The sequence below is a fragment of the Electrona antarctica genome, assembly GCF_951216825.1.
Source record: "Electrona antarctica genome assembly, chromosome: 3".
Taxonomy (NCBI): domain Eukaryota; kingdom Metazoa; phylum Chordata; class Actinopteri; order Myctophiformes; family Myctophidae; genus Electrona; species Electrona antarctica.
This window is the reverse complement of record NC_136808.1, coordinates 54,302,720-54,374,808: the sequence shown is the minus strand read 5'-3', so window position 1 is coordinate 54,374,808 and position 72,089 is coordinate 54,302,720. Positions and strand designations below refer to the sequence as shown.

The window sequence follows — 72,089 nt, the reverse complement described above, 5'->3', positions numbered from 1 at the left end:
TCAATGGATTAAACATTTCTCATGTAGGTGTCAGTGGGAAATCATTTGGCCCTGCATGTGTCATTAGGGCTTCTGTTCATTAGCACGGTCCATTGGGTCCAACACCTCCTGCGATGTACCACTACTTTTTGTCTATCACTCAATGCACAATTTGTAAACAGCCTTCATAGGATTTGCACTTGTAAACACGTTCCCGATTATTACCCCCTCCAAAGATGTTGAATTGGCAAATAAAATAATTGGAGTTGCTCCCATTAGTTTTAGTGTTATATAAAGCAGGTGCACAGAGAACGCCAGATCACTGGCAATATCGTATAGGCTATATGACTCCTCATGTAAGAGCTTTGTGCACGTAATATTCTCCTTTCTGCCATTGTTTTCCTAATATTGTGTCAGGATCTGCTTTCCGTGTGTTGTTTTTGTAGTGTTCTTGAATCTTATATTTAAGTAATCCGTTGGTGTTCTTGGATCTTATTTTGAAGTGATGCTATTGTGTTTCCTGTATTCCTTTGTAGTTGTTACCTGCCTTGTCTCATCTTCCATCTACCAGCCCCCTTTCCACGCCCACTTCTGGTAGATAGTGGTGTCATTTAACATTAGGCATTACCACTTTTTTTCTCTGGAGAATCTAAGTACATTTCCTAATGTTAAAATGTCAAAGACCGATAATAATATGAAGAAAACACAATGGTATAACAACTCAAATAAGTAGAATTAACCTTACCTTTACAAAACGGTAGTTTGTGGCTTGTGAAAATACCTCTTTTAACATGGAAGCCTATGGACCGCAAAAAAAAGAACACCACTATCTCTAAAAGGGGGCGTAAAAAGGGGGCGGGGAAATGCTGTGAGAAAGGTTTCACCTGTTTTCCCCAGCCAATCGACGTGTTGAGTGAAAGACGGGGTGGAGTCCTGACACCAGTGAGTTTTCGGCCCCCTCTGCTGTAGTACGTCTTATCGCGCCGTCAGTGATCATATATAACCGTCGTGCATCAGTGAAAGGGGTTTAAAGGTTGAGCTCTGAAGATATGAAGCATGTGCTCATGACTCACAGGTCACTGGTGCAAATACCTGGCCAAGAAAATCCCACAAGCCATAAAAGAGTTATTAGTATTAGTATCCCTCTCGCCCTCTCCCTCAGCAACTATTGTCAACAACCCCTGTTGTTCCAGTGGCTCTTGTTGTGGCCGACAACAGTATAGTCTTATAGTGAGCAGTATATCCGGTCGTCGGTGTGTGCTGCAAAAGTTAATATGTTCTGAGCCTTTCCCTTGGTACATAAAGGTTAAAGCAACATGTTGAGACTATTGTTAACAGTTGTTATTATCTACCAGGGTGCACAACATGTCAGCCTTTACAATGAAAGCAGCAGCCTTTCCTTGAACAGCTGCTGCTGGAGAGGAGGAGACAGCACAGTGCATGTACTCCAAATCCGCAGACAATCGCTTGGGATTCTGGGAGTTCTCTGAGATTCAGTGAACAGCCCGTGTGTTCCATATATCCCTCAGAAAGGCCTGCAATTCTCCGGGGAGCCTCCTAGCTCCGTTCCTTCTCCGGGGAGCCTCCTAGCTCCGTTCCTGAGAAAGATGAACCCCAATGGGTGCCGCAGGGAGCTTGTTACACCGTCACTCTACTAGCCATGCAGCAAAATCCCCCACATACCGTATACAGCTATAATAGAGCTTATATGTGGGGGATATACAGCTATAATATAGCTTATATGTGGGGGATATACAGCTATAATATAGCTTATATGTGGGGGGTTTTGCTGCATGGCTAGTCTTAGTCTTGGTCTGTTTGAGATATACAATAATATGGTTGTATATCTGTTCTCAAACAGATCAGGTCTTGGAAGGGAAAAAAAAGATAAAGCCCTCTCTGCAGGATGCAAGTTTTGAGTTGTTGCTATGTTGTTGAGTTGATGCATGGATCAAAGCATTTGTATGATGAACAAACGCAATAGCATTTCTATCAATCCTTCTCTCCTTTTGATTCTTGATAACAAATCTTTAATCAATTACTCATTGTTCAGCTTCCAGCTATAGAGGGTGGGCCTATGGGCAGATAGGGAAAAAGAAGAAAAAAACAACATAATGTGAATGAATGAATGAATGAATGAATGAATGAATGAATGAATGAATGATATCAATTTATTTTTGAACAGACATAATGGCTTTTTCTTCACATTGTGTAAGTTATGTCACTCACTCACGTTAATCAATTTTGCTTCCATGACCGACCATCGTGTGCTATCCAGCAGTTTTATTTCTATGGCATAGTATCTGCTCATTAGATGCTGTGCAGTGTGACGAGAGAGAGAGAGAGAGAGAGAGAGAGAGAGAGAGAGAGAGAGAGAGAGAGAGAGAGAGAGAGAGAGAGAGAGAGAGAGAGAGAGAGAGAGAGAGAGAGAGAGAGAGAGAGAGAGAGAGAGAGAGAGAGAGAGAGAGAGAGAGAGAGAGAGAGAGAGAGAGAGAGAGAGAGAGAGAGAGAGAGAGAAGGGAACAAAATCACAATGTCATTCGGAGTATACGAACATTCGCTTGCCATTGTTTGTTAGGTAATTCAACCTAGAATAGCAGAGCAAAAAGGTTTTTCTGGTACAGAATTCTGCTCTGATGTTATCCACTATCAACTTAAGAGAGATATCTTTACAGTGTCATCACGCATTCTCCACATCCCTGGTAATAACATTTGTGGTTTATCTCCCAATAAATCAGATTCACTCTGAGTTGACGTATGGCGTGCATGTCTTCAATATTAGGTTTGACATGCAGTACTTACTGAACCTCCATTCTATGCTACAACATAAGCCATATTCTCTTTTTATCCCAGCAGTAAAATAGGAAGTAACGCATGTTGAATAACACATGACGACATTTCACTTTAATCCATTCTGGGCGGGAACCCCTTTTGGTGTTAGCATTATGCTATGCTTTAGCTATTGAAAAAAAGCAGATCTACAAGCTCATAGCGCGCCACCGAGTGGCGTGCTACGAGCTTGTAGGTCTGCTATTTTTTGAAAAATCGTTAAAATGTGGCGCAAATCATTGAATATATATTTCAGAGCGGACATTTTTAACTAAAATATTGGCTTCTGGGGGATCCCTAGAACTACATATTTTGAGATGGGGGTCCGTGGCCCAATAGAAATAATTCTGGGGGTCCTTGACATGAAAAAGGTTGAGCACAACTGACATAGAAACATGGGTTTTTCAGAAAACTGTCAGGATTTAGAAGACATTTATAGAATCGTTCCCAGGTCAAAATGGGTTAATGTCTATGGAGCTCATGTATTTCTTTTATATTATGGTCAAATGTGCCGATTCTTGTGTAATGAATGGTGGCGTTAGTGGAATACAGGGAGGGGGATGGGGGTTCGTTCTGAACAGGGTTGTCATCACTGGAGCCATGAAGGCAACCAAAGAGTGAACTTATATATGCAGAGGATTTGAGGGCAACAGACACGTAATTATCGCCTGGCACATAAATGCTTCCACACATCAGGCAGCGTGTTACGTGATAAGTCAGCGCCTAGCCGTTGCAGTCGCATCTCATCAGGGAGAGCCAGAGGAAAGCACTGCTGCTATGTGTTCCTACTTCCTTCTATTTTTCTTCTGCCTGGAAAGAGAAATGCCTCAAGATAAATGCCTCTCTGAAGTATGTCAGCCTCTAGTCCTACAGTGCTGAAGCGTTAACCATAGTATTTAAATATAACAACAACAACAACAACAACAACAACAACAACAATAATAATAATAATAATAATAATAATAATAATAATAATAATAATAATAAATAATCTTTTCTTCTTTTTTTTCAATGACAGAAGTCTTAGGGGCAGGCAAATAATGAAAAGACTGCTGCTGAGCACCCAACTCCCCTCCCGACAAAAGAAAAAAGAAACATTGTCTCCCCTTCATATCCCAAGTCCCAGTTCAGAAAAGATCATATTAATATTATACAGTACACAAGCGTTGCAACCAAATGTAGGTTCGACCTAAATTGTATATCTGACCCTATACCTCTCTTGGTTCAGTTCATCTGCCCTCAACCGGCAGACCAGTACAGAGGGACAGCTCAACCGGCAGACCAGTACAGAGGGACAGCTCAACCACAGACCAGTACAGAGGGACAGTTCAACCACAGACCAGTACAGAGGGACAGCTCAGCCGCAGACCAGTACAGAGGGACAGCTCAACCGGCAGACCAGTACAGAGGGACAGCTCAACCACAGACCAGTACAGAGGGACAGCTCAGCCGCAGACCAGTACAGAGGGACAGCTCAACCGGCAGACCAGTACAGAGGGACAGCTCAACCGCAGACCAGTACAGAGGGACAGCTCAACCGGCAGACCAGTACAGAGGGACAGCTCAACCACAGACCAGTACAGAGGGACAGCTCAACCACAGACCAGTACAGAGGGACAGCTCAACCGCAGACCAGTACAGAGGGACAGCTCAACCACAGACCAGTACAGAGGGACAGCTCAACCACAGACCAGTACAGAGGGACAGCTCAACCGCAGACCAGTACAAAGGGACAGCTCAACCACAGACCAGTACAGAGGGACAGCTCAACCGCAGACCAGTACAGAGGGACAGCTCAACCGGCAGACCAGTACAGAGGGACAGCTTAACCACAGACCAGTACAGAGGGACAGCTCAACCACAGACCAGTACAGAGGGACAGCTCAACCGCAGACCAGTACAGAGGGACAGCTCAACCACAGACCAGTACAGAGGGACAGCTCAACCGGCAGACCAGTACAGAGGGACAGCTCAACCGCAGACCAGTACAGAGGGACAGCTCAACCGCAGACCAGTACAGAGGGACAGCTCAACCACAGACCAGTACAGAGGGACAGCTCAACCGCAGACCAGTACAGAGGGACAGCTCAACCGCAGACCAGTACAGAGGGACAGCTCAACCGCAGACCAGTACAGAGGGACAGCTCAACCACAGACCAGTACAGAGGGACAGCTCAACCACAGACCAGTACAGAGGGACAGCTCAACCGCAGACCAGTACAGAGGGACAGCTCAACCACAGACCAGTACAGAGGGACAGCTCAACCACAGACCAGTACAGAGGGACAGCTCAACCACAGACCAGTACAGAGGGACAGCTCAGTGACATGCATGAGCTTTCCTCCATGCAGGACACAATGGACATAATCCATGCTGAGTAACCTGTACTCCTCGTTTGACTCTGAAGCTGAGCCCTGCCAGATGTAGTAATAATATCCTGGGTCATGACTATAGGGTCGCACACGTATAGCCTGGCTAATAAGCCAGACTCAAAACATACTGTCGTGTGGTATTTGAGTCTGGAGATGCTGTGTATGGATCTTGTTTCCCGGGGGGCGGGTTCAAACATTTTCTCTTTGACGCAATTGGTTAGAGCTACTGTCAGTCAAAGGTCTCAAGCATTGAACGTCACTGTACCAAAGCCCGCCCATATTGCATACCGTGTCCCGATTGGCCACACCAGTTCTCTGGTGTAGGAAATGGGTGTACAATTGAGCCTCTCCAGACCGTAATCCGCCGGCAGGCAATTTTCTTTTTGCCAACGGCTGATTCGGTCTGGCTTATTAGCCAGGCTACATGACTATAGGGTCGCACACGTACTGTACTCTAGGTCCGATAAATATTAACCCCTGTTGCAATAAACCCAGGACTTTTCCTGGTCGCTGCTTCAATGTGAAAGAAAGGGCTATTGGACTGCCAACTTAAAGAACAATAATATCCTCTTTTCTTACTCATGGAATATAATAATTGTTCTGTCACTTGGCTTGGAGTTAAGGCTCACAGGCCTCGGCCTATTAGCTGTCGGCATTCATTTCATGCATTCATTGAGTAAAAGAAAGCGATATGACATTCAGTATTCGTATGACTGCCCTTATTTAACCCATTTTGGGCGGGAACCCCTTTTGGTGTTTTAACTTATGTTATGCTTTAGCTATTGAAAAATAGCCGAAAATCGTGAAAATGTGCCTGAAATCTTTGAATATATATTCTTTCAGAGTTTCAGTTTTTAACTCAAATCTTTGCTTCTGGGGTGTCCCTGGAACAACATATTTTGAAATATTGAGAACCACTGATATAGAAACATGAGGTTTTTAAGAAAAAAATAAAATTTAAAAAAGATTTTTTTTACATTTTGACGTCAGGCCTAAATGGTTTAACACACAATCATACAACGGCACACTTACTGTGAACGCTCGCCTTGTTCTGGCTGCAGCAGCTCTCTCTCGTATCCATTGTTCTGGCTGCAGCAGCTCTCTCTCGTATCCATTGTTCTGGCTGCAGCAGCTCTCTCTCGTATCCATTGTTCTGGCTGCAGCAGCTCTCTCTCGTATCTATTGTTCTGGCTGCAGCAGCTCTCTCTCGTATCCATTGTTCTGGCTGCAGCAGCTCTCTCTCGTATCCATTGTTCTGGCTGCAGCAGCTCTCTCTCGTATCCATTGTTCTGGCTGCAGCAGCTCTCTCTCGTATCCATTGTTCTGGCTGCAGCAGCTCTCTCTTGTATCTATTGTTCTGGCTGCAGCAGCTCTCTCTCGTATCCATTGTTCTGGCTGCAGCAGCTCTCTCTCGTATCCATTGTTCTGGCTGCAGCAGCTCTCTCTCGTATCCATTGTTCTGGCTGCAGCAGCTCTCTCTCGTATCCAGTGTTCTGGCTGCAGCAGCTCTCTCTCGTATCCATTGTTCTGGCTGCAGCAGCTCTCTCTCGTATCCATTGTTCTGGCTGCAGCAGCTCTCTCTCGTATCCATTGTTCTGGCTGCAGCAGCTCTCTCTCGTATCCATTGTTCTGGCTGCAGCAGCTCTCTCTCGTATCCATTGTTCTGGCTGCAGCAGCTCTCTCTCATATCCATTGTTCTGGCTGCAGCAGCTCTCTCTCGTATCCATTGTTCTGGCTGCAGCAGCTCTCTCTCTCGTATCCATTGTTCTGGCTGCAGCAGCTCTCTCTCGTATCCATTGTTCTGGCTGCAGCAGCTCTCTCGTATCCATTGTTCTGGCTGCAGCAGCTCTCTCTCGTATCCATTGTTCTGGCTGCAGCAGCTCTCTCTCGTATCCATTGTTCTGGCTGCAGCAGCTCTCTCTCGTATCCATTGTTCTGGCTGCAGCAGCTCTCTCTCGTATCCATTGTTCTGGCTGCAGCAGCTCTCTCTCGTATAAATTGTTCTGGCTGCAGCAGCTCTCTCTCGTATCCATTTTCAACAGGTCAATATTTGAAGACATGCAAAAGGCTTTAACGAGTCCTGACCTCTGAGTCATCAGTGAGCACAGCTGTCAAAGTCCAGTAAAAAAGGAGGAGAAATAAAAATGAAGATTGAACCTGAGATATAAATGTTAAATGACCTGAATTTTATTTCCCTCCTGCTCCTCACAGGGTGTGTGTGTGTGTGTGTGTGTGTGTGTGTGTGTGTGTGTGTGTGTGTGTGTGTGTGTGTGTGTGTGTGTGTGTGTGTGTGTGTGTGTGTGTGTGTGTGTGTGTGTGTGTGTGCGCGCATGCGTGTGTTTCCAGCCAGGCTAAACAAATTGCTTCCTCCACACCACACACATTCCTGTACCATCCTCCTCCCTAGCCCACGTGCACAGGGGGACTATTATTATTACTATTATTATTATTATTATTATTATTATTATTATTATTATTATTATTATTATTATTATTTTATCAAACAACTTGAATATTGTAAACAGGTTTGCCCGTCTTTGTTTGCAGCACTCAGCGGAACCAATCATTATCTTTTAATTACCACTAGCGGTATTGTGGGCCCCATTATGACAGGCATGGTATAATTAATCTTACACCTCTGCAAACCATGGGACTATGGTGAGTAGGGGCGGGGAATCGGCTGTACAAACAGTGAGTTTATGGTGAGTAGGGGCGGGGAATCGGCTGTACAAACAGTGAGTTTATGGTGAGTAGGGGCGGGGAATCGGCTGTACAAACAGTGAGTGTATGGTGAGTAGGGGCGGGGAATCGGCTGTACAAACACTGAGTTTATGGTGAGTAGGGGCGGGGAATCGGCTGTACAAACAGTGTTTATGGTGAGTAGGGGCGGGGAATCGGCTGTACAAACAGTGAGTTTATGGTGAGAGGGGCGGGGAATCGGCTGTACAAACAGTGAGTTTATGGTGAGAGGGGCAGGGAATCGGCTGTACAAACAGTGAGTTTATGGTGAGTAGGGGCGGGGAATCGGCTGTACAAACAGTGAGTTTATGGTGAGAGGGGCGGGGAATCGGCTGTACAAACAGTGAGTTTATGGTGAGAGGGGCGGGGAATCCGCTGTACAAACAGAGAGTTTATGGTGAGAGGGGCGGGGAATCCGCTGTACAAACAGAGAGTTTATGGTGAGTAGGGGCGGGGAATCCGCTGTACAAACAGTGAGTTTATGGTGAGTAGGGGCGGGGAATCCGCTGTACAAACAGAGAGTTTATGGTGAGAGGGGCGGGGAATCCGCTGTACAAACAGAGAGTTTATGGTGAGTAGGGGCGGGGAATCGGCTGTACAAACAGTGAGTTTATGGAAAATGCCGTTGAGTTACAATATGTACACGAGAACAAACACTGAATAATGAATGAACTAATGGTGCGAGCCAACAGATAAAGAGAGGCAGTGCAGAGAGTATTCATGACATGCACGCCCATTAGAACGCTCGCATCAAGCATGGATGCTTCATGCTTTTCATAATCAGTGGTAGAAAGTGCATTTTCTCTAGTACGCTACTTTTGTTGTGTTAGTTAGAGGAAACAATTGGCATATTAACGACTAAATTGGGGAGAAAACGGGCTAAAAAAGAAAGAATGAAAAAAGAAAGGAGAGAAAATAAATCACCAAAGAGAGGATTTTTGTCTCCACCAGGCCGAAGGTATTTGGGCAGAGTATGTTTTGCACTCCGTCCGTGTGTGTGTGTCCGTCCATGTGTCCGTCTGTGGACAGCTTATCTCTGGCACCATTGGCTCGATTCCAGCCCACAGCTGTAGGCCGGAGCTGCCTGTAGGCAGACAGACTCTTCTTTTGGTACCGATTTTGTCCAAACATAACACAAGTTGGTACACAATGCAGTCTCTCTAGAGCCATTAAACAAAACGGCTCTTTCAGATTTGTCATACTCTATCCTGATTGGCCAAGATTGGCTTCCAAAGTTTGCAGGAGTGCTCCGGTTTGGAACAAAATGCCTCAAATCATGAACGCTGTGTTTTCATGATTGCCTGGGTGTGCAACATTTCAGAGGTAGGTGGGAGGGGTTTAATGAATCACTGTATGCATGGTTCACCCTAGCTTTCCACAGCAACAAAGAAACCTCCCCCTCCCTCAATCAAACAATGCCAATGTCCAATCTCACAGTCAGCATAATATGAGATACTGATTCTCCCGCATTGATATTGAAGCCCACATTATCAAATATCGTTGCTGTCATCGACTCATTTGAGCATCCAGAGCATACATGCGGCCCCCACCTTCACTTAATGCGGCCCGCAGGTTAATATCGGAATACTGATATATTATTGATTCAGGCGGTACAATTCCAAACATGACACGCTTTTAATTACTTCAGTCTATATTAGTAGCTGAATGACTAGTATTAGAATTGTATTATCTTTGTGTTATGTCCATGTTTGAGGATTCCAATTCAAAAATAGCAAAAAAAAAAAATTCAGGATTTAAATTAAAATATAGCAAAAATAGCTGATCTACAAGTTCAAAACGCGTCGCACTGCGACGCGTTTTGAACTTGTAGATCGGCTATTTTCTTTACATGTCCGAAATATGCTTATGTGGCCATCTGGAGTGAGTGTGGAAATGTAGTGGCTCTCTCCATCTTCAAAGTTGCCCACCCCTGATCCAGAGTATCAAAGTTGCCCACACCCTGATCCAGAGTATCAAAGTTGCCCACACCCTGATCCAGAGTATCAAAGTTGCCCACACCCTGATCCAGAGTATCAAAGTTGCCCACACCCTGATCCAGAGTATCAAAGTTGCCCACACCCTGATCCAGAGTATCAAAGTTGCCCACACCCTGATCCAGAGTATCAAAGTTGCCCACACCCTGATCCAGAGTATCAAAGTTGCCCACACCCTGATCCAGAGTATTCTTCTTTAGCATTGATGGAAGGAAAAACTCCCTTCCCTGCAGGGCAAATCACCTTGGAGCCACACCACTCCAAGGTGCTTTGCCCAGGGATATGGTCTTATTCACCTTGGAGCCACACCACTCCAAGGTGCTTTGCCCAGGGATATGGTCTTATTCACCTTGGAGCCACACCACTCCAAGGTGCTTTGCCCAGGGATATGGTCTTATTCACCTTGGAGCCACACCACTCCAAGGTGCTTTGCCCAGGGATATGGTCTTATTCACCTTGGAGCCACACCACTCCAAGGTGCTTTGCCCAGGGATATGGTCTTATTCACCTTGGAGCCACACCACTCCAAGGTGCTTTGCCCAGGGATATGGTCTTATTCACCTTGGAGACACACCACTCCAAGGTGCTTTGCCCAGGGATATGGTCTTATTCACCTTGGAGCCACACCACTCCAAGGTGCTTTGCCCAGGGATATGGTCTTATTCACCTTGGAGCCACACCACTCCAAGGTGCTTTGCCCAGGGATATGGTCTTATTCACCTTGGAGCCACACCACTCCAAGGTGCTTTGCCCAGGGATATGGTCTTATTCACCTTGGAGCCACACCACTCCAAGGTGCTTTGCCCAGGGATATGGTCTTATTCACCTTGGAGCCACACCACTCCAAGGTGCTTTGCCCAGGGATATGGTCTTATTCACCTTGGAGCCACACCACTCCAATGTGCTTTGCCCAGGGATATGGTCTTATTCACCTTGGAGCCACACCACTCCAATGTGCTTTGCCCAGGGATATGGTCTTATTCACCTTGGAGCCCCACCACTCCAATGTGCTTTGCCCAGGGATATGGTCTTATTCTTGCATATCCTGGCAATCTCTGTTTTGGCCAAAAAGCAATAAACAAAAATGTGCATCTCTATCTCTATAAGCCAGTGGTTCCCAAACTTTTTCGTGTCAAGGACCCCCAAATCAACATTTATTAGGCCACGTACCCCCCATTTGAAAACATAAAAATCCTCCCTTATCGGGGACACTGGCATAATATGCCGGTGACCCCGATAAGGGAGTATTTTTACGGCTCTAGCAGTGATTCCGAAACATATTAATTTCATGGACCCCCAGTTTCACATGCATTAGTCTACAGACCCCCGATTTAATGGAATTTCTATCTCTGGTACCCCAATTTATATTGTAAAACCACTGTTAATTTAACTCTGAGAGTGTACAAATGGAACCAAATGGGCCTGTTAGGGTCCATTTGGTCCCATTTGTACACTCTCTGAGTTACAGGCCCATAAGGGTCCATTTGGTTCCTAACTATCTCTAATTGAGCTATAGGTACCCCCTGGAACTCCCTCAAGTACCCCTAGGGGTCCCCGGACCCCACTTTGGGAACCCATGCTATAAGCAACTATTGTGATTATCCACAATGTGTGTGGTGCTACATCTTTGCCTGTATGCAAATGCTATTTATATCCCTTAACATATTAGTCTCTGTTCTGGCTGTGCCCATGATTGATTAACAAGTCAAATTAAATCACTGTCAATTGTGTAACTATGCTAATATTCTAAACAGTGCAATTAGAGCCATTAACCCATTAGGTCCTGAAAAATGTTTTCTAAATCATGAGAATTTTCTGAAAACCTCATGTTTCTATATCAGTGGTTCTCAATATTTCATGTCAAGGACCCCAAAAATTATATGTAATTGCAGGTCACCGACGCCCATCTGAAAATATGTTGTTCCAGGGAAGCATAGATTTGAGTTAAAAACGTTCTGAAAGAAAGAATATATTCAAACATTTGGGCCACATTTTCACGATTTAAAAAAAATTGCAGACCTACAAGCTCGTAGCGCGCCACTCGGTGGCGCGCTATGAGCTTGTAGATCTGCTATTTTTAAATAGCTAAAGTATAACATAATGCTTAGTTAAAACACCAAAAGGGGTTCCCGTCCAGAATGGGTTAATTAAAACAAGACTACCTAAGTCTCAAGGACAGCAGTAGAGTTATGATGGCCACAGAGATCTCATTTCATTGCTCATAACTGGTGCCGTTTCCAAACGAGGCTCTGTTCTACAGTGGTAAAAACACATTATTGCCGCTGCATGTCGGGTGAAAAGCTTGTAGGCCTATGCTCCTTTTTCAGGGGAAAGAAATTAGATCAATTATTTTCACTACTTTTGTGCGACACTCTTATATGATGAAGTATAGGGCATTCATTTACAAGAATCCCATGAAAAGTTAAAATATGGAGATTGGGGGGTGGGAAATGTGTTCCTTTGATCTAATGTAGAAAGGTTTTAGTCACAAGCTCTTGTCTTTATTAGTTAAAACATATTTTTATTATTCTTATAATTCTTATTATGATTCTTTACATGATCTGTGGGAGAAACACACGCACGCACGCACGCACGCACGCACGCACGCACGCACGCACGCACGCACGCACGCACGCACGCACACACACACACACACACACACACACACACACACACACACACACACACACACACACACACACACACACACACACACGCACGCACGCACACACACACACAGGCCCTGGGCCAGGCCAAAGGGGCTGTGACAACTCACAGACTTGACCACTTTCACCTTTTTCAAAGGTAGCACAAATAGCCTATGTACAAGCAGGCATCGCAAGGCTTTGTGAGCCTGTAGAACTGCTGTTTCTCTACCCGACACTCTTGTACGATGAAGTAGGGCGTTCATTTTACACACAAAAACAACAGAATAAGTTGAAATACGGAGATAAGAGGTTTCTGATATGAGTAGAGATGCAGACGTCATAATGTGACAGAATCATTCCATTGTAGCAAACATTCTGCTATTCAGCTACTGTAGCAACATCTATGTCAGTGACAAAATAATAATATCAGGAAGAGACAAGAGAGAGAGGAGGAATTAATGATGGTGACACAGTGACAGTGTTATTGTAGGAGGAGAGGCAGAAAAATGGACAACTCTCAGGGAATGGAGTAATCTTCATCTTTTGGATTTAAATGGATGCACACACTTGGTAGACAACTTTGCATTCACACTGCATTCACACTGACAGTGAAAACCTAGTTTACAAACAAAGCTTCATAGACAAACATTGTTTTTTTAAACTAAGAAAGTGCAATTACAAAATTTAATTTCTGCAATGCAGTCAAGGAACATGGATAATGTACAATGGATTAATACATTGATAAAAACATGAAACAAAAATGAAAGCCATTTCTTACATTGGCTATATAATACAGACAGACACAGACAGACAGACAGGTGGACGGACGGAGGGACGGACGGACGGACGGACGGGCGGACGGACGGACGGGCGGACGGACGGACGGACGGACAGACAGACCCGTCATCTGACGGGTCTGTCATCTGACGGGTTGCGAGGCGATCTGGCGTCCATCGTTCACCACTTTTCAACCTATCTTCATATAATTGGTCCTCACTAATATTCATGATAAAATAGCATTTGTTTGTACTCAGTCTGTATCTCATAGGAGGGCTGTGGGCAGTTCAGAAACCCGTCCATCAGTGACATCATCGTTAGGCAGATTTCTTTTTAAACAAGATTTAAAAATATATATATCATTTGTATTATCGTGAGAACGATGGCTTCCATTTTCGCATCGCAACTTCTCAGGAATAGAAAGCCTGCAGTTTCTATTACCTTGGATTGCCTATTGATGATGTCACTGGTGGACGGGTTTCTGAACTGCCCACAGCCCTCCTATGAGACACAGACCGAGTAGAAAAAAATGGTTCCATTAGCATGAACATTAGTGAGGACCAATGATATATATAAGAATAAAGATAAGTTGAAAAGTGGTGAAGTGGTCCTTTAAGTTGTAGATTATTCTTCAATACCAATAAAAGTAAAACATCTTGACTTTTTATACTTTGATGTCAATAATGCTGCTGAATAAAGGCCTTCTAATTGTAACCCATTTTGGGCGGGAACCCCTTTTGGTGTTAGCATTATGTTATGCTTTAGCTATTGAAAAATAGCAGATCTACAAGCTCGTAGCGCGCCACCGAGTGGCGCGCTACGAGCTTGTAGGTCTGCTATTTTTGAAAAATCGAAGAACGACTGACATAGAAACATAGTTTTTTCAGAAAACTGTCAGGATGTAGAAGACATTTTTAGAATCTGATCTCAACTGAGTATTTTCATATTATGGAAATTGCTACGAGTGTTTTTAGTTTTAGTCACCTGGAATGTTTTAGTGTTTAGTCTAGTTTTCGTTGACTAAATATCATAAGATTTTTGTCGACTAAATGTAGTTTATTTAGTCAACAAAAATGTATTTTGGCAGGCCTTGATGCCGTCGTAATGACTGATTTTACACCTGCTGAAAATAGCCGATCTACAAGCACACTTTTGTGCTTGTAGATCGGCTATTTTCGCCATGTAAAACAAGTGTAAAATGACTTATACTGGATCTCTTGTCCAGTCCCTTCCTAACATTTTAGTCTAGTTTTTATTTGTTGACGAAATCCTCAGTATGTTTAGTCTTAGTTTTTGTCATCATAGCTTAGTTTTAATTTAGTTTCCATTTAGTTTTTGTCAGTGAAGAAAGGTAGTCGACGAACATTTTTCGTCTTACTTTTAGTCGACGAAAACAACACTAATTGCTACTTATAATTATTTCTTCCACAAAGCTGCCTGTAACCTACCGAACAGTGTCTCTGTAGATCAAAGAGTACAAGCAGGGCTATAAGGGGTGCGAAGGTCAATAATGTAAGAAGGGACAAGGCCGCTCATTGATTTAAAAAACAAGCAATAACATTTTTAAATCAATTCTAAACCTCACAGGTAACCAGTGCAATGAGCCGAGAACAGGGGAACTGTGCTCATAATGTACCAGTTATTGTGTAAGAACACTAGTGCTGTGGTATTCTGTACCAGTTGGAGTTGGCTGATTAATTCCTGGGGCAGTCTGGCAAATGACTTACAGTAATCTAGGATGATTGGAGACAAAAGCATTAATGGATTTTGTGCATCGCTGAATTAAAGGAATTACCTAATCAAGCAATTTGACAGTTGAATTAAGAGAAGTTCAGGACCGAATCTGAATCAACTCACCATGGTCAGTATCCTGGTATCAATAATCTGATGTCAGTATCATGGTCAGTGTCAAAGTCTATGACTATGGTTGACTATGGTAGTGGTACTGACTATGGTACCGACTATGGTGATGACTATGGTACCGACTATGGTGATGACTATGGTACCGACTATGGTGATGACTATGGTACCGACTATGGTGATGACTATATGGTACCGACTATGGTGATGACTATGGTGATGACTATGGTACCGACTATGGATGACTATGGTAGCCTACTGACTATGGTGATGACTATGGTGATGACTATGGTGATGACTATGGATGACTGACGGAATGTTTTAATTAGCCATATCTATGGGCCTATCTACTTATTGATTTAGAACGCACGCACGCACGCACGCACGCATGCACGCACGCACGCACGCACGCACGCACACACACACTTTATAATAGGCCTCTAATAAACAGATACTAATGAGTGCATTATTGATGAAAATAACCTCTTCTAATTGCACTGTTTTGAAAACGTCCTTCGTGCGGCAGCAGGAAAAGAGGGAGGTGTGTCGTCGCCGTACGAGAAGAACAACACTGTACGGCTCTCCAGGCAAACGGTTCAGAGGGTTTGAACGCCCTGTGGTAATCTGTCAGTGTCATAGTCTCTCTCTCTCTCTCTCTCTCTCTCTCTCTCTCTCTCTCTCTCTCTCTCTCTCTCTCTCTCTCTCTCTCTCTCTCTCAAATATTCAAATTTGTCAAAACCTTTTAAAAAATAGCAGTTTTTTCACAACCTCTCTCTCTCTCTCTAAAATAGGGCTTTATAAGTGGTTAGTATGTTTCGTGATAATCAAAATCTGTAAAGTAAAGCTGTCAAATAATGTAAAAAGTACAATATTCCAGGTGTAGTGGAGTAGAAGTATAATGTACCAAGACATGGAAATACTCAAGAAACTCAACAGCATCTCAAAATTGTATGTAATGTAAGAGGAGTACCCCTCTCTCTCTCTCTCTCTCTCTCTCTCTCTCTCCTTCATCCCCGGTACAGTACACATTTTTGCAGGAATGATTCATCTGCATCCGAGTATGGAGGAAAGAGGCTGAGTGCCATTTCTGAATTACCTATGAGTTATCTCCTCAATAAGTCCTAATCAGACAGCTGCCGTTTGCTCCACTGTAAACAAAAGTAATTACAGTAGAATGTGATGGATGGACTGAACAGGACGGCGAGCGTCTTCTGCATGCGAGCTCAGGACCAGCCTGCGTGGGGCTCTGCAGAGCGGAACTCTTTAATTAGGGACGGACTAGCAACAGCACTACTTGAAAATGAGCCCAACGCCCACCCCCATCCCCCCACACAAAGCACACACGTTTCACTTTCTAAAATAAGCACTACCTATTTTTTTTATTTTTGAGTGGTGCAACCACTCCAAGGAACAGCCGCAAGCACCCACAGCGTCCCTGGCGGGAATCGAACCCAGGACCTTCTAGCTGTGAGGCGACAGCACTACCAACTGTGCCACCGTGCCCCCTAGGGGGCGCCACACAGGTCCATACTAATAATGGACCTGTGTACAATGTGTACAATCAGATGCAGGACGACGTGCTATAATAATAGTAGGCTTTATTCCAGACTGCGGTGGATCACATGTGTACAGGAAGGCTGACTTCACACAACTGACTCTGTACCTGAAGACACTCCCAGCATGCAGTAGCACTAACCAATCACAGTGGCTATATCTAACAGACGCTAGGTGGAGATAGAGCATCAATATAAGCATATTCTGTGTTAGATTCCCTTTAGTGGTAATAATTTATTAGTGTTAAATTAACACTAAAGGTGCGCTCAGACTTGAATTTAAATATTCGTCTCGGTTCGTCCTGTTTGTGCTGCACCAGGTCGCGTACCGCGCCTGTTCACGGCGCTCGATCGGCGCAACTTCTCGTCTTTGCATTGACTTTGTATGTAATCTATTACATTACCCTAACCCATTGACTTTGTATGTAATCTATTACATTACCCTAACCCATTGACTTTGTATGTAATCTATTACATTACCCTAACCCATTGACTTTGTATGTAATCTATTACATTACCCTAACCCATTGACTTTGTATGTAATCTATTACATTACCCTAACCCATTGACGTTGTATGTAATCTATTACATTACCCTAACCCATTGACTTTGTATGTAATCTATTACATTACCCTAACCCATTGGGGCCAGAGCCCCCTATGTGTCGTCCGTCAAATTGCACATGGACAGAGAGACTCTTCCGGACTTTTTGGCTGGGATAAAGAAAGGTCGATAACAAAGTCGATTTTCTCCTGATTTGTCTCGCTAAAATAAGCCATTTTAGTAGCCTATGAATATATTGGAAATATGGTGTGCCTTGTGATGATTGGGTTCAGTATTTACTTCAGTGACCATGGAGTTAAGGAATGGTTCATAAGATGTGTTCACGTCCACTGTCCCATTGGAAATTAATAGACTCCAACATTCTTCCCGTCTCCTAATATTGTCCCCGCCCCCTTCACGCAGATACGGGAAGTAAAGTCGAGTTTGCGCCTCGTGCTAATTTTCCTCTTGGCTATCACTCATCGCACAACCACTTCTGGTCCAACGCGGCTCAAAGAAGCTGACCAAAGAGTCTTCTATTGCATTTTACTGGCACTGACTCAGTATGGAGCCATCTGGTGGCTGGCATATATTCGGTTAAATGAGTAGTCCATCAAAACCTTAGAGTATATATGAATAGAGACGGCACCCGGATGAAACCCGGAGGCGAAATGGACATAGTGGCCGAATTTGATATTGCAGCGTGGGCCCAAACACATGAACGCGCTGGTCCGTTGACTATCATTGTGCACGTTCACGATGACACGTGAACGCTGAATGCCTGCAATGATAGTCAGCGGCAGCACGTTCATGTGTTTGGGCCCAATCCATCCCAGATTGCACTCTGTTCCTACCCAGAATGCACAGTGAAATCGCCTCATGCGCTTTTGAGCAACTTAATGCAAGTGGATGGGAGGAGAACTCGGGTGCCGTCTCTATTCATATATACTCTAAGATCAAAACACACCCCATATAGCCTTGAATTCATGGAGATATCTTTGTTTTTTTAATTGGCTTAGGAATGTGACTAAAACTCCTTTAAGCAACCCTCGATGCTGAGTGACAAGCAGGGAAGCATGATTAGGACCCATTTATTTATAGTCTTTGGTATGATCCCGGACAGGGAATCTCAAAGCCCTACCTCCCAATTTCAGGGCTGTGGCACTCTAGTCACATGACCAACTGAGCTGGGACAGTATGTGTTGTGGTTGTAATTGACAAGAAACAGGAAATAAAAAAGAGAGGAAATGTAGCTTCCCACCTTACTTGGGGTGCGTTCGGAAATGCGCACCGGGAATGTGGTCAGTTTGTTGAGTGTGGTGGGCGGTGACGTCACAGTGTGCCTTATTTACGAACGACCACAGCTGTGACGCATTCACACCGCCTACACCGGACAACCCCAGCTTCAGGGTAGGGTCGCTCAGTGCGGGCACTCGGCACACCCGGTGCGCAGCGACTTTCGAACGACAACGCATCGAGTGCACTGAATAAACGAACGACAAGAGAGCACACCAGTGCGTTCAGGGCGCATTTCCGAACGCACCCTTGGCATCGCCTTACCTTTTCATTTTAATGACCCCCAGTTTGATATTCATTAGGCCACAGGTGCCCATTTGATATGATTATCTCTCAGACTGGGACCCTTATTACACAACTAAATCCCCAGTGTGAGACTGTACAAAATGGTTGAAATGGTTACATTTGTACAAATTCTGCTTCCGAACTACTGCATATGAATCATTTCACTGGGGAGACCCCCTCAAAGACCCCTGGGGGTCCCTAGACCCCACTTTGAGAACCACTGACCTAATGCAGTCTTTTATAACCAGAAGCAAAAGGAGGTAAGGGTCCATTAGTGGCCCACTCTTGGAATCTGATTAGCCCCATACTGACCCCCCCTACAGATGTCTATTCTCAGTGGTTAACATAAGAAACTGCCAGGGGTGAAAAAGAAAAGGTTTTTTTTTTACTGTGTTCGCTTTTTCTCCCTTTTACTTAATGTGGTATAGAGCTCAGGAGAAACAAAGTGAAACCCTTTGTGGAATGAATGGGACACTTCATACCTCACAGATCAACACAGACATGCAATGATAAGTTTAGTATACTCAAACAGACGCTTTATTGAGTTTTTATCCAGCTCCTGTTGAAAGCAGCAGTCGCTGTCATTCAGGTTACTGTAGAGTTCTTGGCTCGAAACGTCGCCAATAAATCTATCCTTTGGAGCATATGAGTGTACGGGTTCCCTTCTCTTTTCCTACAGTGGGATCCCATATCTTTGTTCCTCAGTCTCAAACTGATCTTTATCAGGACCCAGAGGTACCTCTGTTAGACACACCCACAGACCACTTTTTGAACCCAGCACCTCCACGAAGTGATGTGCGCATTTTACTATAGTTTCTGCTGTAGAGTTCTTACCTTCGTCTATCACAGTGTTACCCACTTTCCCAAACTTTTCAGCTCAAAACCCTCAAGATAAATGTGGTGTCTACCCACAACGGCACGACACAAACACACAAAATACATGGGGTGGACATACAGGTATAACTCTCCAAGACCCCCTTTCCACCAAAAGAACGTCGGTTCAGAACCAGTGCGGTTCCGAACCTTGATGCTTTTTGCGAACCGGTCGCGAACCGGCTGCATTTCCACCAGATTGAACCCTGGTTCATTTGGTGGCTCTATTCTATTGTACCTAAACACAAAATGTTGAGAAGGTGGATGATCCGTCATACACGCAGACACCCCGAGGGCGTTGCACAACACAAGCCGATGTAAACAGTATCCACGAGGTTGTGATGTTACAGTAGGGTGATGTAAACAGTATCCACGAGGTTGTGATGTTACAGTAGGGTGATGTAAACAGTATCCACGAGGTTGTGATGTTACAGTAGGGTGATGTAAACAGTATCCACGAGGTTGTGATGTTACAGTAGGGTGATGTAAACAGTATCCACGAGGTTGTGATGTTACAGTAGGGTGATGTAAACAGTATCCACGAGGTTGTGATGTTACAGTAGGGTGATGTAAACAGTATCCAGGAGGTTGTGATGTTACAGTAGGGTGATGTAAACAGTATCCACGAGGTTGTGATGTTACAGTAGGGTGATGTAAACAGTATCCACGAGGTTGTGATGTTACAGTAGGGTGATGTAAACCAGGGGTTCTCAACCCGTGGGTCGCGACCCCTCAAGGGGTCGCCAAATTATTTTGGGGGGTCCCCAAATTATTTTCAAGAAGAGAACCACTTTTTTGTGTTGTGCACAAGCTCCTCACGTTCTTAGTCCCTCCCCTGCACGACATCATAGGGCATAGGGCAAGGGCCGGGCGTCTCCCTCAGCCAGCAGCCAGCCCAGGTGTGGCTGGTCCCAATCAGCCCAGCTGCTCCACAATCACCATCAACAGAGCTGCCTATAGAGGGTAAGTGCATGCTTAACCCATTTAGGCCTGACATCGAAATACAAAAAAAAGTCTTCTGAAAGAATATATATTCAAAGATGTGTGCCGCATTTTCAAAATAGCAGACCTACAAGCTCGTAGCGCGCCACTCGGAGGCGCGCTATGAGCTTGTAGATCTGCTATTTTTCAATAGCTAAAGCATAACATAATGCTTAGTTAAAACACCAAAAGTGGTTCCCGTCCTTAAAGTGAATGGCACATCGAGTGGCAAATCAACATGCAAAGTGAGTTTAACATTGTTTAACGTTGTTTAATGCAATCAGATAAGACTTTTATGTTTGGATGCATGGGTTGTCAAGGCCAGAAAGTAGTTTTTTTTTTACCACTCAGTAGGCATTCCTGCATAACCTCCGGGTTTGATGAGGATGTCTTGGACGTTGACTACTGTGGAATAGTGTAACCGGCAGTTTAGAACAGTCTCTAGCGTGCTTTATAGTTTTTCATATTGTAGAAAAACAATAGTTTTTGTACTAACTTTGTCCCTCTGTTCTGTTCCAGGCTCCCTCCTCAAACCCAGTGTCTCCCAGCTCCACCGCTTTTCTCAAACCCTAAGGGCCTTTGTCGGCCCCACCTCTCTCCCTGTGTTTTAGGATCCAAGATGGCCACAGCACCAGGAGGGGGTGGCCTTACTGTGCTGCGTTCACAAATTCAAGACACCTGTCTTGCGTTTGTCTTGTGTCTGTGTTTAATGGCCACTCCAATGCATTTCCAATGGAACCCCATATGGTTTGACCAAACATTTTGTTTGATGGGGGGAGGGGGGCAGAACACATCCATCAAAGCTGTGTTCAGACACAAGTCAGGTGTCAGACACAAGGCAAGTGTCTTGAATGCAGCCCAGTATGTCGACCCTGCCCGCTCACCTCTGCCCCACCCCCTCCTGGTGCTGCGGCCATCTTGGATCCTAAAACACAGGGAGAGAGGTGGGGCCGAGATGCATTAAAATGCCTTTTTGCCTACTCCTGTCTCAGTGCCTTTGCCTTTGAGTTCCCTGCAGGCACATTTGGCTACTTAACACCGGTTGAGCGTAACATTTACAGTATAGTGTGTTACCAGCCCAGTGCAGCTGATGGGATCAGACGTTTGAATCAGACGTTCGCAGCATAGTACAGGAAATCTATGGAAAATACAGGATCAACCTCTAACTAATTGCAAAAAAACCAAACTCAACTGATTTTGCATCTTCAATATTGAATAACAGCAAAAAAGTTGCCTGGAATGCCAAAATGTGATGACGTCATCACATTTTGGCAAGTTGCTATGGCCACATTTAGCCCAATGAGTGTTTTTATGCAAAACTAATGCTTGGAATGGATTCAGCATCATGAAAACCCCCTAGTTTGACATGTCACATGCTACTTAAAGCATAAGGAAATTTAGAAAATATTGCCTTATAATAGGATGTCAATGGTGGCCATACTGTACACGCCATTTTCAACACTTTCCCCTCAGACAATTCCAGGCAACTTTTTTTTCTGTTATTCAGGATATATTGAAGATGCAAAATCAGTTGAGTTTGGTTTTTTTGGAATTAGTTAGAGGTCAAATTACATTATTACTGGACTAGCAGTAGAATTGTTACAGTTGTGAGGAGGTCTACAACTATAAAATGTGTATTGCGGTGGTCTGTGTGGCTGCGCCTCACACATCAAGCAGGAGGAAAATGCAGCATAAACTTATTTTTGCAGCTGCTGATTTCCCTGAGCTATATAATAATTTGAATATGTCTGGGATACTGGGTTTGTTTAAATGCAGTGGAAATTAGAGATGTGACCAAAATGGCAATTGGATTTTCACAAATACTTTTAAGGAGGGAAATCTAGCCCTGAATATACACAACAACCTCTAGGTTCAGCTAATTTGAGTAGTTCCCTTTCACTACGTAAAGAACTATCCAACCGTTACACCTCCAAAGCAAAGCAAAGTTCTTTGTTTACCCAGGGTGAATGGACTAAGCTCGACGAACTTGTTTACAGCCAGACCCTGCTCATAGAACATTTCATGGTAGGGGTTCAATGCCTTGCTCAAGGGCACTTCAGCGGTGGTAATTCTAACGTGCCGGTCCGGGGATACGAACTGGCGACCTTCCGATAACAAGACCGCTCCGTAAACCGTTCGGCCACCGCTCCCCTTGTTAATTGCTGACCAATGCACTCGGCATCGAGAATTGGGTTGGGGTTAAGTCCCTGCGTCATTTGTACATCATACAGTATGTGTGTGCTTGTACATCCTGCCAGTTTGTGTAGCCTCACGTCCCACGTTGGGGTGCATACGTACGTTGGTTAGGCCTCACTCAGACCTTTACTGCATGTTGTGTGTTGTGTAGTGTCATGGCCGTGTAGTGTCATGGCCGCCCCAATGCATTTCCAATGGAAGTCACATGGTTTGTAGTCCACATTTTGGACTACAAGCTGTTGTATGGCTTTCGGCTGTGTTTCGACTGCGCCCCTCCCCCTCATACAACACAAATGTTGTGTCAAACCATGTGACTCCCATTGGAAATGACACTACACGGCCATGACACTACACAACACACAACATGCAGTAAAGGTCTGAGTGAGGCCCCTGCGGCTTAAAAATCACCCATGCTGCGGGTTAACCGTTTGGCCGCCAGGATTAATTAAAGAATGATTACTATTATGCCAGGATATTCCCCCAGTTCAACCCTTATTTTGAAGATCCAAAACAACCGCAACGCAACCGGAACCGGATGTTGACTGAATGGTGTGTTGTCGGATTAGGTGTTGATCTCTCACAAGACGATGATAAGTACTGTACAGGCCGGTGCGCGAGGCCCTGTGCGAGGCCCTGTGCGGCACCATTCGCACTACCCAAAAAGCGGCCCTGGATACTAGTTACTAGATTTAGATGATTAACACAAAACATGCATACTTAGGCCCTAAATATACTTATAGGCTATTTGAAACATAGTTGATAAGCATTGTGATGTGTTGTGAGCTTGCAGATAAGCTATTTTTCGAAAAAGTGAGAAACTTGTAAAATTGTACATTATTTTGGTGCCATGCTTACTCGACGTGTACAATGTTGAATGCAGGACTTATATTGTTTATGTTGTGTTATATATAGCTACTTTCTAAAACGGTTAGTCCCAATACTTGATTCTGATTGGCTGGTTACCGTCACGTGACCGTAAATTTCACCGATAACCCACACCTTCAATCACTTTGTATCATCCTGCAGCCTTGTAGCTGTACTGGGGAAGGGGAGCGCTTGATTGCCTTACACATGCTGGCCGTGCGGGCGTGTGTAAGCACCGCCCAGCTCATATGACTGTGAATGTGTGGCTCCAGGCGGCCCCGTAAAGACATCAAGCGCTATTCTCCCGTCACATAGCCTACTTGCCGAGAAAAACAAGGAAGTGATGTGGCTCGCTCTGGTGGCGCAAAGCGTAGCTACTTTTGTGAATTTAATAGTTTTATGAGGTTAATATTGCTATATGTTTGTAACCGTTTTAGAAAAGCAATAAGCCACTCGAGGCCCCAGCTTACCGGGTATTTTACAATGGCTGGGAGGTAGAAGACCCTCCGCTGCGTGTCGGGTCTGCCTACACCTCCCAGCCATTGTAAAATACCCGATAACCTGAGACCTCTCGTGGCTTTTGTATCCCATTTTTCACCCCTGTGTCAATTATCTAATGTGATCCTGGGCTCTACACACCCTCCGCCAACCTAGTCCCCATATATGGGGGACATGGGGAGAGCAACGGACTTGAACTCATGCTTCCTTCATGCCTGATTGTCCAAGTTGCACCTTTACACCTGACAGGGGGGAGTTTCCTTGGTTGAACGTAGCGCGTGGAAGGAACACCTTATTCCAGGGTTCCCCAATAGGCGGCCCGTGGGCCATTTGCGGCCCGCGGAGCGCCCCCTTGTGGCCCCTGGAAGAATTAAAACGTTTTTTGTTTTGTTTTCGGGGGGTGTCCCAGATATAAATGGCATTAAATGGGGGTCAGTAGCCTATGCATGTCAAACTGGGCACCCCCTCAAGGACCACTTAATTAATTAATTTTTAATTAATTAATGAAAAAATAAAAAACCCAATTTTTCGTGTGTGCGGACTCGGCCCCCAGCCTGGTTCTAGTCAGAATATGGCCCTTGAGGAAAATTAATTGGGGAACCCTGCCTTATTCCAACCAGTTCCTTTCCCCTCCATCAGGCGCCCCGGCTGGCCAGGGGGAGGCAGTTTAGAGACCAGGATTACTGCATGTTTTTTGTGAGGGTATCTACCCTAGGGGACACGGGGAGAACATGCAAACTCCACACAGAAAATGTGAGTATACTTCTTCCGCGACTGGGTGTGACACCTATACTCTTTCAGATATGCAGTACTTTCAGCAATATTGGTTTTCAATGTTGACAAGGAACCAATAAAGGATGACAACAAATGGGATTAATATGATCATCTGCCCCACAGGATGACACACATACTGTACAAGAACCAAGCTATGATTAAAATTGTATGCAACAATAGGACTATGCTTTTATTTCATTACAATCCTAACATGCACAAAGGCACAAGGGAGGGAGGGGGCTTGGTGGGGGTGGGGGAGCTGCATGTCACAGCTGGCTTATTACATAAACGTAAGTAATGCAATTGTGTCCAATATAAATATATGCATGTGGGTTTGTGAGACACTAGAAATCATTTATGCATGGTTAACCCATTTTGGGCGGAAACCCCATTTGGTGTTCTAAGCATTATGTTATGCTTTAGCTATTGAAAAATAGCAGATCTACAAGCTCGTAGCGCGCCACCGAGTGCCGCGCTACGAGCTTGTAGATCTGCTATTTTTTGAAAAATCGTGAAAATATAGTGCAAATCTTTGAATATATATTCTTTCAGAGCGAACGTTTTTAACTTGAATCATTGCTTCTGAGGGGTTCCTGGAATAACATATTTTCAAATGGGGGTCGGTGGCCAATTATATATATTTTTTGGGGTCCTTGACCAGCACCACTGATACAGAAACATTTCAGAAAACTGTCAGAATTTAGAAGACATTTTCTTAAATTCCGACGTTGGGTACAAATGGGTTAAAAGAGAGCTTTGACATTTAATATTGATAGTACTTTGGCATTAACTGTGCTGGATATCTCCCTGGGTAATCACCATTTTTTTATATCAATATGGCGTTGCTGTCCGGCACAAACCTCATAACTCCATGTTGTGAGCTTGTAGATCAGCTATTTCTGCTATTAAAAAATATAAATACACCTTAAAACCCATTTTGACCTGAGATCAGATTCTCAGGTCAGTTTTCTACATCCTGACAGTTTTCTGAAAAAGCTATGTTTCTGTCAGTGGTTCTTCCGATTTTTCAAAAATAGCAGCGCGCTATGAGCTTGTAGATCTGCTATTTTTCAATAGCTAAAGCATAACATAATGCTAACACCAAAAGGGTTCCCGCCCAAAATGGGTTAAAAGCTAAATTGAGTCTTAAGTGTTTTATGAATACTGAACCAGTTAAATGTATTCAAGAACTTACGGATATACAAGGTTTCCGCCCGACAGTGACACATATGCTTTGATGTCAGTTTCTCTATCCAACCAGTGCCTGATGGAACTCATAATAATGGCCTCGATTGCGATCTCATGACAGATGTGGCTTGGTCATGCGTTTTGTGTGAATTAAAGGGAAATTACAGTGGCGTGCGGAGAAAAGAAAACATACCTGACATTTCTAGCTGTGTGTGTGTGTGTGTGTGTGTGTGTGTGTGTGTGTGTGTGTGTGTGTGTGTGTGTGTGTGTGTGTGTGTGTGTGTGCATCTATCACGTCTGTATATTGAGTTTTTCATACTCAATACACATTATCTTGTCTTTCTCATATCTCATATATCTCATGGTGTCTATTGATCGTTCTGCAACTGCCAGCTGCTTATAATGTGGTAAATTAGAAAATACTCGAGCACACTGTAGCTATTCTTATAAATATTATATGAGGTGCAGATAGTATAGCCTACTATGAATGCTATTGTCCTGTTCTGACGGTATGCTGGAGACTCATGAATGTAAGAGTTTGAAGTACAGTTAACATGTAAATAAATTCACCAAATGGACACTACAAAGCTGTCTGTCTGTCTGTCTGTCTGTCTGTCTGTCTGTATGTCTGTCTGTATGTCTGTCTGTCTGCCGCCTGTATTGCGTGCTCGGATTATGCCTCAATATGGACATGCATGAAATTCGCAGCACTGATGTCATATCTGTATGACATCACAGACTGGGCTCAAACTACTGCCCAATAACCTGTGAGTTACAATACTTGAGTGGACAGTGGATGAGTGGACAGTGGATGAGTGGACAGTGGATGAGTGGACAGTGGAAATCCTGACCCAGGCATTTCAATGAAGCTCATCAACCAGTGCTTACAGACAGTATGCTGCCCGCATGCACAGTGGTGTCCAATGGGCACTTTCCATGATAATAGTCTCTATGTCACAAACTACCTCCGTAGGCAAATGCATGCATGAGTCAAACCCATTGGTTTGTAGGAGTGGTGTAAACCACTCCTACAACTGGCTTTGTTAGTTTACGTGTATGTCTGTCTGTCTGTCTGTTCGTACCAAAAAATGAGCACGGTTGCTACCACACGGGTGTGATTTGTTAGTTTACGTGTCTGTTCGTACCAAAAAATGAGCATGGTTGCTACCACACGGGTGTGACTTCATTACGTCAGACATTACGTCAGACCACAGTTGATCAGTCTATATAAGACCTTACACCACTCAGTTCACACGGGTGTGATTGGCTCAAAATAAATATTATTTTGATTGGGTGGGCAGGACATAGGTGCATGCATATGGAATACCCTGATGTCATCAATGTGAATGTATGATTGATTGATTGATTGATTGATTGAATTATGTATTAGCAGTTTGCAGAATTACAGTAGGCCTACATTCAAGCACAACTCAATGCAAAAACTGTTGACTGTGAGTGCACGACACCATAACATAAAGCATTACACTTGTTTACAATAGGGTCCAGCTTGTTCAATTCATAGACGGAACTCCATAAAGCAACACATGTACGGACAAGGTGCAAAGGGTAGACTACACTACTTGTATTGCATAACCAGGTGAGGTATGCATTTCATTGGTTTAAATAAATGGTAAAGAAAAAATAACAATACAATAATAAACATATTATTTATGTGACATGTTTATTGTGAAAATTGTGCCAGGGAGACAATATAACACATTTGATTATAACAAAAGCAACGTTAATCTTAAAAAAGTTACACATGATCACTTTTATGATGTAATGGTTAGAACACCTGCGGTCTCTGGTTGCATTCCCATAACAACCATGTGCTCTTGAGCCAAGCTCTCTCTGCACTAAACCCTACATCACAACAAGAGTGTGTATGAATACAAGAGGAGAACGACATATTGAACTAGATTATTAACCACTTTAAGGCCCATTATACCAGGGACGTGTACACATAGACATCAAAGGGGGCTTCAGCCTCTGCCCTTTTACCCGTCTATAAAACAACTGCCCTCTCCAGACCACGAATGTAGCATTTTACTATGGTGGAAGACATGCAATTGCCACTCCTCTCCTTTCCATTCCATGCCGGAAGGAAGGCAGCATTCTAGGACAATTGCTTTTTTTCTCCTGAAGTCTCCTGAACTTGAACTCAGCATTTTGTGCTGAACAAATTTGTTTAGAAATCCATGTCATCACACCTGCTTCTCCACTAGCTAAAGAGTACTGGGTTGCGCCCCGAAAATAGCTGATCTACAAGCTCTCAACGCGTCGCAGCGCGACGCGTTGAGAGCTTGTAGATCAGCTATTTTCGCTATGTTTTTGTCCAAAAGTGCCCTCTTATACGGGAGTACAGCCCCTGACACTCTCTGCACGTCCCTGCTATATACTTTTATATACTCATACATCATACGACGCACCATCAAACATAGCTGATCTACAGGCTCACAACGCAGGCTGAGAGAAAAACAAGAACAGTTCAATGAAACTATTCTGCATGCTGACATGAGAGACAAAAACAAAAGTGTGATCTACTTGAGGTCACACAACTCAGCAGTGGCTCCAGTGCAATTAAGGCTAACTCCAACATGGAGGTTGTGTGTGAACGTGGTGTGGACTGTGTGGAGGAGAGTCATGGTGTCGTCAGACACGCTGTAGAAGGACAGAGTACCTGCACTGTGGTCCAGGTACACTCCTACTCTGAAGGACACACGGCCTGGGATGGGAGTAGCAATGCCTCTGTGTATGAACATATAACCTTGGTTGGTACGCTTTAAACACCATGATTTATCATAGAATCCAAATGCACATTCCTTAGCAGACCCTGTTCTGCTGATATCTTTATATGAGACTGCATGACGCAACAGCTCAAACGATCCACTGGTCTCACTCTCTAACTCCCAGTACCAGCGTCCACTCAGAGCCTCTCTACTCAGAACCTGACACGCTCCAGTGAATCTCTCTGGGTGATCAGGATGTGATTGTGGTTTGTTCATCATCGTTACTTTCCTGTTCCCTTTAGACAGAGACAGGTATTGATGAGCTGTGTTTGGATCGAATGTGATCGGACGCGAATATTGTAAGAACTCAGCTCTGGTCTTGGGTTCTGCTGGTGTTGACAGTAAAACATCCACTCTGTTCACTGTCTCCGAGACGTTTGTCCCTTCCTCTGTGAGAATGTCCTCTGTGAGAATGTCCTCTAGCTTGTCCCTCATCTTGGACAAGGCCAGAGTCAAATCTTCAAAGTATCTCAGAGGACGGACATGGCTGCTGCTGACTGGGTGTGTAGATTCACCGATGGTTGAGAGGGAGGAGGTGTAACGCTGTAGGAAACAGATGTGATCCTCTGTGAGTGAGAGATGCTCCAGCTCAGCATGTCTCCTCCTCAGTTCAGTGACCTCCTGCTCCGCACGCCTCCTCAGTCCTTCAGCACGACTCACTTCGCGTTCCTGCTGGTCTCTGATCAGCTGCCTCACCTCAGATCGTCTTCTCTCCATGGAAGAGATGAGCTCAGTAAAGATGGCGTCACTGTCCTCCACTGCTCCGTCAGCACAGTGGTTGATGGACTCCACCTCCTGGTGAAGCACCTTCACGTCTTTCTCTCTCTCCTGGATTCTCTGCCGGATGTTCTGCTGACTCGTATCGAGCTCTTTCTGTCTCTCAGCCCGTTCAGCTGCAGCTGAGATCGTATTGTGACCTTTGTGTTCGTCCATGGAGCACAGAGAGCAGATAAGCAGCCGATCGGTACGACAAAAAACCTTCTTCACTTCGTCGTGACGAGAGCAGATGTTCTCCTGAAGCTCTCCGGAGGCTTGGACCAGCTTGTGTCTCTTAAATGCAGGAGACTGATAGTGAGGCTGGAGGTGAGTGTCACAGTAAGAGACCAGACACTGAAGACACGTCTTCACAGCTTTCAGTCTCCTCCCAGTGCAGACATCACAGGCCACATCTCCAGGTCCAGCGTAGCAGTGATCAGGAGGAGCAGCTTGGAGTCCTGTTGATTATAGATTGATACATATGGATTTATCAATCTCATAAAATTGTATGTCTCCGCTGCCTGATAACTGTGTTAGACTAACATAATTGGTTTGGTTTAGGTTTATTTATTTAGCATGTAGTACAAAAGATAGACAATACATATCAAAAAACAAAAATACAATGCAAGGAAAGGAAGAAGCCAGATGGCTTATTTGGAATCCTTTCCTGTATGAGGTCAATTGATTTAAAACAGATTAAAAGTTCAATTAAGAACAATACAAAAGTCTAACAGGTTTGGCAAAGGGGGGCAGATGTGTAATAAAGAAATAAAAAACAACAGACTGCACAAAAAAGGGAAATAAACAAAACAAACAACAAACATACAAAAGAAAATATGACACATAAAAGTAAATCATGTAATCTACAGAGAGGAAGACATAAGATATTTCTTTAGATGTTTTTTGAATATTGACAAGGATGATGAGGATTTGAGTGAAGCATCTAGGGAATTCCATAGATGAGGGCCTCTAAATTTGATGAAAGATTGATGTTTGGAAGTACGACAAAAAGGCAATTCAAAATCATCTCTTTGCCTTGTGGGGTAGGAGTGAATGTCAGAAGTAACACGGAAAAAATTGTGAAAAGAAGAGGGAATGTCTTGTATGCATTTTTTTAATTTAAACATAAATAAACAGGTCTGAAAAACGTTTACTTTGTCAATGGGTAATAGTGAATATTTGATAAAGAGCGGGGCAGACGGTTCATACCGATTTGAATGTGAAATCATTCTCAGAAACCTTTTTTGAATGATCAGTAATTTAGAGAGATGTGTTGAATATGTAGCAGCCCAGACAATATTACAGTAATTAATATGAGGGAAAATTAAGCTATAATAGAGTGTTAAGTGACATGAAGGAAGAACAAAAGGGCAGATTTTTCTCAATATACCAAGCATCTTCATAGACTTCATACATACAGTATCAATATGTTGTTTCCAATTTAAATGTTCGTCTATAATGACACCCAAGAATTTAGTATGTGGAACCTGGTAAATTTCAGAGCCATTGATTACAATTTTAGGTTTTTCTTTGGGAAATGTTTTGTTAATATTGCTAGAAATCATGAAGTTGCATTTTTTTATATTGAGAGTAAGCTTATTCAATTGAAACCATTTGAAAACATCCAACAATTCATCATTAACATATTTAACGAGAGTATTTAAATCCCTGTGTGAGGCAATGAGATTGGTATCATCTGCAAATAAAATAGGCAGAAGCTTATTGCAGTTCATGGTTAAATCATTAATATAAATCAAAAATAATAAAGGACCAAGTATGGAGCCCTGTGGCACCCCGACTGAGATTTTCAACTTTGCAGATATGCAACCATTGATACATACATATTGGTCTCTGTCTTCTAGATAATTAGAAAACCACTTGAGAGCAACATCCTGAAGGCCATATCTATTAAGTTTAGAAACAAGAATTTTATGATTTACAGTATCGAAAGCTTTGGTTAAATCCAAGAAAACCCCAAGAACAAATTTCTCATCTTCTAGAGCAGAAGAGATATTGTTAGCAAGCTGTAACAGAGCTTGTTCAGTTGAGTATTTCTTGCGAAATCCATATTGGTGGCAATAGAGGATGTTGTTCTGAAGTAAGTGAGCTGAAATTCTGGAATAGATAAGTTTTTCCAAAATCTTTGAAAAGCAGGGAAGAATTGATATAGGACGATAATTGCTAAAATTATTTGAATCTCCTGATTTGTGTAGCGGCACAACTTTTGCTATTTTGAGTTCATGCGGAACGACACCAGATTGTAAAGATAAACCAAAAATATGAGTTAAAGGTTGAATAATAAAATCAATTATTTCTTTGATGAAACTACTTCTGAACCCATCATGCCCTTCAGCAGAATTCTTTAAATTTAAGACAATGCTTCTCACTTCAGCAATACTGGGGGGCTCAAAACTGCAGAGTGGAGAAAACTGACCCTTAATCAGACTAGCTGGTATTTCATCAGAATCATTTATGTTTGCTGCCAGCGAGAGGCCAATATTGACAAAGAAATCATTTAAACCATTTGCAATCTCTCCCTGATTGAGAGGAGAACCTTCATTTCCTAGTACCTCAACTGGAACAATTAATTGTTGTTTTTTGCGTTGTAACAATTGATTAATGACACTCCACGTGGACTTAGTGTCATTAGATGCATGGATGAATTTGTCTGAGAAATATTTCTTTTTTGCATTCCTTACAGATTGAGTGAAAGCATTTTTGCATTTCTTATAAGTGTCCACATTAAGAGGCGTGGGACTTAGGATAGATTTTTTTATATAGTTTCTTTTTTAGAAGAGAATGTTTTCTTAATTCTGTGGTGAACCAAAGGTTTGCTTTAGGAGCTTTTTTCTCTTTTGTAGAAGTTATCATTGGGAAGCATTTCTCAAAGACAGGATTAAAAAGCATTAAGAACAACTGGTAAGCTTTCTCCACATCTTGCAGCCCTAAAACACCATCCCATGAAACACACTTTATAGAAGATATGAAGAATTCTACATTCCTTTTGGAATATTTACGATATTTAATTTCCTCTTGTACCAAGTTATTACTAAGTGCATTATCATTAATATGAATTACTTGGAAAACTGGGAGATGATCTGAAATATCATTTAACAAGAGGCCAGAAGTAATTTCAAGGTTCAAAAAGTTAATTAAAATATTATCAATAACTGTGGCTGATGAAGTAGTTATTCTGGAGCGTCTGAGAATTGAAGGATAAAAATAAGTAGAATAAAGAACATTAAGAAAATCTACAGTAGCTGACTGTTTACTGTTGAGAAGGTTTACATTAAAGTCTCCTAATAATACACACCTTTTCCGCTCTTTAGAAATCATTTCAAGCGTGTGATAAAGGGCATCATTAAAAATGGCAAGATCTGACTCAGGTGGTCTGTAAATGCACCCAATTATGATGCTTTCCCCATCAAAGGGTAAGCATGATGGAATTTCCACAAACACAGCTTCCACTGAGGTCTTATCAAAATACTGGTTTAGCTCCTTTTTTTCCTTGAAATTAAACTGGTCTGAAACATAGAGGGAAACACCACCACCTGGTGTGGTGTTTCTACAGGAATGAATAGCATTATAATTTTCCAAAGGATAGAGACATGTAATATTATCGTGAAGCCATGTTTCTGAAAAGGCCATTACTGAAAATGAGAAATTTAGGATAGATAGGTAATCAGTTAATTGATCATAATGTTGAGGTATACTACGAATATTTAGGTGGAAAAAAGAAAATGTACTTGGCGCTTTTACTTGAGCAGAATTACTAAACTGATCATCAGAGTAATATTCACAAGATAATTTAACATTTTTCAGGTCAACATGATTTGAATCAGGATTAAAGAACTCATCATAGATGCTATCCTTATCAATACATAAATCAAAAGGATTAAATGCTGGTAGACTAGATATGGGTTGTAAAGGCCCATAAATATGGTCAGTCATGATAAAAGAAAAAGAAAAAACAAATAAGAAAGACTGTTAAAAATTTAAAAATCAACAAGCAATAGCATGGATCTAAGTTTCGCGAGGGGGATGAACAATCAACTTATCAAACTTCAAATAGGCATAGTTTCCTTTCTGACGTTCAGCCTTCATTTGTGGCAACAAATCCTTTCGTTTTTGCCTGACGCTTTCAGAGTAGTCTTCGTTGATATAAAAGTTTGTGTCCTTCAGATTCTTAGCACGTTTGAAGATTTCTTCCTTGTCCTTGAATCTGAGGAGCTTTGCCACTATTGATCTTGGGCGTCCTGTAGGATCATATTTGCCGACACGATGAGCTCTCTCAATTTCAATGAGTTTAGGGTCAATTTCAAGGTGGGTGGAAAACAGATGTTTTACTTTGGTCTCAGCGTCAGTCCAAGATTCTGATTTCACATCAGGAATGCCGTCAATTATTACATTGCTTCTCCTAGATTGGTTTTCCAGGTAATCCAGCTTTGCTGACACATCATTTGTGGAGGTAAGAGAGGCCGACAGCCTTTCAGATATGGTTTTCTCATCCTCCATGCATTTTGCATTACTGATTTTTAGGCCATCAAGCTCAGCCTGAGAAAACTGGAGGCTAGCTTTTAAATCATCAACATTCCTAGACATGTTGGCCACTTCCCTCACCAAGTTATCAACACGAGAGACTGTGGAGTCCACAAGAACTTGTAGACATGCCTTAAAGCTCTTTTCTTGCAGATCCATTAAGTCTTTAAAATAAGACTTCTGTTGATCGAGTAATTCATAAACCATTGATTTGGTAATAGCATCATCACTTCTTGTCTTGGCCATTTCACCGACACTGACCTGGAGCCTGGGGCTGCTAGCTAGCTGCTGGTGGATGGTGGTAGCCCAGTCAGGGGCTGCTAGCTGCTGCTGCTGAAGGTGGTAGCCCAGTCAGGGGCTGCTAGCTGCTGCTAATGATGGTGGTAGCCCAGTCAGGGGACGCTAGCTGCTGCTGCTGGTGGAGGTAGCCCAGTCTGGGGCTGTTAGCTGCTGCTGCTGGTGGTAGCCCAGCCTGGGGCAACTTGCTGCTGCTGCTGCTGCTGGTGGTAGCCCAGCCTGGAGCTGCTAGCTGGTGCTGGGGACCAGCCTGGTGATGCTAGCTGCTGCTAGCTGCTGTTCCAAGCACAGCAAAGGTAGCAGGCCGAGGAAGCACAGATTCATCAAATATCATGAAAAATAAAAATCATCCAGAACATTTGGTTGCATGTCAGCTTAGATTATCACCAGAATGAAAGAGCAGCACTTGGATATAAAGACAAAAAAGTCTATAAAATTGAATTATAGACAAAACAAGCAGGAGAAGGTCAGGAGACCAAACACCACACACATGCAGCTGATCTATGACCTAAAGATGGCAGCTGACCTAAAGATATCCTGACACACTGCCATGTTGTTAGCCTTTTATATTCTTGTAAACAAGACGTTTCATCTCTTTATTGGTTTATAAATGTATATCTGACAGACAGTGAGCTGTATTTACAAGAGAACTTAAAGCTGTCTCACCTGTCTTCTTCAGGCTCTCCACCACCTCAGCCAACATGGTGTTTTTCTTCATAACAGGTCTTGGGTTAAATATGTGTCTACACTGTGGACAGCTGAATCTCCCCCTCTGGTCGTCCTGGTTCCAGTGTCCCTCAATACACCTGCTGCAGTAGCTGTGTCCACAGGGAACAGTCACTGGATCCTTCAGTAGATCAAGGCAGATAGAACAGCAGAACTGTTCCTCATCCAGTTGAACACCCTGCTGTGCCATGTCTGTCTGTCTGTCTGTCTGTCTGTCTGTCTGTCTGTCTGTCTGTCTGTCTGTCTGTCTGTCTGTCTGTCTGTCTGTCTGTCTGTCTGTCTGTCTGTCTGTCTGCCTGCCTGCCTGCCTTGCCTGCCTGCCTGACTGACTGACTAACAGATTGAGTTAAGGTTGGTTTAACACAGATACGGGAGATCCTTGATTCTGGTTGGTTCCTCAGAGGTCACATGGGATGAGAGATCCTTTTCGATTGGTTCGTACGGACACAACCACACTGAACCTTGTCCCTCGTATTTTTATTGGGCCGATAAGAAAAGGCTTGGCAGGAATCTGCTGACTCTCAGGTGAGGTTCAAGGTTCGTCTTTATTTCCTTGTGTTTACAGCAGGAGATTATAACATATGTATTATATCTTGGGTTCAGGTACAGGAGATTAACCCATTTAGTGTTAAAAACATTCACTTTGAAAGAATATATATTCAAAGATTTGCGCCACATTTATACGATTTTTCAAAAATAGCAGATCTACAAGCTCGTAGCGCGCCACTCGGTGGGGCGCTATGAGCTTGTAGATCTGCTATTTTTCAATAGCTAAATTATAACATAATGTTTAAAACACCAAAAGGGGTTCCCGCCCAAAATGGGTTAAAATTCAGTCATGCATCAGCCATGACTGGACTGTAAGGCTGTACCTTAGCCCTTTTTTTTGGACTCGAACTTCGGCAGGAATTCCCGAGCGAACATCCCGACCATTTGTTTCCAATTAATTTAAAAAATAGCGTCTCCCCTGCTCTTTATCAATCTCTCTCGTCTCTCCCAACACACACACACACACACACACACACACACACACACACACACACACACACACACACACACACAAACACCGTCGACTCAAGTGGCTCCGTGAAAACAGCTGATCTGCAAGCTCACGTGAGCTTGCTGGCAGGCAGCTAAAACAGCGTATATTGCTCGTTATTTGTTCCACCTGTGTATTCTGGGAGGCGCATTGAAGTGAAGTGGGCACAGGGCAAAAGCAGATCCTCCGTGACCGTTTTGCTTAACAATGATCAGAGTTCCATACTTTTTGTGATGTGATGCTAGAGAGCATATGCTAATATATCATGGCCCCTGTCAGCGATCATGCTGGTGTGTGTGTGTGTGTGTGTGTGTGTGAGAGAGAGAGACGCGTCAGACATTCCATTCAATTCACCTCAGCTGCAGGCCAATCACCAAATTACAAGCACGGGAGATGGGACAGCAGAACTAGGAGGAACTTCTGACAGGAATGCACTAGAAACTTACTTTTTTTTTTACATGCTCATATCGCATTCTCGCCGAGATATATTTTCGAGTTAATAAAAAAAGGGAAAAAATAATAATATTTTTGATTTAATAAAAAAATAAAAATAAATAAAACGAATGGTTCAAGCCCATTAATTAAGATTCGAGTGCCAACCCTAACGAGCGAACAATCGAACCTTGAATGTTTGGGGACAGCCTTACTGGACTGCTGCAAAACATTTATTTTTTTGAGCCGAATGTGAACAAAACATAATAGCCTGGGTACCGAGGCTACAATACATTTGACCTTGTGGTCCATGAGGTCAAATCTCAGACTGTTTTTTTTTTAGTGGTGCAAACCACTCCAACAACTGGCTTTGTACCCGTGTACCCGTGTTTGTTCGTACCAAAAAAACGAGCATGGTTGCTATGGTTAGTGTGTGACGTCACTGACATAGCTGATCAGACTATATGAGACCTTGCACCACTCAGTTCACACGGGTGTGATTTTTTTTTTGTTTTTCAGACACGTAAACTAACAATGATGAAATCACACCCGTGTGAACTGGATGACCATAGCAACCATGCTCATTTTTGAGTGGTGTAAACCACTCCTACGACTGGCTTTGTTAGTTTACGTGTCTGTCTGTCTGTCTGTCTGTCTGTCTGTCTGTTCGTACCAAAATGAGCCTGGTTGCTACGGTCACCCAGTTCACACGGGTGTGATTTCATTACGTCAGACATTACGTCAGACCACAGCTGATCAGGCTATATAAGACCTTACACCACTCAGTTCACACGGGTGTGATTTTTTTGGTACGGACAGACACGTAAACGGACAGACACGTAAACTAACAAAGCCAGTTGTAGGAGTGGTTTACACCACTCAAAAACGTTTCAAAACCGTTTAATTTATTCAGCTCGGTTATGGGAGGCTTGTGTGCAACGCTGGATATACTGACAAACAGATATATACAGTGCTAAAACCATGATAGACACTGATATGACTGGTAGTGCCTGTAATGCCTGTGGGTGACAACGGTACCAAAATATAAACGTGCTCAGTGCTGACATCATAGTACTGACATCATTGACTGCTCATTCAGAATAAAAATGCTCATGTAAACACCTCAGTATATTTACCACATAAACACTTTATTCCTAATGCTCCTGAGAGTTTGGAATACATGCATTATTTGTTGTTGTATTACTTGTCTGCCCTTAGTAGTAGTAGTAGCATTCTGAACCAGCAATAGGCTACTTTTAGTAGTAGTAGTAGCATTCTGAACCAGCAATAGGCTATTGTTAGTAGTAGTAGTAGCAGCATTCTGAACCAGCAATAGGCTACTTTTAGTAGTAGTAGTAGCATTCTGAACCAGCAATAGGCTATTGTTAGTAGTAGTAGTAGTAGCATTCTGAACCAGCAATAGGCTAATTTTAGTAGTAGTAGTAGCATTCTGAACCAGCAATAGGCTACTTTTAGTAGTAGTAGTAGTAGCATTCTGAACCAGCAATAGGCTACTTTTAGTAGTAGTAGTAGTAGCATTCTGAACCAGCAATAGGCTACTTTTAGTAGTAGTAGTAGCAGCATTCTGAACCAGCAATAGGCTACTTTTAGTAGTAGTAGTAGCATTCTGAACCAGCAATAGGCTACTTTTAGTAGTAGTAGTAGCAGCATTCTGAACCAGCAATAGGCTACTTTTAGTAGTAGTAGTAGCATTCTGAACCAGCAATAGGCTACTTTTAGTAGTAGTAGTAGCATTCTGAAAAAGCAATAGGCTACTTTTAGTAGTAGTAGTAGCATTCTGAACCAGCAATAGGCTACTTTTAGTAGTAGTAGTAGCATTCTGAACCAGCAATAGGCTACTTTTAGTAGTAGTAGTAGTAGCATTCTGAACCAGCAATAGGCTACTTTTATTCAGGTTCCATGTAAACGGCTGGGTATGAATCTCTGTATGAAATGAATTAATTCTGAATAAATAAATATTGTCCATGTAAACACAGCCAGTGTACATTCTGAAGTGCATAATGGTGGATGTTACTTTGTTTACCTACCTGCAACCATAAGAGGGGTTTGTTTACCTACCTGTCATGCAACCATAAGAGGGTTGCAGGTCACTGTAGGGCAAAGTGACATCATGAGATGCAGAGATATAAGCGCTTTCAACAGGCTATGATCTAGTTCCTTGAGAGAGCAGAGCACCTGCAGGCCCCACTATCTTTATTTCCCCCTCTGTGAGATTATTGAAACATCTACCGGCTAATATAGAAACTATGACAATATTAGCGGACCATGCAGCACAACAGCTGCTAGACTTCAACCAGAAGCTGGATATCAACCTGCTGGACAATGTGGTGAACTGCGTATATCACGGGGTAGTACCACAGCAAAGAATGGCACAAGAGGTGCTGACGCACTTGAAAGAGCACCCAGATGCCTGGACGAGAGTGCACACCATACTGGAGTTCTCCCAGAACATGAACACCAGATACTATGCTCTTCAGATTCTTGAAAGCGTTATTAAAACAAGATGGAAGATTCTGCCACGGGATGAATGCGAAGGAATTAAAAACTATGTTGTCAGCCTGATCATCAAGACATCAAAAGATGCAGCTAACGTGGATAAAGAGAAGGTGTACATTGGGAAGCTGAACATGATCCTTGTCCACATCCTGAAGCAGGAGTGGCCCAAGAACTGGCCCACGTTCATCAGTGACATCGTCGGGGCAAGTCGTACCAGTGAGAGCCTCTGTCAAAACAACATGCTGATCCTCAAACTGCTCAGTGAGGAGGTCTTTGACTTCTCAAGTGGCCAGATGACCCAGGCCAAGGCCAGGCACCTCAAAGAGAGCATGTGCAATGAATTCTCCCAGATATTCCAACTCTGCCAGCATGTAATGGAGAATTCCCAGAATGCACCTCTTGTCCAGGCTACTCTGGAGACCCTGCAACGGTTTCTCAACTGGATTCCACTGGGGTACATCTTCGAGACGAAACTCATCAGCACACTGGTGTACAACTTCTTGAACGTGCCGATGTTCCGCAATATGACACTGAAGTGCCTGACGGAAATTACCAGTGTGAGCATCGGTCAGACTCAGTACGAAGAGGAGATGGTCAACCTCTTCACCCTGACCATGGGTAAGCTGAAAGAGATGCCGCTACTGAACACAAATATCCGCCGGGCCTACGCCAGCGGGAAAGACAACATACAAGACTTAATTCAGAACCTCAGTCTATTCCTCTGCACCTTCCTCAAGGAGCATGGTCAAATCATTGAGAAGAGACTCAACCTCCGTGAGACTCTGCTGGAGGCTCACCACCTCATGCTGCTGGTGTCAGATGTAGAGGACACAGAGATCTTTAAAATTTGTCTGGAATATTGGAACCACTTGGCAGCTGAGCTCTACAGGGAGAGTCCTTTACCCAATTCCACCACTCCTCTGCTTTCCGGAAACCAGCACTTTGACGTGACCCCCCGCAGACGGCTCTATCAGCCTGTACTGGCCAAAGTGCGCCTGTTGATGGTGAGCCGGATGGCCAAGCCTGAAGAGGTGTTGGTGGTGGAGAATGACCAGGGGGAGGTGGTCCGAGAATTCATGAAGGACACAGACTCCATCAACCTCTACAAAGACATGAGGGAAACGCTGGTGTACTTGACCCACATGGACTGTGCAGCCACAGAGGGCATCATGACTGACAAACTTCACAAACAGGTGGACGGCACAGAATGGTCCTGGAAGAACCTGAACTCACTTTGCTGGGCCATTGGCTCCATCAGTGGGGCCATGCACGAGGAGGATGAGAACGGTTTCCTGGTCACTGTCATCAAGGATCTGCTGGGGCTGTGTGAGCAGAAGAGGGGGAAAGATAACAAGGCTATAATTGCATCAAACATCATGTACATTGTTGGCCAGTACCCACGCTTCCTCGGAGACCACTGGAAGTTCCTCAAAACGGTAGTCAACAAGCTCTTCGAGTTCATGCATGAGACTCACGATGGCGTTCAGGACATGGCATGTGATACCTTCATCAAGATTGCCCAGAAGTGCCGGCATCATTTCATCCAGGTTCAGGTGGGAGAGGTCATGCCCTTCGTTGACGAGATCCTCAATAACATCACCACCACTATTCGTGACCTTCAACCGCAACAGGTACACACCTTCTACGAGGCGGTAGGCTATATGATCGGTGCCCAGACAGACCAGGCCATACAGAAATGTCTAATAGAGAAATACATGCTGCTGCCGAATCAGGCGTGGGACGGCATCATCCAGCAAGCCACCACAAAGGTGGGCATCCTGAAAGACCCAGAGACGGTGAAGCAACTGGGAAGCATCCTTAAGGTCAACGTGAGGGCCTGTAAGGCTCTAGGACACCCCTTTGTCGTCCAGCTGGGCAGGATTTACTTGGACATGCTGAACGTCTACAAGTGCCTCAGCGAGAACATATCCACTACTATCCAGACCAATGGTGAGACGGTGATGAAACAGCCCCTTATCAGGGGTATGAGGACGGTAAAACGAGAGGCATTGACGCTGATCTCGGGCTGGGTTAGCCGATCGAAGGACCCACAGATGGTCGGGGAGAACTTTGTCCCTCCGTTGTTGGACGCTGTTCTCATCGACTACCAGCGAAATGTACCCGCGGCCCGCGAACCTGAAGTCCTACGCACCATAGCTACCATCATCAACAAGCTGGGAGGACACATCACTGGTGAGATCCCGCAGATCTTTGATGCCATGTTTGAGTGCACACTCAACATGATCAACAACAATTTTGAGGAATACCCAGAGCACAGAACCCATTTCTTCTACCTGCTTCAAGCGGTCAACTCCCACTGCTTCCCCGCGTTCCTGGCCATCCCCCCTGCCCAGTTCAAACTTGTCCTGGACTCCATCATCTGGGCTTTTAAACACACCATGAGGGACGTGGCCGACACCGGCCTGCAGATTCTGTACACACTGCTGCAAAACCTGTCCCAGGAGCCAGCGGCAGCACAGAGCTTCTACCAGACGTACTTCTGTGACGTCCTGCAACACATCTTCTCTGTTGTCACAGACACGTCACACACTGCTGGCCTGACCATGCATGCATCCATCCTAGCCTATATGTTCAACCTGGTGGAGGAGGGTAAAATCAACACAGGCCTGAATCCAGCTAATCCAACCACAACCAACAACCAGGGTTTTGTCCAGGAATATGTAGCCAACCTGCTCAAGACAGCCTTCCCTCATCTACAGGACGCCCAGGTGAAGGTCTTTGTGATGGGGCTGTTCAGCTTGAATCAGGATATTCCTGCCTTCAAGGGGCACCTCAGGGACTTCCTGGTACAGATCAAGGAGTTTGCCGGCGAGGACACCACAGACTTGTTCCTGGAGGAGCAAGAGGTGTCTCTCCGTCAAGCCCAGGAGGAAAAACATAAGATCAAGATGTCTGTTCCGGGCATCCTCAACCCCCACGAGATCCCGGAGATGTGTGACTGAGTTGCAAGCTCAAACAAATTGTACAGTCCTATACCTTCAAATGCACAAAATAAACCACAGTAAACGCAACACAACCCAAGAGAGTCTCATGTGGCCCTCCTCTATCTCCATGGTGGCTCTGCCAGGCAAGTCCAACTGGATGTTTGTCAGTCACCCTGTGGTTTACATAATATACATTTCTTTGGTTCTGTTATCACCACCAGGGGGAGATGTTTTTGCTGGCTAATCTCGCAAACCACTTCTAGAGCACACTGTCAGCCTGTCAAGGAAGGTGATTACACTTTTTTTTTCTCCACACGGCCAGAGTCCCTGGTGGAGAGACAGGAAAGCAGCCCGTGCAATAGACTGATGTTTGCATTTAATTGTGTATTGTACTCGAACACCAACTACGCTACAATATGTCACAGTCTGCTATATTCTATTACATTTATTTACGTTATTTGCATTGTTTCTTTCCATTTATAGTCGGTGGACGTCCTAGCAGAAACACATGAGAGACCCCTGCTCACTATGAAAGCACCACTCAGGGGCGGCGGTGGCTCAGGGGTAGAGTGGCCACTAGGGGGCGGCGGTGGCTCAGGGGTTGAGTGGCCACTAGGGGGCGGCGGTGGATCAGGGGTTGAGTGGCCACTGGGGGGGCGGCGGTGGATCAGGGGTAGAGTGGCCACTAGGGGGCGGCGGTGACTCAGGGGTAGAGTGGCCACTCAGGGGTGGCAGTGACTCAGTGGTAGAGTGCCTGGATGGTAACCGTAAGGTTGCCAGTTCGAACCCAGGCTCCCCCAGAGTTATTGTCAAAGTGTCCTTGAGCAAGACACTGAACCCCTATTGATCCCGATGTGCTAGTTGGTGCCTTGCATGGTTTCCGCTGCCATAGTAGGTAGTAGCTAGTAACTAGTAACTAAAGGTTTTCAAATAAATGTAGTGGTACAATATTTGGATCCGAGATGTAGTGGAGTAGAAGTGAAAAGTTTTGAAAAAAAAGTATTGAAAATTGGAAATGCTTTAGTAAAATACCTCAAAAGTACAGTACTTAAGTAGGCTAAATCTACTTAGCTTCATTCCACCACTGCTCGGCACAAACGTCATGCAAAGCCCGGCCAGTCAGTCAAGCTGAGGGTCTGATTGTCCTATCAGGGAAGCCTATTATTGATGCCTCCCCAGACCTGCGTTTGGGCCCCTCAGCCAGGGGCGTATCCACACCTGGTCCTACTTGGGCCTAGGCCCAGGTATTTCCGGCCTAGTAAAAAATAAAAAATGTTTTAATGTATTTTTGAGTGGTGCAAACCACTCCAACAAACAGCTTTGTCTGTATCTATGTTTGTGTCTATGTATGTGTGTACCTCTACGTGTGTGTACCTGTACGTGGGACCCAAAAAAATGAGCATGGTTACTATGGTCACTGACATTACGTCAGACCACAGTTGATCAGTCTATATAAGACCTAGCCCTAGAATGGCTCTGTTGTTACATACAGTATATACAGTATTTCACATACAGAGCCATAGAACGGTCGCGGTTACTTTCATGTCGGACGTTAACTGGGCGGCCTTAATGTGATAAATGCTCTGTTTGTACTCACCCATTAAATAATTCCAAAGACGTGGAGTGAAATATGGTCCTCTAGTTTTATATCCATGTGAAAGTTCTGGTACAAAACGTGTATTTAGTCAATTATCTCCACTTTTTCAAGAGATGCACACGGACGTCTTTCTCTCCGGGCGAGGGGGGACCGGAATGATCGATGAACTGATTTTAGACGTCATCACCAATTGACAAGGGAAACACAAAAGTTTGGGTCACACAATTGGCAGTTGGTGTGATTAATTACCCAGCACCTATCGCAAGGCACCTGCCAATTGTGTGACCCAAACTTTTGTGTTTCCCTTGTCAATTGGTGATGACGTCTAAAATCAGTTCATCGATCATTCCGGTCCCCCCTCGCCCGGAGAGAAAGACGTCTGTGTGCATCTCTTGAAAAAGTGGAGATAATTGACTAAATACACGTTTTGTGCCAGAACTTTCACATGGATATAAAACTAGAGGACCATATTTCACTCCACGTCTTTGGAATTATTTAATGGGTGAGTACAAACAGAGCATTTATCACATTAAGCCCGCACATAATTTAATTCAACCAGGAGCGGATGGAATGGTTCTATGCCTATGATACATGAAAATTTACGAAGTTAATTAAATGATCACAGGCATTCTAGGTCTATATAAGACCCTGCACCACTCAGTTCACACGGGTGTGATTTTTTAATATATGATGACAGTAGCATCATTGCATAACATAATGTGAATGCAATCACTGCATTAAATTTAGCAAAATATGGCAGTGGGTGTATTATTATTATTATTATTATTATTATTCATTTTCCTCTTTGGATCCGTAGCCAGTGGCACTGCCTAGTTTGTCCATCTGTACCTGCATAGATTGATTGGTCATGCCTGCCTGAGGCCTGTCATCATGTGCTTGTTTCTAGAATGTGGCAGATTTGTTTGTCTTCACCCCAGAAACTTGCGTCTTTGTTTATGATTAAATATTAATGAGAAACCTCTCTGAGAGCAGCCTAAATATTAGCCTCACAATGCCAAACGTCTAGTTTTTGGAAAGAAAGGAAGTCAGCAGTCCCTAGAGGAGCTAGCCTACTGTAGGCCTACAACAGTTGTATCCTGAGGACTCCTGAGGGCAACTCCACAACAGCGTCCGCCCTTGATTATGGATTACTACGTGTTTGAAGACATCAAAGGTCAGAATTGAATTGTCATTTTAGCTGAATGGATTTTCATTGATTGTGCCCATGTTGTCTGCTGCTATGCTATGGGGTGCTAACCATGTTGTCTGCTGCTATGCTATGGGGTGCTAACTGTGTTGTCTGCTGCTATGCTATGGGGTGCTGGTGCCATCTTGCTAATTCGGAAGTGAGTTGAAAGAAACTAGCTGTTGTTACACTCTCTGCAGTCTTCAATACTCGACACTACTACTTCAATACTAGTAGGCTGCCTGGGAGAGTGTGCATGTTGTTTTATGGTTGTTGAGGAGTGCTAGTCCTATGTCCAGCTTTGAGGGTTTGTGTAAACACAAACATTGTGTAAACACAAACATTGAAGACGAAGGTGCAATTTGTAGTTTACATGGGAATGTGATGTGATGAAGTGTCTTGTAGCAGCCTGACATTACACCTGTCAATCTCTTAAGACACCTGACTTAATATTTTTAGGAAATTGAAGGCAAACATGAGTATTAATTAATAAAAAATCACACCCGTGTGAACTGAGTGGTGTAAGGTTGATTCAGCTGGAGTTTTTGTCCGATGTGAGGTATTATATAAGTTAAGGTATTATATAGCCTGATCAGCTCTGATCTGACGTAATGAAATCACACCCGGATGTGATTTCACAACTGGCTTTTTTTGTGCAGAAAAAATGACCACGGTTGCTACGGTCATCCAGTTCACCCGGGTGTGATTTAATTACGTCAGAAATTATTTTGAACATAGCAACCATGCTCATTTTTTTCTGCACACAAAAGCCAGTTGTAGGAGTGGTTTACACCACTCAAAAATGATGGGTATTAATTACTTAATTAATTAATTCCATTTTTTTTGCGTGCACAGTGTGCCCAGGCAGATTTTCCCAGGCCAAGGTAATAATTAATTCCTGCATACGCCACTGCCCTCAGCACATGGTTTTTGAGGGGCGCCTATGTCCTGCTTTGAGGTTACACAAACATTGAATACCGTTGACAATGAATGGCCATGCTTTGAGTGTTTGTGTTAACACAAACATTTAATGCCATTGACAATGAATGGACAATTTTGAGTGTTTATGGTAACACAAACATTTAAGACGAAGGTGAGGACGCAAATTCTGATTGACCGGAATGAGATGATGTATGATGATGTACGATGATAAGAGCGCCCCTCACTTCACACGGGTGTGATTTTTCAGTTCTCGGAAACTGCAGGTCCTTCCCAATTGCCATTGGGGGCACGCTCCATCAGGGGCTCATATGAGACACACACCCCAGATCTGAGGCCCTTTGGTAGGTCGCCCTCCGAGTTATGCCCCAGACAGACTGACACGCAGAGAATTGGTGTCTTATAGATGTGTTTATTCCTGATTTGACTTCATGATCGTACAGCACACTTTGGTCCAACAGTTCTTTATAAATTAAGTTACACTAGTCCATACCCGTTCAGGGATATGACATACACAATCTCTACCCCGACCCCGCCCTCTCTCTCTCTCTCTCTCTCTCTCTCTGATTTACTGCTGTTTCCAACATCACAGCCATGTAAACACACACACACTGTGACACACAGTGTCATTTACATCTAAACATTGCTCTCAAAAATGTTTTTGAAAACATTTGAGCGAGAAATAGACGAAGCAGTACCGAAAATTGATTCGATTTGATCAACTCACTTCCTTGTTTTCCGACAGTGCTGCAGCCCTGCAGCTGGGCAGACGCAGCCAGCGATAATACTTGTTTTGTTGTGTTTTGGGTCAATTTATTAATGTAATAAATTGACTCATGTAATAAGCGGGATAATATCTGGCTAGATGGTCATTGTCGGGGGATAATTCACAGACAGGGAGTTATCCCTTACTTATACAACAGGTCGTTTTGAGGAAGCAATCTGATTGGTTGAAACAACTTTCTAGCCGTGCTTCAAACCACATTATTTCAACGCCTAATCAAAACAAACAATTCAGCCGTGCTTTTCTCTCAGAGCGCAGCAGACTCGGTGGCTAGGCTAACTAGTTTCTGTTCTCTCAGAGCGCAGCAGACTCTGTGGCTAGGCTAACTAGTTTCTGTTCTCTCAGAGCGCAGCAGACTCGGTGGCTAGGCTAACTAGTTTCTGTTCTCTCAGAGCGCAGCAGACTCGGTGGCTAGGCTAACTAGTTTCTGTTCTCTCAGAGCGCAGCAGACTCGGTGGCTATAGGCTAACTAGTTTCTGTTCTCTCAGAGCGCAGCAGACTCGGTGGCTAGGCTAACTAGTTTCTGTTCTCTCAGAGCGCAGCAGACTCGGTGGCTAGGCTAACTAGTTTCTGTTCTCTCAGAGCGCAGCAGACTCGGTGGCTAGGCTAACTAGTTTCTGTTCTCTCAGAGCGCAGCAGACTCGGTGGCTATAGGCTAACTAGTTTCTGTTCTCTCAGAGCGCAGCAGACTCGGTGGCTATAGGCTAACTAGTTTCTGTTCTCTCAGAGCGCAGCAGACTCGGTGGCTATAGGCTAACTAGTTTCTGTTCTCTCAGAGCGCAGCAGACTCGGTGGCTAGGCTAACTAGTTTCTGTTCTCTCAGAGCGCAGCAGACTCGGTGGCTATAGGCTAACTAGTTTCTGTTCTCTCAGAGCGCAGCAGACTCGGTGGCTATAGGCTAACTAGTTTCTGTTCTCTCAGAGCGCAGCAGACTCGGTGGCTAGGCTAACTAGTTTCTGTTCTCTCAGAGCGCAGCAGACTCGGTGGCTAGGCTAACTAGTTTCTGTTCTCTCAGAGCGCAGCAGACTCGGTGGCTATAGGCTAACTAGTTTCTGTTCTCTCAGAGCGCAGCAGACTCGGTGGCTAGGCTAACTAGTTTCTGTTCTCTCAGAGCGCAGCAGACTCGGTGGCTAGGCTAACTAGTTTCTGTTCTCTCAGAGCGCAGCAGACTCGGTGGCTAGGCTAACTAGTTAATGTTCTCTCAGAGCGCAGCAGACTCGGTGGCTATAGGCTAACTAGTTTCTGTTCTCTCAGAGCGCAGCAGACTCGGTGGCTATAGGCTAACTAGTTTCTGTTCTCTCAGAGCGCAGCAGACTCGGTGGCTAGGCTAACTAGTTTCTGTTCTCTCAGAACAGCAGACTCGGTGGCTAGGCTAACTAGTTTCTTGGGACATTTGTGGTCACAGTGACATTCTTTTCTGCGATTCTCGCAGTTTTAAGGGTAACTGTTGTATGCACTTCTGCGTTGTTTTCGGAACTCGCCCTGCCGGCGAGTTCCTGCAGCTTCGCAGGCGTGCATTAATGACGTTAAACCACCCCCTCGAGTGTGATATTGCTTAATTTAAATCTCTGCAAAGTAACTAGAAATGTGAGGTTTTTCAATAATTGTTGTGGAGAAGTATGATATTTGCCTCTGAGATGTAGTGGAGATTAGTAGTTAGTACTATCAAGAATTAAAGAAATGGATGTACTCAAGTAAAGCAAAAAGGACAACAAATTTGAGTACAGTACTTGAGTAAATGTGTACTTGGTTTCCACCATGAATATAATTGATATTGCAGAGACAGCATATTGGCTATGCACTTTACTTCTCAAGAGTTTCACTTGTCTTTGTTCTTCAGTAAAACTTCTATCCTAAATCCTTAGTGCCAAGTGCCAACCAGGAAGCCTGCTTGCCATTCAAGAGGGAGGATGAGAGAGTTATGGATTCACAAGGAGCTTTCAACGTGTTCTCTCTCTTTCGCATCGTGATTACAAACTCTTGGGGAATTTTACTCCAACCTCTAAACAAACTCTTGACTGTCCTTGGGATTCTGGGATAGAGGTAACGCTTGTAGCTTTCTTATATACTGTATATCGGTTGGGGAGAAACAGTTAATAGAACTAATTGATTTAATTGATTATCAAAAACAGTCAATAATTGATTCTTATTGGGGGGGAAATTATTTGGGTGACATTTTCTTTCAAAAATAGCAGAACAAACCAAAAGGTAGGACTCGGAGTGCACACCAATAGTGGGGAGGTGCTGACCACGGGAGACAAACTTGAACAAAGGGGAGGAGAGGTCGCACAGCTCGTAGTCATGATGCAACAAATGTTTTTATTAGATTACCAACATTTCGGCAAGAAAAAGCCTTCTTCAGGGTATGATAAATAGCAAACATGGCTGAGCTTGTAGGTCAGCTATTTGCGTTATTTCTGAGCGACACCGCTATATGACAAGGTCAGGGCATTATGGGCTCTTTTTTTAGTCCATGCTAAACCCCTTAATTATCCCTAAACTACTTTGCCTTTTTAACTATTTATATCTCAACAGTTGATAGCTGATACAAGCTTGTAGAATACAGGTACTGTAGATTAATTGTCAAACCACATTTTGAAAATATGAATTACTTTGGCACTATTTTCATGCCAATACTTTTGTATTTTTAGTCCATTCAAACCTTTTACTTGTACCATAGTATTCTTTATGTTGTTTTTACACAAGTAAAAACAAAGTAAGTACTTCTTATCCATCCACTGCCAGCAGCCAGTCAATTAGACAGCCTTTCTGCCTCTCGGCGCTGTGTGTGTGTGTGTGTGTGTGTGTGTGTGTGTGTGTGTGTGTGTGTGTGTGTGTGTGTGTGTGTGTGTGTGTGTGTGTGTGTGTGTGTGTGTGTGTGTGTGTGTGTGTGTGTGTGTGTGTGTGTGTGTGTGTGTGTGTGTGTGTGTGTGTGTGTGTGTGTGTGTGTGCTTGTACATGTAGTGTGTGCTTGTACATGTAGTGTGTGCCAATGAATCTGATCCCACGGTTGTTTCCTGTAACTTGTTATATTTTAACAAAGGAGCAAGTGGCGTTGTTTGACAGATCTTTGAGGGTTGACTAATTACCTGTCAGCGCTCCATGATTAATTAAAACCCACTCGCTGCCATCATTTATGTTTTGTGTCCTACTTTACCTGTGAATACAATAATCATGTGAATAAGGTTTAAGGAAAGGAGGCAGAATTATTCAGAGCAGATTTCAACGAGGCAATTCACTGTGCATGAAACATGAAGCGAAAGTGACAAAACAACAACAAAACAATAGGAAATAGGAAAATAAGAGTAAAATTACAGTGCAGAAGAATAAGTAGATACATTAAAAGACAGTGACAAACAGAACATTTTTAGATGCATTTTCTGGGAGTTGGTTCCAGCTGGTGCATAAATAAATTTACTTCTGCTTCTGCACGTTTAGTTATGATTCTAGGGACGTGAAGCTCGACCCGAGCAACATGGCGACGCCATGTTGCTCCATGGTGCTCCATGGAAGGAAATAAACATGCGCAGTTGAGACCAGGAAGTTGTACATGCCCAAATTTGTGCATGTACAACTTCCTGGTCTCAACTGTGCATGTTTCTTTCTTCCCCTCACACTGCAAGGTCAGGGTTCGATCCCTGGCCAGGTCATACCGAAGCCTCTGAAATAATGGTGCCTCCCTGCTTGACACTCGGCATCAAGGGTTGGATTGGGATTAAGTCTCTACGACATACTAGCGTCACGTCCAGGGCAGGGGGTGGACTTGTAAATCAAGCTGCCTCACGCTACAGAGGCAGGAGATGGCCTGGCAAGGCTTACTTACTTACTCAAGTACTGTAGGCTACTTTGCGACGGCCAGAGTCACAATTGCCTCTTAATTGACTAATTAACAAGCCATCACCACTCAACAATGATTGACACCTGGCTCTCCCTGCTCAGTACTGAAGTTGTGTGACTGTGTGATAAGTTTGTATGCAGCGCTTCATGACAGTTGTCCAGCACTCTACTCAACATTATTTAGGCCTATCCAGTGTTTGTTTTTTTAGAGCAAATTACCTGAAACAAACTATAGTTCACTAACTATGGAAGCAGCCATTTAAGGTTAATTTGGGCATTTTATTTTGAAGTTTCAGCCTCAAACGCCAGGTCTGAACGCTCTGAACCAATCAGAGCGTCGCATCCCTTCAGGCTTCAGGCTGCACGGACACATGGAGAGTGTTTGTTTACAAAGTGACAGAGAGACGTGCAGCAAAGCTCATGGCTTATTTATAATGTTTTCAGATACATATTTTAGCGTGATGATTAAGTTTAAAACGAGTAATACACTGTCTGAATGTCATCTTGAATGAGATTAAAAACAGTATTTCAGGGGCACAGTGACATTTTACAAATATTTGCAGTGGAGTAAAAGCACAATATTTGCCTCTGAGAAGTAGTGGAGTAGAAGTAAATAATTATACAGAGAATTGGAAATAAGACGGTAAAGTAAAAATACCTCAATATTGTACTTAAGTACAGTACTTTAGTAAATATACTTAGTTACCTTCCACCACTGTCTATTGTTTACATTTCAAACGCACCATATTGACTTCACACGGAAAATGACTCTAGACCTTTGTGGTGGAGACAGAGTGCGAAAAGTGATTGTATTGTGAGGAATTACATTAAAATGCGCCACGAGGAAGTGAAAGTGATTTCGAATTAGGCGATTGTGCGAACGACGACAGACTCCCCGAAAATTGATGAGTGCTCGTCTGCGTTTTGGTGCTCTTGTATCAGCTGTACATTGATTTTTCAATTTCCAAAACGTGCACTGGCAGCAATGTGTCCAAAAGACACACTGGGAGACGGCGCCTGAGTGTGCAGTTCGCTGCAGAATGGGTGCTCAGTCTTAAGTTCCAGAGTGATCAAATGGGACAGATCATCTTAGAGCGGTGCTTTTTCAACCTTTTTCCCATCAGAAGGCCCATAATTTATTCTGCATCTGAGCCACGGACCCGATGACATTTAGCCTCTCAGACCCAAGAATAAAGAATATTTTGTTGTCCACAATTCCGTGCTGTATTGATGTTGGTACCATTAGGAGAGATAACAGGCAAACATTGATCAAAAATCACACCCGTGTGAACTGAGTGGTGTAAGGTCTTATATAGCCTGATCAGCTCTAATCTGACGTAATGTCTGACGTAATGAAATCACACCCGGGTGAACTGGGTGACCGTAGCAACCATGCTCATTCTTTGAGCACAGACAGACAGACAGACACGTAAACTAACAAAGCCAGTCGTAGGAGTGGTTTACACCACTCAAAATTAACAATTCTTCTACACTCTTAATTGTGTAGACTTCTTGTAAATTACATAATGAAGATGTTTAACAACAATTTAACTCTGGGTGGAAAAAAATGGGTTGCAAAATCGTGGGATAAAAAAATAATAATATTAACTCTCGAAAGTTAAAGATCTACAATAAGGGTCCGTTTGGTTACAACTCTCCATCATTTAGCTGGGGACCACCTGGAATCCCATCAAGGACCACTGGTGGTCACCGGACCACAGGGTGGGTGAAAAAATCACACCTGTGTGAAGTGAGGGGCGCTAATATATTAAAGTCTAACTCATGTTGATTAGGTTATGTAATGGTGATGTAAAACAAAGGGTGCAAACACAAACATTAAACGCCATTAACAATAAAGAGACAATATGACGAAAACGACACAATATGACGTAAATATTCCCTTCATTGTCAATGTGTTTACAAAACAAACTTTGAACTAAAGACAAACATTAAACCTGTGTATAAGGATATAGCCCCTCAAAAAGAGCGCACTAAGTACAGTTGCAACTCGGGTCCATTTTTACCACGGTCATTGAGGGGGGTTCCAGAGGGTCCCCATGCAGCAAAATCTGTTAATATTGTTACATCATATCATTTTAACCCCTTTATCCATTATATGTTGGCTATTCAAAAATAGCGGATATGCACACAGTGTATCTTCCTTTTATTTAATTATTTACTAAAAATGGACATTTTGAATAATCGTTTAGCATCCCTGGCACAAAACCGTCTCAGATGGGGGTCCGCCGTCCATGACCAAATATATATACACATTTTGGGGTCCTTGGCATGAAAAAGTTTGACAACGTGCTGATTTAGAGGGAATTTGTATAATCGGCCTCGCCTCGGGTCTTATTAATGGGCTTAAACAAATGGCAGAGAAAGACCTACATTTGTACAGGACATTTTGTTTTGTAGAAACGGTTGTTTTGAAACCATCCATTACTCATAACTCCCACCCAAACTAATCCCCACCTGCCCCCTCTGCCCCTTATCCCTTTACCTAAGACGTAGGACTCTTCACAGAGCAACTGCATTTTACAGTCTTACAACAGGGGTTCTCAACCCGTGCCCGTGGGTCGCGACCCCTCGGGGGGTCGCCAAATTATTTTGGTGGGTCCCCAAATTATAAAAAAAATAAAAAAAGGTTTTTGGTTTTTTTTGCAACTGAATGGCTGGAAAATGGAAATGAAGCGTTTACATAGTACACTTAGTACATGCATAAACTTTCCTTAATGATTATATCTGGTTTCAGTATTCATTTATGATATATTTTCTCTATTATTAAGGTTATTTTTGCAGTCAGTTTGTATTGGCGGTGGGGAGGGGGGCGGGACGGGGGTCGCGAGACATGGCCAAAGCATTTCCGAGGGTCCCCGGCCAAAAAGGTTGAGAACCCCTGTCTTACAACACAGTATCAAGCCTGATTTATATGTGGTTGCTCACCTGTGTGAGCGACACCTGCGCACAACTATACGTACCTGTAGGGGGCAGCGGTGGCTCAGGGGGTAGAGTGGCTGGATGGTAACCGCAAAGTTGCCTGTTCGAACCCTGTGGGCTCCCCCAGAGTTTGTGTCAAAGTGTCCTTGAGCAAGACACTGAACCCCACATTGCTCCTGATATGCTGGTTGGTATACCTTGCATGGTTTCCGCCGCCATCGGTGTATGTATGAATGTGTGTGTGAATCGGTGAATTGATGCACAATCTATGTAAAGCACCTTGGATAAAGGCGCTATATAAATGCACATTTACCATTTACGTATAAGCTTGAAGTGAAAGGAAGAATTAAGGTGGAGAAACGTGCTTGGAGACTGCAGGAGTAGTCTATATATGCTGCTGCGCCATACCGCATGTGGCCACTGGGGGCGCCAGTGAGTAATTTATGTTAATTTATGTTAATTTATTCATAAATATAATTAGCATAAAACCATAACTCATAAAACCATAACTCATAAAACCATAACTCATAAAACCATAACTCATAAAACCATAAATATAATTAGCATAATAATAATTATAAAATTCCACGCATTCCCTAAATTCCATGTATACCTTAATGTTTATGTTGTGATGTATGCCATGCTTTTTGTTATTGCTTATTATAAATCGCTCTGGATTAAGAGCTTCAGTGTTTTTTACATTAAGTGCTTAAATCTCCCATCTCTCCCTATCTCTCTCTGTCCCCTGCCTGCGTGTTTTCAGGAAGGGGGGGTTGTCCCTCAGATCAGACAGACATGCCGGCTCCAGGTGTGCATAGAACAATAGAAATTTTAGATTAACCTCTGTGTTGGTGAGGGGTGGGGGATCCCTTATCTTTTAGAAGTGCCAGGTGGCAGTTGTAACCGGGGGTGGGGGCCATTCTCTTTGAACTGCCAGCTGGCAGATTGGGGGTCCCTTATCTTTTTGATGTGCTAGCTGGCAGCTGTAAACCCCTCCCCATCAAAACATCTGTTTGGTGTGTTAATGTGTTAATTATGTTAAAACCGGGGGTGGGGGTCCCTTCTCTTTGAAAGTGACAGATGACAGGTGACAGGTGACAGGTGACAGGTGACAGCAGGTGACAGGTGACCGATGACAGCAGCTGAAAGCTGGTTTAACAGCTGGTTTAGCCCTAGCATTGCAATTTCCAGGCGCATATATACGTTGGAGTAATGGGTGTACAGTAGGTGTACACTATTGAGTACAGGTAGGGAAAAATAAAAAGTATGAATAAATTATGCAAATTTAAAAAATAAAATGAATTTAAGCAAAACTTATAATGAAAAAATAAAGAAATAGGAAAAGGTTTGTACAATGGTTGGCTAGATATTAGGTGTATAGATTCTATTGAGTTGTGTAGGCTCTGAGCTAACCTGTGTATGTATACAGAACCTGTGACATTAGGGGACCAATATTTTCTGCTATTATTGTTACCCTCCAAACGTGTTGATGCTCTTAACATGTACCCTTGAAGTTGTGTATTTGTCCAAGATTTGCGGATTGTACATTTGTACAATATGGTTATGATCATTGGGACCAGTTCAAGTAGTGATTATTACTTTCATGCAGCATATGACCAAGTTGTATATAGTTATAGTTAGTACATCATAATCCCATATGGTCTAGTGGTTTAGGATTCATGGATTTCAACCATGAGACCCGAGTTCTACTCTTTGGGTGGGAAATATAAGTATATGTTTTCAATTATAGTGAAAGTTAATGATACCCCATAATGGTCAATATCTATAGAGATGATTACACTGCAATACCACTTATGACCTGATGTGATTTCAGCCCCCATAGTGCAGTGGTTTTCAAACAGTAGGCCGGGGGCCACCGGGGGGTCCTTGAGTGGGTGGGTGAGGTGATCCCCTGCAGCTAAATCATGGAGAGGTGGTAACCAAATGGACTTGAGAGTTGTAAAAGGAAAATCAAATGGTACCACAAAAGTTCAAATATTGCAAAGTTATTCTGTAATTTTTGTAGTTACGGCGTTTGTAGAAATGTTTGGAATAACGATCATGATATTTTTAAAATAAGCCCACCGTTATGATCCATGGCTATATCACTCATCAAGCTTTACAGCTAGACAGTTTCTTCAATGGGTAATATTCATCACGAGACATCAATGATTGTGTTATAGGCAGTGTTGGAACTAGCGCCCAAGTACATTAAGCCTACATACTTTACATAACGAAACTACTTTTTTCTATAACTTGTAATGCGACTCTTATAGTTATCTCTTATAGCTACTGTGTTCTCAATGTGTGAGTTAGTAGTTACCCATATTGCGTAATCTAATCCAAAGGAACCGTCTCCTTCTCCTGCCAGTGCGGAGTCTGTCATGCAAACTGCCATGGTGCGCTGAGTGCACCCCAGAGTGGGACACATTCCACATGAGAAAGAAAAAGTGGCTTCCACAGGGCATAACGTCATATAATCAACAGAATAATAATTACTTACTTAGGCCTGTCTGTGCATGGGGGCAGGGTATCAGTATTATATCGATATCATTAGACATGGATATTGTCTGTGATTTTGGATATTGTACTATTGGCATAAGTGTTAAGAGTAGAGCTTAAAACACACCACAACTGGACAAGTGACATTAGGGAATATGTTTTCTTTGAACAACATTGGTTATAGGTAACTTGAATATTAACAGCTGTAAATACAGCTGACTGTATCGGTGAACAGGTCCAGACTTACAGTATAGCATGAAGATCAGTTATACAATGCAGCCTGACTATTTTCACCTAGCTATAACATTTTCCCTCCCCATACATGATAAAATCACCCCGCGTGCAACTGTGCACATAGATAGATGGAATCCCTCTCTTTCATACTTAGCCCATAAGCACTCCACTCCCCCTTAGCCCATAGCACTTGACGTAGCACATAACCGAGCCTCAATGATCTTACAGGCATATTCAAAAGGCATAACTTATGTAATTTAGATAGTATTATATGTAGTATACAAGATTACAAGATATTACACTATGTAGAAGGGAGTTCCACCCTTGCCTCTAGCCTATGGTCAGTCTGGTCAGTCTGGTGTATCTCAGAAGCAGGACCGGTTACATGCAGAACATTGTCACTTTTTACTTGCACCCTGTTATTAAACTAAGGGCTTAAATTGTCTGAGCTGCTCAGTGCCTTCTTTTTCATAGATATTACACGGTTAGACTGAGGTTATTGACTAGCGTATTATTCCTGGCAACCTTTTATGTATTTGATGTATTATGCGATGTTCTTGCTCGCTGTAAATTGCTCTGGATTCGGTTAAATAAATGCCTAAACTGTAAAATTGTAAACTACATAGCGATGCTATTACAACAACACGAGAATTACACAAAATCAAAGGCTACACAAAAAACAAAACAAAACTTGACAAAACAAGCACAAACCATAAAAACACAAGATGTACATTAAACAAAAAAAAAAAAATTATGACAACATAAACGTAGCCCAAACAACAAAAATAAGAAACAAAACACATTATGAAAAAAGAAAACATGGATACAAAAACAGAACACAAAACAAAACTTGACAAACAAACCACAAAAACACAAGACATACATTAAACAAACATTATGACAACATGAAGCACAGAATTCAAAACTCAACGCAACACAACAAAATAATACAAGACATACATTAAACAAAAAATTATGACAACATGAAGCATACAGATTTTCAAAACACAACACAAGCTTTGGTCATTATCACAAAACAGTATAAATCAAAAGTAAGCACAAATATCAAAAGTGTTCAAATGTATATGTATGGAGGTTAGATTTGACGGAGGGGCACTATAGTGCAGCCTCCAACTTTTCAGCCTAGCCTAGAGGTGGAAAACTGTTTCAGGTTTTATCAAAATATGCTAATGTTACACAGTAAATGTGTAAAACACATTTTATATTACTCCTCCAGATTCTGCCCCCAAAGAAAAATCCCACAATTTGTTACATAGTATCTCTATAGTCATGTGTTCAGGAAGGATCTATCCGATATTTCATATTCCATCCTAATTGTCTAACATTGGCTTTCAAAGTTTACAGTATTGTCCCTGTTTTGAACAAAGAACCCTCAAATCATCAACTTATTTGTTGACCCATATTTTCATCTACACCATGTCTACGCACTAAGTATGTACACTATGAGCTGCACAACTGCTTTAAGGTGTATCATGTGTAGCGTCTACTATTCTAGTCTACTACAATTAAGAATTGCCTAATAATTAACAAATAGTGATACATACAGTGATAGACCTGTCATACCTGCACTATTTTGCCAAAACTGCGAAAACGGTGTAAATATAACATTACCCAATCATTATTTTTATTTGTAAAACAGTCTTTATTTATTTTGTATAGTACAACATCATCATCATGGAGGTGTATATACATGTAAATGTAGCGGAACAGTTGAACAAATACTAGATATGATGCATGCCTAACTATAACGTCAATTCTTGAAGACCAATGGTTAGTTTGTGTATCAACTCTGTCATTTTTTTATAACAGTCATTTGCATGTCCCCCCGGCAAACACCCGCACATGTAGCATATGTCATGGGTAGCTAGTTTAACATATATTCTGTTTGTTAATGCAATATCCGAGGGCTTCCACGCGTCAGGTATTATGATGGCTTCAGGATGGGCGATAAATCCTCGGCGAAATCTTTCCCGTCCATTTTCGATTTTTAAACGATCGTTGGTGTAGTTTGCCTTGAGAAATGAACATTCACCTCTGCTGAAGTAAACATGCTGATTCAACAATGTGTCACCAGGTATAAAACTCGAAAGGACTAGCTTACATGCTGGACATCTGTGCTGGTCATCCACACCAATATGAATCATGTTAGCAGGGTCCCCTAGCCATGCAAATTTAGATTTTAACCCATAATGAATGTTTGATTTGATTCTGGGGACATTGGTTGTTGGAGGTAGTCCACACAATACGGCATCATGGGCATACGTAGAATTGTCATCATGTGCAATATTACGGCCTCCGTCAGTATAGTTCATCCAATTAATTCGGTCTGCCATAGATCCATCAAACCCTGGATCTATACCAGTGGGTACATATTGTCCATGTTTATAAATTATTCTGTCAAAAAATTTGGGTCGTCCATTTTCGGGGTTTAAGTGGAATGGGGTTTCGTCTTCATTAGAGGTGTAATACGGATTTGCGTTAAAGGTAGAAAATGGGTTTCTTGTTGTTGTTTTGTCAGAATCCGGTTCTAGTAGACATGACCGTCTGTTATCCATACCCTAAGGTTAGGGTTATCCGTGGTTGCCAGGAACGTTTGTGACGGTTGTATGGGATGCAATGAGTTATTTTGTAGGATCTCTGTGAGTATCTGTGACGGATACACTTTGCTTATACTATAACACACTAATGTATGTGGATACTAGGTACCTCCTAGGTACTAGGTTTAGAGGGGTGGGTCATTCAATTTCAATTAAATTTCAATGGATCCACATGAACCAGTAATAGTGACAGTGGTTCAAAACAGTATTCTCCCATACCATTTTAATTTCTGTAAGACTGGTTATAAGTCATTTTAGAAAATGTCTGTAAACCCCCAACTACTGTATAGTGATGGATTGAATATTAATTTAATACATTCTGAATTCTCCTAGAGTCTGATACACTACCAGCCACAACACAAACATTAAGGTATGAAATTATTATATTATTGTATTATTGATACTTGTGAACTTAGTTTATGAACAGCTATAATATGGCATCTTGAATTGTAGCTTTGTAAACATGTGTGATTTGAATAATAATGAGGTGAGGGCGTGGTGTTTGGAGTCATGTCCCTATTTAAAAGGGATGCCTCAGATCTGTAGGCATGCTATGCTTGCGGAGAAAAGACAGCTAGGCTTATTCACACCAGAAGGATAAGGTTAGGAGATAATTCCTCAAGAAACAACCTTTATCATCAATTATTTCCTCTCAATATTAGTCATGGAGGCTATGGGTAAAGCATGTACCCATAATGAATCAGTGGAACACCAGCCGTTATCGTCAACCGAACCAATCGATGCAAATACATCTATCGTACCTATATTCAACTCATACGATCCTTTCAAAGTATGGGGGTATGTGAATCTGCAAGAGGACAGATTGGTCTATACACCGGATCTCAAATTATACAAAGAGAGAATGGAGGACGAGGTCATGACCGGTGAACTGTTAAGCATCCATATGCCGATAATTGATGAGGACGACCTGGTGGTGGATGATGAGGAGGACCTAGTGGACTCTGATTTGGAGGGGCTAATATTCGATCCTGACAACAAGTATTTTGCGCCGATCGAACCGCTGGACTTGACTACAAGCAAGAAAACTCAGAAAATGGACAAATTGGACAACTACCCATCACAATCCCCTCACTCACCAGAACCGAACTATGAAACACAGAACTATTCAAAACCACTACCATCCCCTGCAGACTCTGGTGATGAGGATGCAACATCCCCTCTAGTTGCATACAAGGCCTGGATCGCGGAGTCTGCTTCACCTACAGTCAAAACTACCTGGGTGAAACCCAAAACTAGCTGTATGAAACCAAAAACTAACTGGATGAACCGAATGGATGACATTCTTCATGTCCCCACATATGGAATGGGTCGCAGGAATGTTAAAGATATAAAGATTGCATTAAAATTATGGGATATCGAACACGAACAGAAAAACAGAGATTCACATGAAGGGGCCTGGTAGAGATACATTAGTACATTAATCTCTGATAGATATGATTATCCTTTTACCTAGACCTAGATAAAACCATCATTGATAACTCAACGATTGCAAACTAATAGTATTGAACTGTATCATTGACAACTCACCGATTGCACGCTAATAGTATTGAACTGTATAATCTAAGCAGTATGATTGCTTTACCCATTTTGTACTATATGATTTAATTTGACATGTCTATTAAATGTGTTGTGTAACATACCTATGTAAATATATGTTATGTTTCCTCGCTAAATAAAAATATCAAACATATTTTGATTGTGGTTTTTAGTTTTTATTCACTATTACCTGTGTTAGATTCTAGCTAGGTTCTTACGGGGGTAGTATACTAAGCTTTGTAACTATTGTAACTAATTAGGATTATGCCATGATGAATGGTCCTTCCTTCTTTTGCTGTGGGTGTAGACCTATAAAACAGCGCTTAACCTCAAAGGTCGGCCATGAATAAAGGTGTTTTACATAACCAGAATTAGAAGGCTCCACCTCTCTGAGGGTGTTGTTAAATACCAAATACCAGGGGGGGTGTATAGCATAGGCTACTCCGTAATATACGATACATGTCAAAGCGTGAGACATTGAGACATTGAGACACTGAAAGAGCTCTGAAATGAAAGAACGAAAGAAAGAAAGAAAAATTTACTCTACCTGCTATCAAGACGATGATAGAAAGGTTTGGGATTTATCTGAGGGGAGGAAAATAAGAATGACATTCTCACCATTCATATACTACCCGTATATCGAACTATATACATTGGAAGCAGGGGTTAGTATGTTTGAAGACAGAGTGCCTTACATACGAGTTTATGAATCTGAATATGAGAAATTGGTACCAGCTATTCTAGAGTTCTGTAATTATTTGCAATTGGTATCAAAAATACATCTAGATTATATAGAACCATCTCAAATTGTACGCGTAGACGATACAATACCTATTCGTAATAAAGCAGAGGGGTTCATCGTGGATTGTTCTAGATCAAATTTATGGTTGTTATTGAGATACAAATCTCAAGGTGCTACTCCGCTTCAAATTCCTAAAAGTATTATGGAAAAAGAAAAAGACTTCCCTATTCAACTATCCGTTGACGTGAAAGATTTGGGGATTCTAAGGCATGTATTGAGAGTAGGTTTTGATTTTTTCAAAGCAACTAGAGAGAGGCGAAAGATAACTTTGCTTGAAGACCGTATTAGGGGGTTTAGTCATGTCAGTCATGCAGTCACTGAAAATAACCCTAGGCGTGTGGATTACCAGGCATGCCCTACCGGCCGTACGGGGTTTTCGTTCGGTGATTATATACCTAATAGGCCTACTGGTATCGATCTCGCAAAACCGGCTGGCGCTACATTATTCTCAATGCCTGATGACAGCCTGGAAAATGACGCACCAACAATTGCAGATACTACGCCCACCCCTCCTACACTATAGGTAAAAGGCGAACTCCTCCTCCTCTTCCTTATACTCTGTGTATAATTGCGATATGATCATTGATCATTCACCATGGAGGACTCTACTTTTTCAGTGGGAGAATCCAGCTCAAGTGGAGGAGACAAAGCTTGGTGGATGGACCCTCGGAGGGGTGTGTATGAGGCACCATCATGGTGGAATCCCACCAGTACTGGGGATACGGACGAAGACGATAAATATGATGATATGGACGAAGACGCTGAATATGATGAGAGGACATTTTGGGGCTATGATAGGGTAGACCTATTATCCACAAATTCACCCGTTCCCCATGATACTCCACCCACCTCACCAGTGCTTTCGACGCCATCCCCAGTGAATTTGCCCCTGACTATGGATGAGAATGACGGGATGATCAGTACAGTACATATAGATATTATGAAAATACGTGTTGTTAAACTACTCGAAAAGGCTATAACTGAGCATATGAAAGAGGGTTGCCATGGCTGTCAAATAGATCATCCTAGTCAAACCGAACATTCATGTTTAGGCCCTACGCCTAGATATTACTTCTACAATCATTTTAAAGATTTAATGAAAAAGCTATGGACTGATGAATTTATACCTAGGGTTATGAAGGTATTGGAAACTCACGGAATTGTAGCACCACTGTCAAGAATCCATGGAATATGCAGATGTTTTCTGCATGACCTGAAGGATTTACCCTATATACACGCAAAAATCAAAGACATAACTAATGTCCCGATGAATGACCCGCTTGCATAGTTGCATATATTGCAAATAGTTTGATGACCTGTTATTGTCACATATTGTACATACTATACATTGTATGTACTGTATTGAGAAAACTAAATGTTTTTTATTTAATGAATGTTTGTGTATATTATGTTATCTTCTTTTTTTCTTTTTTTAACTACATGACTACGACTACTACTACTACATGTATTGTGTAACATACCTGTGTAAATATGTATGTCAAATATAATTTCATGTTTTTCTTGCTAAATAAAAATATTGTTTCATCAAAATATTATTTCATCTCAGATTTCTTTAGACATAGCAATATATGGTAGTCTATCAGGCTATAGAGACGGTATGCTATATTATTAGAACTAAACTACTAAACTACTAAAATGTAGAGTTAGTTTCTCACATGGTAAAATATATAATAATTTCATACCTTAATGTTTGTGTTGTGGCTGGTAGTGTATCAGACTCTAGGAGAATTCAGAATACCAGAATGTATTAAATTAATATTCAATCCATCACTATACAGTAGTTGGGGGTTTACAGACATTTTCTAAAATGACTTATAACCAGTCTTACAGAAATTAAAATGGTATGGGAGAATACTGTTTTGAACCACTGTCACTATTACTGGTTCATGTGGATCCATTGAAATTTAATTGAAATTGAATGACCCACCCCTCTAAACCTAGTACCTAGGAGGTACCTAGTATCCACATACATTAGTGTGTTATAGTATAAGCAAAGTGTATCCGTCACAGATACTCACAGAGATCCTACAAAATAACTCATTGCATCCCATACAACCGTCACAAACGTTCCTGGCAACCACGGATAACCCTAACCTTAGGGTATGGATAACAGACGGTCATGTCTACTAGAACCGGATTCTGACAAAACAACAACAAGAAACCCATTTTCTACCTTTAACGCAAATCCGTATTACACCTCTAATGAAGACGAAACCCCATTCCACTTAAACCCCGAAAATGGACGACCCAAATTTTTGACAGAATAATTTATAAACATGGACAATATGTACCCACTGGTATAGATCCAGGGTTTGATGGATCTATGGCAGACCGAATTAATTGGATGAACTATACTGACGGAGGCCGTAATATTGCACATGATGACAATTCTACGTATGCCCATGATGCCGTATTGTGTGGACTACCTCCAACAACCAATGTCCCCAGAATCAAATCAAACATTAATTATGGGTTAAAATCTAAATTTGCATGGCTAGGGGACCCTGCTAACATGATTCATATTGGTGTGGATGACCAGCACAGATGTCCAGCATGTAAGCTAGTCCTTTCGAGTTTTATACCTGGTGACACATTGTTGAATCAGCATGTTTACTTCAGCAGAGGTGAATGTTCATTTCTCAAGGCAAACTACACCAACGATCGTTTAAAAATCGAAAATGGACGGGAAAGATTTCGCCGAGGATTTATCGCCCATCCTGAAGCCATCATAATACCTGACGCGTGGAAGCCCTCGGATATTGCATTAACAAACAGAATATATGTTAAACTAGCTACCCATGACATATGCTACATGTGCGGGTGTTTGCCGGGGGGACATGCAAATGACTGTTATAAAAAAATGACAGAGTTGATACACAAACTAACCATTGGTCTTCAAGAATTGACGTTATAGTTAGGCATGCATCATATCTAGTATTTGTTCAACTGTTCCGCTACATTTACATGTATATTCACCTCCATGATGATGATGTTGTACTATACAAAATAAATAAAGACTGTTTTACAAATAAAAATAATGATTGGGTAATGTTATATTTACACCGTTTTCGCAGTTTTGGCAAAATAGTGCAGGTATGACAGGTCTATCACTGTATGTATCACTATTTGTTAATTATTAGGCAATTCTTAATTGTAGTAGACTAGAATAGTAGACGCTACACATGATACACCTTAAAGCAGTTGTGCAGCTCATAGTGTACATACTTAGTGCGTAGACATGGTGTAGATGAAAATATGGGTCAACAAATAAGTTGATGATTTGAGGGTTCTTTGTTCAAAACAGGGACAATACTGTAAACTTTGAAAGCCAATGTTAGACAATTAGGATGGAATATGAAATATCGGATAGATCCTTCCTGAACACATGACTATAGAGATACTATGTAACAAATTGTGGGATTTTTCTTTGGGGGCAGAATCTGGAGGAGTAATATAAAATGTGTTTTACACATTTACTGTGTAACATTAGCATATTTTGATAAAACCTGAAACAGTTTTCCACCTCTAGGCTAGGCTGAAAAGTTGGAGGCTGCACTATAGTGCCCCTCCGTCAAATCTAACCTCCATACATATACATTTGAACACTTTTGATATTTGTGCTTACTTTTGATTTATACTGTTTTGTGATAATGACCAAAGCTTGTGTTGTGTTTTGAAAATCTGTATGCTTCATGTTGTCATAATTTTTTGTTTAATGTATGTCTTGTATTATTTTGTTGTGTTGCGTTGAGTTTTGAATTCTGTGCTTCATGTTGTCATAATGTTTGTTTAATGTATGTCTTGTGTTTTTGTGGTTTGTTTGTCAAGTTTTGTTTTGTGTTCTGTTTTTGTATCCATGTTTTCTTTTTTCATAATGTGTTTTGTTTCTTATTTTTGTTGTTTGGGCTACGTTTATGTTGTCATAATTTTTTTTTTTGTTTAATGTACATCTTGTGTTTTTATGGTTTGTGCTTGTTTTGTCAAGTTTTGTTTTGTTTTTTGTGTAGCCTTTGATTTTGTGTAATTCTCGTGTTGTTGTAATAGCATCGCTATGTAGTTTACAATTTTACAGTTTAGGCATTTATTTAACCGAATCCAGAGCAATTTACAGCGAGCAAGAACATCGCATAATACATCAAATACATAAAAGGTTGCCAGGAATAATACGCTAGTCAATAACCTCAGTCTAACCGTGTAATATCTATGAAAAAGAAGGCACTGAGCAGCTCAGACAATTTAAGCCCTTAGTTTAATAACAGGGTGCAAGTAAAAAGTGACAATGTTCTGCATGTAACCGGTCCTGCTTCTGAGATACACCAGACTGACCAGACTGACCATAGGCTAGAGGCAAGGGTGGAACTCCCTTCTACATAGTGTAATATCTTGTAATCTTGTATACTACATATAATACTATCTAAATTACATAAGTTATGCCTTTTGAATATGCCTGTAAGATCATTGAGGCTCGGTTATGTGCTACGTCAAGTGCTATGGGCTAAGGGGGAGTGGAGTGCTTATGGGCTAAGTATGAAAGAGAGGGATTCCATCTATCTATGTGCACAGTTGCACGCGGGGTGATTTTATCATGTATGGGGAGGGAAAATGTTATAGCTAGGTGAAAATAGTCAGGCTGCATTGTATAACTGATCTTCATGCTATACTGTAAGTCTGGACCTGTTCACCGATACAGTCAGCTGTATTTACAGCTGTTAATATTCAAGTTACCTATAACCAATGTTGTTCAAAGAAAACATATTCCCTAATGTCACTTGTCCAGTTGTGGTGTGTTTTAAGCTCTACTCTTAACACTTATGCCAATAGTACAATATCCAAAATCACAGACAATATCCAGTCTAATGATATCGATATAATACTGATACCCTGCCCCCATGCACAGACAGGCCTAAGTAAGTAATTATTATTCTGTTGATTATATGACGTTATGCCCCTGTGGAAGCCACTTTTTCTTTCTCATGTGGAATGTGTCCCACTCTGGGGTGCACTCAGCGCACCATGGCAGTTTGCATGACAGACTCCGCACTGGCAGGAGAAGGAGACGGTTCCTTTGGATTAGATTACGCAATATGGGTAACTACTAACTCACACATTGAGAACACAGTAGCTATAAGAGATAACTATAAGAGTCGCATTACAAGTTATAGAAAAAAGTAGTTTCGTTATGTAAAGTATGTAGGCTTAATGTACTTGGGCGCTAGTTCCAACACTGCCTATAACACAATCATTGATGTCTCGTGATGAATATTACCCATTGAAGAAACTGTCTAGCTGTAAAGCTTGATGAGTGATATAGCCATGGATCATAACGGTGGGCTTATTTTAAAAATATCATGATCGTTATTCCAAACATTTCTACAAACGCCGTAACTACAAAAATGACAGAATAACTTTGCAATATTTGAACTTTTGTGGTACCATTTGATTTTCCTTTTACAACTCTCAAGTCCATTTGGTTACCACCTCTCCATGATTTAGCTGCAGGGGATCACCTCACCCACCCACTCAAGGACCCCCCGGTGGCCCCCGGCCTACTGTTTGAAAACCACTGCACTATGGGGGCTGAAATCACATCAGGTCATAAGTGGTATTGCAGTGTAATCATCTCTATAGATATTGACCATTATGGGGTATCATTAACTTTCACTATAATTTAAAACATATACTTATATTTCCCACCCAAAGAGTAGAACTCGGGTCTCATGGTTGAAATCCATGAATCCTAAACCACTAGACCATATGGGATTATGATGTACTAACTATAACTATATACAACTTGGTCATATGCTGCATGAAAGTAATAATCACTACTTGAACTGGTCCCAATGATCATAACCATATTGTACAAATGTACAATCCGCAAATCTTGGACAAATACACAACTTCAAGGGTACATGTTAAGAGCATCAACACGTTTGGAGGGTAACAATAATAGCAGAAAATATTGGTCCCCTAATGTCACAGGTTCTGTATACATACACAGGTTAGCTCAGAGCCTACACAACTCAATAGAATCTATACACCTAATATCTAGCCAACCATTGTACAAACCTTTCCTATTTCTTTATTTTTTCATTATAAGTTTTGCTTAAATTCATTTTATTTTTTAAATTTGCATAATTTATTCATACTTTTTATTTTTCCCTACCTGTACTCAATAGTGTACACCTACTGTACACCCATTACTCCAACGTATATATGCGCCTGGAAATTGCAATGCTAGGGCTAAACCAGCTGTTAAACCAGCTTTCAGCTGCTGTCATCGGTCACCTGTCACCTGCTGTCACCTGTCACCTGTCACCTGGCACCTGTCACCTGTCACCTGTCATCTGTCACTTTCAAAGAGAAGGGACCCCCACCCCCTGGCCCCCACACACCCCACATTGCATACAACCCCCCTTCAAAGAGAATGGATCACCACCCCCGGTTTTAACATAATTAACACATTAACACACCAAACAGATGTTTTGATGGGGAGGGGTTTACAGCTGCCAGCTGGCACATCAAAGAGATAAGGGACCCCCAATCTGCCATCTGGCAGTTCAAAGAGAATGGCCCCCACCCCCGGTTACAACTGCCACCTGGCACTTCTAAAAGATAAGGGACCCCCACCCCCATGGCCCCCACCAGAGGTTAATCTACATTTCTATTGTTCTATGCACACCTGGAGCCGGCATGTCTGTCTGATCTGTGGGACAACCCCCTTCTTGAAAACACGCAGGCAGGGGACATAGAGAGATAGGGAGAGATGGGAGATTTAAGCACTTAATGTAAAAAACACTTAAGCTCTTAATCCAGAGCGATTTATAATAAGCAATAACAAAAGCATGGCATACATCACAACATAAACATTAAGGTATACATGGAATTTAGGGGATGCGTGGAATTTTATAATTATTATTATGCTAATTATATTTATGGTTTTATGAGTTATGGTTTTATGAGTTATGGTTTTATGAGTTATGGTTTATGAGTTATGGTTTATGAGTTATGGTTTTATGCTAATTATATTTATGAATAAATAAACATAAATTAACATAAATTACTCACTGGCGCCCCCAGTGGCCACATGGTGTATGGTGCCGCCATATATATAGACTACTTGCAGGCATTTTCCTCCTTAACCCATTCTGGACGGGAACCCTGTTGGTGTTTTATGTTTTAACCATTATTTTAAAATGTAGCTGATGAAAAATAGCAGATCTACAAGCTCATAGCGCGCCACCGAGTGGCGCGCTACGAGCTTGTAGGTCTGCTATTTTTGAAAATTCGTGAAAATGTGGCGCAAATCTTTGAATATAATTTATATTCTTTCAGAGTGAACGTTTTTAACTCAACTCTTTGCTTCTGAAGGGTTCTTGGAATAAAATATTTTCAGATGGGGGTCGGTGGCCAATTAAAAATATCATTTTTGGGGTCCTTGACATGAAATATTGAGCACCACTGATACAGAAACATAGGTATTTAACATAGGTATTTCAGAAAATGTCAGAATTTAGAAGACTTTAAAAAAAAAAAAGTTTGACGCCAGGCCAAAATGGGTTAAATCCCATGACATTTAATTCTCCCCAGACTGTGTACTGTATGCGGATGGGAGTGACACAGAGCAGGGCCAACCAAATAAACCCCCTCCTCGCTGCCCAGAGCCACTAATCTGTCATTTAATTTCAAGCGGGTGTCTGGGCCATGAGGACGCGCTGCAAGGTCAAGGGCTACTGTACCCAGAGATCCTTGCATTTGGAGGCATGAGACTGGGTTCCATCAGCCTTCTCATCCAGCTTAGGATGAGAACACTGTGTGTGTGTGTGTGTGTGTGTGTGTGTGTGTGTGTGAGTATGTGCATGCGTGCGACGTGCGTGCATGCATGCGTGCCGTGTGTAATTGTGTATGCTTAGGCTACTACTTGTAAGGGCCACAACAAGTAGAATTTAAGAAATAGATATTGTGTGTGAGAACCATTTACCCAAAAGCGAATTATTTTGTGGTTCAAAGATATGTTTCTAGAGAGAGAGTTATGAAGCCTGCATTGAGTAGTTGTGGTGATTTGTACAAAACGGGTACAAAGCGGGCTACTCCTGAAAAGTTTAGAAGCCAATCGTAGCCAATGAGGGTGGATTATGAGAAATCAAACAAACCCGTCTTGATCACATGACTATGAAGAGCATGTGTACCGATTTGCGTGGCATTTGGATAAAATCTGAAGGAGTAATATTAGAAAATGTGTTTTACATGTCGGCCTCCTGGTGGCGCTATAAAGAGCAGATGTGAAAAATTCCAGGCAAAGGTTTTTCCTTGGCCTCTAGGGAGTTGGCATACAAAGTTATCCACAGATCCGTGCAGTTAGATGTAAAAACACTTTTCGGCCAGTTATAGTGCCACCATGAGGCTGAGTTGAAAATGTTCATTTGGCATTTCTTCCTCGGCCTAGTGGGAATGTGCGTGCACAATTTCACGGAAATCACACGATGTGTTCATGATTTGCAGCATTTTGTTTGAAACTGAGCACTCCTGCGAACTTTGGAAGCCAATCTTAGCCAATCAGGATGGAGTCTGAGAAATCTGAAAGACCCGTTTCGTTGAACGGCTCTAGAGAGACTGTGTACCAATTTGCGTGATGTTTGGACAAAATCTGTAGGTGTACTGTCCAAAAACTTGTTTTGCACAAAGCGGCCTCCTGTCCGTTCTGGAAATTGTAGGGCAGAGGTTCATCGTTGGCATCCAGGGAGTGTGTGTGCAAAATTTGGCATCGACCGGGTTAATGGTGCCGGAGATTAGCTGATCACAGACGGACGGACGGACGGACGGACACACAGACGGACGGACGGAGTGCAAAACATACTCTCTCCCCATGCCTTCGGCCTGGTGGAGACAATAAATGGCCTGCCGTTACAGGGCTAATAGCTACCTTGCCAGCTATTACATTCTTCATTGCTGTCGGACAGAAACCTCTTATTTCCATATTCATTTTGTGCTTTTTTATGGAAAATAACACCCTACTGGCCTACTTGATCATACTACGGTGTCACACAGAATTATCAAAGATTGTAGATCTGCTACTTTATATAATTTATTTTCATTTGAATTCTGGAAAGTAAACGGTTTTGGACATATGGGGTTTCCACACAATAGAGACGACGTGTCAGTCCCGAAACAATCACAGAAAAGACTTTCATTATCCAGAACAAGCGAAGATGCTCGGGATGAGCGAGCGTTCAGAAAACAGAGTTATAGAAGAACGAGCCTTAACCCATTTTCGGCGGGAACCCCTTTTGGTGTTAGCATTATGTTATGATTTAGCTATTGAAAAATAGCAGATCTACAAGCTCATAGCGCGCCACCGAGTGGCGCGCTATGAACTTGTAGGTCTGCTATTTTTGAAAAATCGAAGAACCACTGACATAGAAACAGCTTTTTCAGAAAACTGTCAGGATGTAGAAGACATTTTTAGAATCTGATCTCAGGTCAAAATGGGTTAAAATAGGAGCGGCGGTGTGACTGGGAACAATTCCACACGTCGGGGGGATCGATCTGCATTTAAATGAAACATCTGTATCACGCTGAGCATAATTCATGTCTCACTCATTATGGAGAACAGTCCAGTCGGCACATACTGTACATTGAGTAATGGAAAACACGGAAGGGTGAATTTGAGCTGTGTGTGTGTGTGTGTGGGGGCCACTGGGGGGGGGGGGGGGGGAGGGGGAGATTTCTGTAACCATGTAAGACAGGAAAAGACTGAACAGGCAGCTCCATATATGGGGATCTTAGGGTGGCAGCGGGGGCAGTGTCTTGAGTGTACAGGTTTTGATGAGGTCAGATCAGCATATGGAATGAATTGCATGTCACGAGGCGTGACGGACTGACTGACTGACAGGTTTTCATAGTAAACTACGGCCCTCTGTCGCAACCAGTAAGACGCCTGAGGGCTGGGCGAGGTCGCGCTGAAACAACAGTGCTTCCTAATACGGCACAGTTGAGAAGCAGCATGGGATCAACTTTGACCAAAAGGAACCATACGGGTCTTTGGAATTCCATAGATCTACCTGTGGACTCATAGACTCATAGGGCTCATAGACCTACCTGTGGACTCATAGACTCATAGGGCTCATAGACCTACCTGTGGACTCATAGACTCATAGGGCTCATAGACCTACCTGTGGACTCATAGACTCATAGGGCTCATAGACCTACCTGTGGACTCATAGACTCATAGGGCTCATAGACCTACCTGTGGACTCATAGACTCATAGGGCTCATAGACCTACCTGTGGACTCATAGACTCATAGGGCTCATAGACCTACCTGTGGACTCATAGACTCATAGGGCTCATAGACCTACCTGTGGACTCATAGACTCATAGGGCTCATAGACCTACCTGTGGACTCATAGACTCATAGGGCTCATAGACCTACCTGTGGACTCATAGACTCATAGGGCTCATAGACCTACCTGTGGACTCATAGACTCATAGGGCTCATAGACCTACCTGTGGACTCATAGACTCATAGGGCTCATAGACCTACCTGTGGACTCATAGACTCATAGGGCTCATAGACCTACCTGTGGACTCATAGACTCATAGGGCTCATAGACCTACCTGTGGACTCATAGACTCATAGGGCTCATAGACCTACTGTACTTGTAGATCGCGTTATGAATGACAAAACCGGAAATCAAGTCATCATCTGGGCTGCTAGGGCTTCTGGGAAAATTGAGCTCAATGTAAGTGGTCGGGGGGTTTGTTTGGACTACAATGCCTCATGGAGG

The 72,089-nt window shown here is 42.6% G+C and overlaps 2 protein-coding genes across 2 annotated transcripts; one reads left to right on the top strand and one right to left on the bottom strand.

The window, feature by feature from the left end:
- Window positions 1-28,567: 28,567 nt before the first annotated feature.
- LOC306920858 (tripartite motif-containing protein 16-like) lies at window positions 28,568-35,672 on the bottom strand. The gene is made up of 2 exons (XM_079497802.1): window positions 35,297-35,672; window positions 28,568-30,252 (listed from the first exon to the last, which is right to left on the bottom strand). The coding sequence occupies exons 1-2, from the start codon at window positions 35,544-35,546 to the stop codon at window positions 28,790-28,792; spliced, it is 1,713 nt and encodes a 570-aa protein (XP_079353928.1). The 5' UTR covers window positions 35,547-35,672; the 3' UTR covers window positions 28,568-28,789.
- A 3,422-nt stretch (window positions 35,673-39,094) lies between these two features.
- LOC306920853 (exportin-1-like) lies at window positions 39,095-42,307 on the top strand (the record flags this gene model as incomplete). The annotated part of the gene is made up of 1 exon (XM_079497792.1): window positions 39,095-42,307. One exon carries the CDS (start codon window positions 39,095-39,097, stop codon window positions 42,305-42,307), a length of 3,213 nt encoding a protein of 1,070 aa, XP_079353918.1.
- Between the last annotated feature and the right edge of the window lie 29,782 nt (window positions 42,308-72,089).

Bases quoted from the DNA above. Each gene is read 5' to 3' on its own strand.
- LOC306920858 (XM_079497802.1), bottom strand. From the start codon at position 35,546: ATGGCACAGCAGGGTGTTCAACTGGATGAGGAACAGTTCTGCTGTTCT. The intron at 30,253-35,296 runs GTGAGACAGCTT...TATAATCAACAG, and splicing joins GGAGAGCCTGAAGAAGACAG to GACTCCAAGCTGCTCCTCCT.